The 72,089-nt window shown below is 30.2% G+C and overlaps 1 protein-coding gene across 2 annotated transcripts; it reads right to left on the minus strand.

The window, feature by feature from the left end:
• Positions 1-447: 447 nt before the first annotated feature.
• On the minus strand, positions 448-48,867 carry LOC132943237 (Fanconi anemia group J protein homolog). Of its 2 annotated transcripts, XM_061012125.1 has the most exons (14): positions 48,452-48,867; positions 48,280-48,391; positions 20,198-20,326; positions 9,905-10,041; positions 9,689-9,828; positions 8,938-9,033; positions 8,749-8,866; positions 5,044-5,298; positions 4,702-4,875; positions 4,322-4,483; positions 3,926-4,246; positions 2,294-2,947; positions 1,475-1,726; positions 448-760 (listed from the first exon to the last, which is right to left on the minus strand). In XM_061012125.1, exons 1-14 carry the CDS (start codon positions 48,560-48,562, stop codon positions 665-667), a joined length of 2,757 nt encoding a protein of 918 aa, XP_060868108.1. In that variant the 5' UTR covers positions 48,563-48,867; the 3' UTR covers positions 448-664. The 2 variants fall into 2 exon arrangements, with proteins under 2 accessions (XP_060868108.1, XP_060868109.1); XM_061012126.1 differs by lacking the exons at positions 48,280-48,391; positions 48,452-48,867 and adding an exon at positions 41,321-41,516.
• Between the last annotated feature and the right edge of the window lie 23,222 nt (positions 48,868-72,089).

The raw sequence follows: 72,089 nt of genomic DNA on the forward strand, positions 1-72,089 counted from the left end.
TTATATTGTCATGGTTTTATATTTACTGATATACACAACATTGATCCCGGGGGGCGTATAATCGTCGTTTCTAAAACTTTTTTCAATCTCTTTCCTAGTTACAACCAACATTTTTGATCATTTGTTGAAACAAGTCTTAGCATATATTATGTTTAAGGCGACTAAATAGGTATACATTTTTTTATGCAATACCTACAACTAAAGAACTCATAGTTTCTTAAATACCTTACTCAAGTATTATTTTACTTTACCCGATTTTTTATAAAGTTATTTATTCTATTTTAAAGTATAAAAATAATAGTTTATAAAATATCAGTTCGTTGAGTTAAATATTTAAACATTATATACATTGAAGAATACAATGAATATAAGGATTTTTCGAGTTTTGTTTTGCAATTTAAATAACAAATTTGGTAATTACAAATAAAAAAAAAATGATGTGCAATGTTGAATACTTGAAAATAATATATTACTAGATTTTAAAAATAAATAACCATATCGTATAATTAAAGGATTAAACACGTATGTAATACAAAAATAAACATTATATTTGTGTATTTTGCTTCTTAGATAACCACCAATAAGAAGAAAACTATTACTAAGGTATGATAATAATGAGTTAGGAGTGCTGGGTAAGTCCCGCATAAGAATGTACAAATTATAATCAAGTGAGGGCTGCAATGGAGTCTTCATGCTGTCTCGTCTCTACAAAGGTCTTGAGTTTGGCCATGATCGTCGACCATGAACTGTTCCTTTCGACCTGAAAAACATTAAATAAATGACTGTAATCGAATCGTACGCAGTGGGGCGTAACAATATGGTGGCACGATGGGCAAAAGACGACGGACCCACGAGTACAAGGGGCCCCAGAAAATATAATGGAAACAATTTTAATAATTCTTTTGAAAAATAATTAAAATTTAATTTTAATATGATAACTTTGTTGTTGTAATCCTTATATTATAATTATTTTAAAATTATTATAAAAATTTTACTGTTTTACAAGCATCTTTAACTTCGAAAGATTCAGAATTTTTAAATGTCGGATATATTTATGAGTGAAATTCTAATTATTCGATTTGTTCTAAAAAATAATATCAAAACATTAACTTCAATCAATGGACTTCCTTATCCTATAATAATAAAAAAATCATTCTTTAACAGTAAGTTTTCCTAAGGAATGTATCTATAGTCTATACTCTATACTGTAGTTACTCTGCAGTTTCCTCAATAATTCTAGTTACATCTACTAGAGCTAAATTATCATTTCCAAAATTGAAAATTATAAAAGGATATTTAAGGAGATATTTACTAAAAAATGTAATATTATCTTTTGAGGTTATGGGGTCCATAGAAATGCATAAAAAATTATGGTCTACCGGATTTTTTAATTCCGAGTGTCTTGCAGTCAATCCTAATCAAGGCACTACACACTACATAAATAGTGAGTACATAAACAAACAATCGTCGTTACCCTTCCTCTTATCCACTTCGACAGCCCGGACAGGTTCTTGGGCTGCTCGTACCTGCTGTCCACTAGCAGGATAGCGCCCCAATCGTTCCTGTGCCTGATACACCGTCCGAGTGCTTGGTTCAACGCTCTGTAGGCCTGAATCTGATACCACTCCCAGCCGGGCAACAGACCTTTGTTCTTGTGGTGTTTATCGTTGTAGTCTTTTTTGTGTGTCACGGCCGCATCCTTATAATTAGGAAACGGAATTCCGACCTAAAACAAAAAATAAAACTTAACGAATCTCCACGAAGACTGTATTATTATGACTTATTACGTGTCAACAGCGTTAATGTACAGAGAGTGTACATATGCACATATTTTTTTGTTTTTTCGTTATCCGCATTTCCAACGATGAAAAAAATAAAACGAAAGCGCTGATTTGTTTCAAATGTGATATCGAGTCAGTAATTTATATTCATACTTAATTTTATATTTTATATAGTTTTATAATACATTTAGGTACTTCAGATTATGAAACTAAAAATAAAGCCTATAGCCGTTAAAAAAGTTTATATAATTTAATTGATTCACAGTTCACCAATAAACATAATTAGGTAGTGCTAAAAATAAGGTAAAAAAATATCTTGGCGATATCAAACGTCTCAAATATTTAGAATTTTCCCGAAACATCATTATAGTTTTCAAAACAGAACGAGCCGTGTTCGATGTGAAAGTAAACGTATATTAGACACATCATAAATTTTAAAATAATATACATGGCGTATTCCCCAACTGCGCGAGGTCGTGTATTTATTTACGTTCGCGCGAATCGTTACTTACAGCCACCACCGCTCGGGCGTTGTTGTCCGAGAAATCCAACCCTTCGCTGATTTTGCCGCGGTACACGGCCAGGAAGAGCGCGCCGCTTGGGCCCTTCTCGTCCCCGCGGACGGCCGCATAATACTTGGTCATCAACTCCTCGAGCTGGTCGCCCCGGCGGGGCTCGCACATTACCACCTTGATCCGTCTGAGGCGGTCCAGTTGTCCGGTGACCTGCCACCGGTTGTACAGCTTCTCCATGAGCATGTACGACGGCATGAAGCACAGCACGCCATGCGGCACGGCGGCGCACACGTCCCACAGCACTTTGCCCATCTCGTCCTGGTAATTGTACGTGTTGATGTTCCGGTACTGGCCGTTGAGGTCCGTCCCGTCCGGCCCGACGCTCACCGACGACACCCAACACTGGTCCGGCTTGATGACGTGGCCTGCTTCCAGGGCGATCGGGAACTGCGTGCCGAGCTCGGACTGGAACGACTGCATCGGCGACAGGGTGCCGGACGTGAGGATGATGGTGCGGGCCGTCGACTTCAGTTCGCCGAACACGGCCGCCGGGTTCAAGCACAGGAAGCTGATCACGTTTTTCCACACCGGCCGCGAGTCGTCGGGTTGCGCCGCAGCATTGATCCACCCGCCTATGCCCGTCGTCTTTATCTGCGCAGTGCCACGAGAATAATCATAAGCCATAATTGTACATAGTATTATATTATAATATAAGTTTATACGTGATATAGGTACCTATTATAATAGCTGTTCTATACTATAAACCTATATAGTATATACATGCGTACATCATACATCATACATATTATTATGCTCTATATGGTTGTTCCATTAACAAATATGATTATTACCATCTTGATATTAAAAATCAAACTACCATATTTTATACTTAAAAAAAATAACGGGTAGAATTAAACTAAATCGACCCACATTCCGCAACGGATCGGACTGAGACCAAATCTATAGTCAAAAAATTAATTTACTAAAAGAAACAAAACTATACCTACAGTTAAATTTATATTTTAACCCTAAAAAATTGTACTCTATATGTTGAGTAAATAGTAGTTACAAATCAACTTTGTAAATATTATGCTATGGCCTATTAGCTACAAGTATTTTTTAGATCAATAAAAAAAATTCATCAAATCAAAGAAGTGAAGTATAGGTATGTGATATATATGATGAAGCTATTATTACGACAAGTTCCGCTTGTTTCTACAGTAATCAGTAATTATTAAATATGATTTGTGACTTTATGATCTTTTGAAAAAATAATACTACTGCGAAGTTATACACTATATACCTATTCTTATTAGTTATTTTTTCGCCATTATTCAAGTTCCGTTGGTAATACATTTGAGTAACTACGCGGTATTTTTTAAATGTTTTAACGTTTGTTTAATTTATTATCCTTTCCGAGCCTTGCCTATGGTATACTGATAGACGTCTAATAGTACCTACCTAAGGAAAATAAATACTTTAATACAGGATGAGTCACCCTGAAATAATTCGTAAACCGTTTGTATGGGTTGATCGGGCCCCCTCAATGCCCGCTGCACTTATAATTTATAGTTATATTAATGTTTTGTTTTCTATATGTTTCAATAAAAAGCTATGTATGTGACTTACATTTCGTTCTTTGTGGTCATATTTCTTTAATTCCATGATCTTCTCTAGAGAAACGTGGTAATCAAATTTGTACTTCTCATCATATAACAAACTAAACACCGAACAAATCGACGACAATAAAGTTTTAGTCGCATTTGTAATAGCCGCATCGACATTATCTTGGGACGAACGGTTTTCTATCGCTTCATTCTCGTCTTTTTCTACCAAATCACTATCTTCCTTTTCTACCAATTCATTTTCCCCATTTTCTTTTGTATCCATTTTCGTATCGTCGGGTTCACTTTCTTCGGCCGAATCAGCCAAAACTGTTTCACAATCTTTCTGAAAAAAAACACAAAAATAATGATTTGTGGTTAAACCGATAGTTGCAATTTTAATTTTGGATTATATACAGACTTTGAACTTTTCGAAGGCCGTCAACCCGATACCAAAATCGTCAAAACTGGCTATGGTGTATGTCCCAGTCCACGATACAACGCCGCGATTATAATCGTCGTAATTTTTAATATCGTTAGACTTTTGATCGATCCACTTTGATAAATCAGACAAATATCGAGCCTATAGCAACCGATAGAAGTTTTATGCATTATACTGTGTAAACTATAATAAATATTGATATCTAATTTTTACACAAGTAAAATTCATATATTATATGCCAATATACATTATAATCGTACGTGCGGTTACATTATAACGATTTTACAAATTGTAACAATGATAATTGATAATAATATGTAATATACGAATATAGTCGAACAGACATAATAAACACTTACCAGCCTTGAGTATGACAGTGAATTGCTGCAAGACTTATATACTTTTTCGCAGTCCGCTTTGGCCAAATTCATATTCGTCTGATCCAATTGCAGACTTGCGGCTTCGCGGCATTGATCCTCGATATTATGAGCTTCATCCACGATTATCACGTGGCCTTTTAGTTTCAAGTTCATCTTAAAACAAAAATAATTTCGGGAGATGGCAAGTAAGTATATATTTTATACAAACAAAATTGGTATATGTTATATAATATATTAGATAACCATATACAATTATGATTTACGACATATAATAAGAACGTCGAACATACTGAACTACTGAAGTATAATGTATTTACTTACTGTATTTCTGATAACCGGATCAATGATATAATTGTAAGGACAAAAGACGATTTCGGCAGTTTTGAGCAACAATCGTGTACCGTAGTATGGACAAGAATTTTTAGAAATGCCTAAACGCACTATATCTTCGATATCCCAAACAGATTCCACTCCGAATTTGGCTAATTGGCCATAAGTGCTTATTTTTACGCCACCGTTATCGTAATAACTACACCTATCAATTGTCCTTCTGAACTTTATCGAATTTCTCCGTCTCTGTAATGGAACGCAAATAAATCAAACAAATTTATTCCGTTGTCGTTTTAAAATTCTGCCATTTTATATTCTACTAAGACGAATAATTGTTCAAAATATACTTGGTAATTATTGAAATAATAATAACTATAAATTATTATATTAGTATATTTACTTAAAAGTTAGTTGCATGTTATTACTGTATGAGTTATTTCTAGGAGAACGTTACGCTTACAAGTTACAACCATGTTTGTATTTTAAATCTTATAAGCACGTTACATATTTATCGAATTTGCGTTCAGGTTTAACACGTCTAAATTGAGCATTTTAAAATTTTAATATTTTACATAGGCACTTACTTAACCTAACTATAACCTAACCTAAATTTAAAATATAAGTAGGTACTAAAAACCTCTGAAATGAAACGGTTTGTAACGGTTATCTTTAAATTTGTTATTTAATTAATTTACTCTATAGTATTTAAACTAACGACACTAAACTACATAATAATTTCTCAACATAATTTTGCTACAAAATGTTATCAACACGGTTAATCACACTATTAGAAAGTTGTTAAGTTTTCTCTAATATCTGTCTTCACATTTTAAGTAATTTTATAAATCAGTTTGTGATTTATAAAATGAGATAATATATCTTTCTACGTATCTATTCACCATTCATAACTGATAAAAATACAATATAATTAAGTTTATTAAACTTTTAAACACAAAACTTTATAATAATAAATGGTTTAAAATTTAGTAGGGAAATAAAAAATTATAAACAGGACATCAGTCAAAGACTTAAGAAAATAATAATAATATGCATAAGCATGCTTGAGGTATATTGAAAATAAATAATATTAAAAACAAGTGCATTTTTAAAAAATATTTTGTTCTATGTAAAAGTTGAAATATATTGTAATAACGGCGGTACAACTATAGTTGTTAAATATATTTAAAATTTTAAAAATTTTGTTGTTGTTTTTATATCACTGAATCTCTGTATAAAATTACCAGCGAAATGTTAATACATTTTTTATTCCTTTATAATCTGTAAATTGAAATAATTTAAGGTTTTATTGTAAACAGATTATTGTGCATAAAATGCCTTGAATTAAATGCACTTAAAATCTCAGAAATACAGTAAAAATGCATAATATATAGTATTCATAATTTAAAAATAAAAAATCTCTTAAGTTTGTGTACACTTCAATGACGTACCTACGTATAAATTTTATAAAATATAATAGAGACGAAATAAAAAACCAATTAATAAAATGCTTGTAAAAAGTTTTAGTTAACGCAAATTATTAAATATATCAAGTTAAGTATTAAATAATGAAAAAAAGACAAAAAGAACATGCTAAATAAAAAATTTCAAAAAATGCAAAAATTGCAAAATAATATACTCAAAATTTAATTCATAAAAGTACCTAATTCAAACGTTTTGTTTAGAAAGCTTTATTATACCAGTTATTGTTCTGTGGTAAAAATAATACATTTTTCTACAAATTCGCAGCCCTATAGTTAAAATATTTTTAATTCTACTGTATAGTTAAACGCTTGACTTTTAGTTTCTGCCTAATATAGTTTTATGACATTTACATTCAATTTTGTTTTAAATAGAATGATAAATATTTTAGTTTTTGCAACTATAATGAATAGTAAATAATCACTGCCATAAATAAGGTATGGAGTGTATATCTCGTCATGATTAAGTCACTGTAAAAAATATGTGGCTGTGGAAAGCTGGTCGTTTTTTAATGCATTTAAACCAATATACGCCAAGCGGAAGAAAAAAAATATACTTCCAGAAGTCCAATTTTAAATAAAAAAATATTTGAATTCCTTATTTTCTTTTCTAGGTTATTTGGGAAATGGAATTTCGAAATTTTTTTTAGTAACACTAAAGTAAATGTGAATTTCGAAAAAAAAATTAATTTGGTGCAACCTATACTAATTAAACAATAAACTCACGCACAGTAATGATCAGTCACTACAAAAACAGCACACATCACTCACGGTGGACATAGAATATTTAGTAAATCCGACCCCTAAAAATAGTTTGCTTTCAACAGCCTTAAATTTGAATTCAATGATAATAATAACCATTGTATTCGAAAAACGTTTATTGTGAGCAAAGATAGGGGTTAGTCTATATTACTAAGCAAATTTTAAGATATATTTATATTGCTAGTACTACAGTAATACATTAAGTTGAATTAATTTTTACTGAAAATATAACATGTATTATATTTTATTATTTTAATAGTTAATAGGCATACCTATCCAGTATACACTATACGTATATATACCTATTTATAAAATACCTATATTATGTTAATTAACTTTTAAGTGACTACTGACTTACTGTAAAACAGAGTAATATTTAACCCCACTAATAATATTTGTGAGTTACAACAAAATAACTAAAATCTTTATTCTTTGTTTGTATATCTAATTTTGTTAAAATTTGAATTTCAATCGCTTATAAAAAAAATCTACTATGTATTTTTTTCCCCAATCTTTTAGAAATGTATATGAAATTTTTAAATTCTGACCACGAAATACCAAGTTAGATCTAATTTCTTACCAAAGACCACCTTAAAGTTGAAAATATAGGCACTTTTACTGCTTCAAAAGATGACAACTGACATGAAAAAAACATACATTATTTTAAAATGAATATCTTCATCGCTCCGCTCAGAATTCAAAATGTTCCAGACTGCGGGGTTTTTAAATATGTACATAATTCGATCAATTACTACGTAGGTAGTTTATAATATTTGTTTAACTTTACAATTTATGTCATAAAAATTTTTCTAATTGTAATACTTTTTAATGAATATAATCGTATCTAATATCTGTTATCTCCAAACCAGCTGGTTACTGGCACTTTTAATTTTTATTAATAATCATTAAGTAGTACCCGTCTGTAAATTCTCTAATTTCAAAATGTAGGTACCATACTGTATACTATACTGTTTAATTTGTTATAATATATAATATATAATTATTAATTAATAATCATGCATTATTGAATTGTGTTACGATTTGATCATGTCATGATACTCGAAGTCTTGAAATAAATACTATTAATCAAAATATCCCATAATGTTTCCCCCATTAATAACTAACAAAACCCGTCAATAGTAATATTTTTGCAGCATTTTGTGTACCAACTACCTACCTAATACCTACCGATGAAATGTGATACGGTACATTTTATTGCGCTTTCAATTGTCAATGCCCACCGGCATTTATTATAACAATGGCCAATAAGGATTCAAAGTGTATAGGTAGGTACACAAATGTTTTTCTAAACCAGTTACAATTATATTTGGTTGGGGTCGCGTTTCGATGTTAAGAATAATGCGTTTGTTTTGTATTTTACAATACACATGGAATCGTATATATAAACATTCAACGGGATGTAATAAATTCCAATACATCTGAACCGTACACTTACCGCTTTCGGATCTAATAAATCCCTACATAGTTCGGTTTTTGATTTGTATGATATCTGGGGGTAGTATATATTAGAATCTTGAATACATGTGTGTTCGCGACTTGCTAACACGCAACTCCTAAAGAGTAAATAAAAACATATTATCAGTTACAATTATCATAAATGAGACACGTTTTTATCTCAGCTTACTTGGCGGTATTGAAACTAGTTCTTTGTAACTCTTTTATAACCTGTTCAATTTGTTTATGAGTTCTCGTACAGAAGTATATCACAGGGATAACTGGTCTAAATAAAAAACATGTCTTAAATTAACAATTAAAAATGAGTACCTGCAGAATTAGAATTGATTGTAGGTATATGTATGGTACTAATACCATTACTTTTATAAGTAATAATTTAGGTACGGTGTTAATCATAGTATATATAAATATATTATAAAAAATAATAAATGTGATATAATATAAAAATAAAAACAAGTATTTAGAAAATAATTTATGAAAAATATGTATTTTAATTTTTTAGAGCTTAGAGCTTATTAGAAATTATTACAAATCAGCAATTGGCTAAGGTTGACTAATGTTGACTAAGAGGTTTGCGATAGTTATTTTTAATTCCCATCTCTAAAAACATGTACATCAGCATCCCCACGCCGACAAACGTATTTATTTATTTTATATACCATGATAGAGTAAATTAAAAATGTAATATAAATTACTTCAAAAATAATTATATTACAAAAGCAAAAAAATAATAATTTAAAACTGAAATAATTGAATTGAATATAGCGTTATAATATAGAGTTGAATCATATTATACGTTGAGGAAAAATATTTTAAATTTCTTTCACAACAAAAACTAAACAATGCATTATTTTTAGACAATAATATATTGCTATATAGTGGTGAATTGTAAAATAATAATACTCCTTAAAATATGTTACCTCGATTTTTTCGGCATATTAGTTCCTGTTTGAGGTGCGATTTTTTCGTCTTCGTCTTCTGTCATCAAACTGTTGTTAGCGCTGGAGTCATTAGTCATTATTGATTCGTCATTTGACATGCTCTTTTCGTCGGAAACGTCCTGTAAACAGAACAAATATGATAAATTTAATGTTCTCTTTCTTCATTATTATACCTGGTCGCGAAAATCCACTCACTAAATCTCTGCTCTTATTTAATTTTCTCTTTTTACCAGGCTGTTTAAATACGGCCATTTCTTCTTCCGAATCATCGCTAATAGTGATGGCCGTTGGTAAACATAATCCTTTATTTTTAGCGGGTGAAATATTAGTTTCTGTAAAAAAAAAAACATGAAATATTCGCTAGGCGAAGACGTCCGGTATTATAATTGAATGCGGTGCGGCATAACGTCGGGCAAAGAGGGGGCAAATATCATCCGATGATAGCCAACTTTTCGTTTGTATGTAAACGGATTCAAGCTTATCCGGAACGGATATTATACGCCATATACTGCTTGCGCCCTGTGGGGATATTATTAATCGCGTTTTCCTTCCCCATTTATTTTTAATAATGACAAACCGGAGGGTTTCACAAAAATCCTTTTGTGAAAAGCCCCCCAGGGAGGATATTTGCTTGATATAGAAGTTATTATAAGAATTTTCTCTCGGTTTATTTTTTTAATTTTTTTTTTATTTGCCTCGGTTAAAGTAGAGAAGAACAAAGAAAGATGACGTCGAGTAACAAGCAAAAACAGTGCACCGTACTCTTCCTTCATCATAGCGACATATCCAATAAATATATACAACTATACGAGCATGCGTATATATTTAAATTGTAATTAACTTAAAATTGATTCTATATAGATATATACGCCTTTGAAAATATAAAATACAAGGTACATAATAATTATTATTTATAGGATGCAACACATTTCTGCTAGCATAATACTGTATAATGAAGTCACGTGTCGCATCAATATCGACCGTTCAGAGTTGAACCTTTCAAAGACAATATAATATGTTAACATGTGCCTATATATTATATTATTTCTACTTTATGTACTTATATTAAATTATACCGAAAATATATAAACATTTGTATCTACGGTAAACCGAAATGTCGAAATACCATATTATATTGATATCATAATGATAGCATAAAATAGTATGAATGCAACAAAAAAATATGTATGTATAGGTATAGATACAATAATATATTGCCAATAAGTTCGTACTGTAGTATCGTTAAAAATATCGAAGCCAGCCAGTAGGGATATACAAGATGTAACAGAATAACCCAACAAATTAAATAACATTTGTTCTAACCAATATTAAATATATTTTTTTGATATTTAATTTATAGACGCTTGCACACAAATACATTGTACTTATTTTTTTTTAATCCAAAAATAAAAAATTCAAAATAGCTATAGTTTTTATGATCAATTTCGAAATCTAATATACTTAGAAAATGTTGATACTAAAAACATTTATTTGAGTCAAGTAGTTTATTTTTCCCAATTCTTTAAAATATCAAGATTTTTTTGGAGTAAGTGCCTAAATTAATTCGAAACGAAACGTAAAAACCTTTTTCAAAATATATTCTTTTTGAGAATTTTCAGACATAAGTAAATCTTAAATTATTAGTTATCTATGTGTATAATTTCCATGATTTTTCGCAAACGTTTAACTTGTACAAATATTTCATTTTTATTTGCCAGTTTTTTTTGTTACACATTACATCCTGTAAATTATACGAGTGTATAGATATATAGAAAGACTTAATATAGGATTGGATGGAGTAAAGTTATTAAATATTTACATATATACCTATAAGTAAATTACACATTGTGATGGTATAATATAATGACGGCTTGGTTAAAAAAAACATTTTCATTTTATAATAGAAACATATTAGTTTTTTAAGACAACAAATTAAAAATAAATGTCCTGCAGGATTATATAAATGTTAGTTTATTAAATTAACTATAGAAAACTCTATTCAGTTTATATTTGAGTGTTCAACAATTCGACCAGAAGATGCTATAATTAACAAGCAACACAAGTGTTTTAGAAGTTAATTTCCTTCTCTGAAGCAAAATAATGTTTAGTTTTTAATGACTTCCTGAGATTAATCTTCAGGTTACACACTTATACGTCTTTGAATTAAAATTTGTTTGCAGACTCTTAAGCATTAATAGAACGACAAGGGTTGAATTATATACATATAACATAAGTACTTGTTTTACTTAAACAAAATATAGTTTATTCTTTTGTGTTACATCACAGATTTACATAATAAATGAATAAAAGTCTCAATCTCTTAAACAACGTTCCAAATATATATTTTTACGTATATACATATATAGATATATATATTACAGTAAAGTGAGTAAAGTATTATACATTTTAATTCATTATTTTAAGCTGCATAGTTGTGATAAAGAGCATATCTGTTTAAAAATATCAAGATAATATCATATCTAAAGATGATTCCCATATTATTAAGGTATATAGCTTACAAAAAATCATTATTTAAAATACTGCACAATTATAATATTGTTTAAACGATGTAAGCACTAAGTAATAGATAACACTTTAGATATAACTTTAAAGAAAGTAGTCCTTAGCAGCAAGGGTGATGTATATTCGTAAATGCCTTGTTATGTAATTGTTATTATTTTTAGTTAAGAGTAATGTACTCATTTAAAATTAATAAACGATGGCGGTGCTGTCAATGTAATGCTTAAGCAGTTCTGGCAGCGTTGTCGATGCCAAAAAAAAAAAAGCGGGTAAGTTTATTTAATGTGAAATGTGCTTTTAAATATTCGTAATTATTAGTTGATTAATTCTTAAAAGAATCTAGGTACCTATACATAGGTTATAGTATTATACATAGGTACATATATATATATTATAAATAGAGAGGGATTTTATAAACACAAGTAATTTACGCATAAATTAACAAGTACTTATCAAAAATACAAACAAGTTATACAACATTTTAAGTATATAATAAACTATACTATTATTACTATAATTGCTGTTAAGATGGCATAAAAAAGCGGTTCGTCTTTTTTTTATGATGTTATAAACATATATATATATAATATATATATATAATCGGACGTATCCTGACTGACTAAGGTAAAGCTATTATAACTATGATATCTAGAGACTTAAAATGTTCATGGTACCTTTGTACCACCGTTTATGGGTGGACGCTATAAGAAAGGATTTTCCAAAATTCGTATTTTAAAGAGGGGCTCACGCTCACCCAAGGATTTTGAGATTCACGATAAAACTTGAAACATTTTGTTTTATAAATATTTGCCAATGGTTACAGATTTTAATAGCAATTGTAGAAATTAGTATTTGTTTTGTTTATAATTGGTTACTCTGGCAGATGATGTAAGAGCATAGCAGCATGCATCAAATTGTCACGTTTATGACCTCAAATAAAGTCATTGATATCTTAAAACAAATATGTTAGTTTATTAATTGTAAAATGATACTTCTAAATGTGTGTAACCTATATAGGTACTTAAAGATAACTTGACTGATTTCGACAAAAATGTTGGAAATTGATCTTAGAGATATCAGGAAAGCTTAGAGAGTAGTTTGAACCACGTAATATCGGAAGTATACCAAGAGCTATAATATCTGAACTGAGTTAAGTATACACTAATTACGAAATTAAACCAATATAAGCTAGTATAGTTTTAACCTAATATACAACAACTTTTATCATTTTTATTGGAATAGGATGACCTAGTATCGACGGAAATAAATAGACGCACTTCGAACATAGAGATGCAAAAATAATGGCCGTAGATTAATATAGTGTTTAGGTACTTGATTAAAAAACAAACGTTGGCTCAAATACTACTAATTAACTTTGTTAAATGATAATTAAAATCATAAAATTCGTATTTTAAATACAAAGGGAAAATAAATATAAGAGGTACTCACACGGGGATTTTTGGGTTAACGCAAAACGAATATTTTTTGTTTATATAAGGTTAGTTCATTTGTTATAGAAAACAAAATAGTTATTATTTTTTTTTTATATAAATATATTTGTATAAAAATGTTTTTACCATCCATAATTATTTACTGCCTAGTTATATAATATAATATGTAACCAAATAATGGCACCCCTATAAGTAAACAAAAAATAATGTTGTTTTTGCGTGAGCTGAAAAAATTCACGTATGAACTCTCTTTTAGTTACCTATAGGTAAGTATAGGGATTAAAAAAATAAATTATAAACACCCTCTAAATCTCAAGGAATCTATAATTGGTATAACTTTTTATTGAAAACAGTCCAGTAGTATTTAAAATATATCAAAACTATTATATTAGATCAATTATAATATTATATTATTATCATTAACCTAACCTGTGGCAATTATTTATAAAAAAAAAATACTAATTTCAACTAATTCGCTTTTATTACTATATTATAATTTGCAATAACAATGGCAACCATCTATGTTCCAAAATCCCACAGAAAAAACGCTTTTCATATTTTTCCAACTTTTCTTTCCGTAAAAGCCTCTTTTGGATTTCGGATTATTTACGAACATACTTTTAAAAAAATTAGCCGTATCGGTCCAGCTGTTCTCGACTGATGCGGTTACCAACAGACAGAATTTCATTTTTGTTATAATATAGGAGATAATTTTAGACCTGTATATTATAATTGGTCAAAACCACCCAAATGCGAAGGTGTTAAAATTCTGTTTACGTAGATATATTTAACGGAGTAAAAGTCTGGATAAATACACGGACATTTAATTTGTCACGGCGGACATCGCCGAACGGGATCAGTTAGTTACCTATAATACACATACATTTATATAACGTATACATAATATACGCTGCAGCAAGGAAGGTATATGCTGGTATACGGTATACGGTTCTTCAGCGGTCCCACCAGAATATATTCGACTACGATGTGTCACGCGCGGGTGGATCAACTGCCGGCCGGAAGCGGTCGCGGGGGCTCGCTGCAGGGGGTCGCGGAGCGGTGGCTATATAGGGCGGCGGCGGCCGTACCGCGATTATACCTATATCGATCGTCGCGCGCGGCCATTTTATCGTCGTCACGGCGGCACCGGACTTCCGTGGTGCGCGTCCGGCCCGGCGCGTTTTTATTGGACGCCGCGCGGCTCACGGACGACGACACGTCCGCCGCCACCGCCGCGCACAGCATATTTTATATACATATATGGACACGTGAACGCCGGTCGGTCCGTCGCGGCTTCTCGTTGCCAAGGGATACGCCGCGTTATTCACACTTGAAATATAAATCGCTCTCCCACGCGCCCCTCGCTCTTGTGATATGCCACCACACAACGCGCGCGCACGCTTAGCTTTTTCGCTTGTTCTCGATCTCCTCATCACGTGCAGCGCCGCTGCGCGAATTATATCCATTTGTACCACGCGTATATATGTAATGTATATAAATATATATTATATTGGTATATCATATGATATAATATCACGAAAATATCCATTATACATATTTCTTTTCGACATTAGGTAAATAGTAAATACGTACTTGTCGAAACCCCACCGTATAGTTATCGTGTTTAGCTCGTGACAGATGATCTATTTTGGGAAATATTTTAGGAAATAACTATATTTTGCGAGACATTTTATGTCATAATAATATATTAGTACGTTGCTGGCTTTCGTTATTGTATTACCTGCTACTTTGTTCAAACCAATATTAAATTACAATAGTAAAATGAATTTTAGTGAATTACTTACGGTTGTTTTCAGCAATGATACAGGATATAAATTTTTACAAAAAAATAATGTTATTAAAGTGAGTGAAACTTGTGAAAATTGCCATATAATGACTATTAAGGGATCGCGATGGCGGTGTCAGAAAAAAATTTGCCGGAAGGAAAAGGGTTTAAGAGTTGATAATTGGCTAACTGGTTCTAGACTACCAATACACACAATTGTCCATTTCATATACTACTGGGCCCAAGAAATGTCTTCAGCAACATTTTGTAAACGTGAACTTAAAATGGGGCAAAATGCTGTGGTCGACTGGAGTAATTATCTACGTGAGGTATATGTATGGAAGTTAGAAAATAATCAAAATGAAGAAATTGGTGTTCCCGGTCTTTTTGTCGAAATAGATGAAAGTTTATTTGTGCGTAGGAAAAATAATGCTGGACGTATTCTGCCACAGCAATGGATTCTCGGTGGGATATATCAGGGAACCAAAGCGTGTTTTATTGTTATAGTATACAGCTGATGGATCGGAGAAAACGTTGCTACCTATAATACAAAAATATATAAGACCTGGCTCAATAATTATGTCAGATTGTTGGAAAGCTTACAATAATTTGCAGCAAGCGGGATTCCAACATAATACTGTTAACCACACCTATAATTTTGTTGATCCGGACACAGAGGCACACACACAAAACATCGAGAGGTTGTGGGGATCTGCTAAATGGGGAAATAAAAAACGTCGTGGAACCAATAGAAATTTTCTGGAATCGTATTTGGCAGAATTTATGTGGAGAACACGTCTAGGAAAATAAGATGCATTTGAAACTATATTAAAAGATATTTCTGAGTTCTGGCCTCCTTTGTAAATTTATATTATTTTATTTTTTATTTTTTTATTGTTTATTTTATTATATTTTAATATATTTTATTTATGGCAGGGCGATAACAAACAAGTACCATTTATTAAGTACCTATTGCATTTATTAAAATAGACACATGTAGGTACCAACGATACACCTAGAATCTAGATAATAGAAAATGTCATATTTCATAAAACTTAAAAAAGAGGGTTCATACTTTGGTCTTGAAATCATTGAAATGTGATATATTATATTATTATATTATGATTCCATTTTTGTATCAAATTTAATGAATTGGAAATTATTATATAAGTCTTATCAAGTTGAAAAAAACAAATGTTAATTGAACCTTTCATCCAGCTTAAAACGCTAATCTGATAAAAAAAAATGAACAATGTGAATGGATAATATTAACAAGCATATATACCTATACAGTTTTAGAGAACCCTTCGCGAAATAATCCCAGAAATCCCGGTGTATTTTATTGTTACATGCATTTGTGTTCGGAATCGTTTGACCGTCTTCTGCTCTGTAATATCATTGTTAAAGATCAGCCAACGCTTAAACAAGGAAAGGATATAAGAAAAACGATAAGGCGCATGTGAAATGTGAATACAATAAGTGTATATATAGAGGTAATCGTATCTCGTTCATATATTGCGTCAAAAGAATGCCGCGGCTGACGCGCCGCCGTCATGAACACTACTGCAGCAGCCGGTACAAGGTGTTTTGTAAAAAATTGCCTAGTCGCTTTTGTTTTTAATCTCAAAGAAATGAAAGGAGTTTTGCGAATTCTAAAGAGGCCGATTAACTTAGTTTTGTTTTTATAATGCAAAGTCACGAGTGCCGAAACAAAAAAAATAAACAAAAGGAATTACGCACGCTATTAAGACACAATAGAAATAGGTAATCATAAAAAAATTTTAAAAAGTAGTCGGTATTAAATCAATGGCTCCATTTACCGCGAATTAAATTAAAGCAAATGTTTCAGTTAATGTTTAGATCGATAATACGTACTCACGTATAGACACATCTATTTATACGTAAGTAATAATTTCAACTTTTACATGTTTATAATATTTTACCAGGTAAATATAAATAAAACTGTTACTCTTTTCACACGATAAAGGCAGGTTTCCCCTATACACGTGTGCCGTGTACACGAAAAATGTTCAGCTATGTCCAAAGAGTATAAGAGTTTAACGCTCATAATAGCCGCATAGGCGCAAATTGACTAAATTTTTTGGGGGACTCAAGCCCCCCTCCCAATAGGCCATATTGCTTAGTGCCACAGAATATAAAAATTAGTACTATTTACTAGATTTTGAACTGGGGGGACTTGACCGAAATTTGGGGGGACTAAATCCCCCTAAGCCCCCCTCTATTTGCGCCAATTAATAGGTATGATAATTATTGTTATTCGTTTCGGTAAAATTACGAACATTTTGACGAACAGCAAACGGAATAATAAACTAAAGAAAAATACAGAATTAATGCTCATCCAATACTTGTGAAGTATATAAGTAGGTATGATCATTGATTATAAATACTAGTATTTATAATCAATGGTATGATGTATATAATACATATAAACTAAAGCTAATAATCTGTGTAGTTGATGCTTAACCAATAAAGAAAACATTTTCTAAATTTCTGATTTATATATATTTATATTTATTACTGCAAAGTCTGCGAGTATATTTTATGTGTATATAGAAAGGATAAAATCGATCATTCGATAACAATATTGTACACTTATTATAAACACGAACATGCCTTTATAGGTACCTATATATTAAGTCATAATATGAAGATACATAATATAAAGATACCAGCTTCAATATACCTATCGGTATAAAAAGTAAAATCGTGTATATTTTTGTCCCATTTCATGTTAATTATTACTTATAATAGGTACATGTATATATGACAACATTATACACGTACAGTTTTCCTCTTTGAGAATACAGAGTGTCATTTGCATTTCGCTGCAGAATATATTTATTTACATCCTCCTGCCTCTTGGCTCTTTCCACCCCCGGTCCCGCTAAGCTCAGTAATATATATATTATATTGTATACGATGAGGTACTTTTTGGAGACGAATTACGTGCAGCATGGTGAAAGGACAAAAGGGATCAGGATGCGGCCGACTAATTTAGCAAGTTTCCAACCCCGATAATATCCCTGGGCGCTTTTCAATACGCGTGCACACACACATACACAACCGTAGCTATATTATAATATATATATATATATATATGTAGGTACCTACACGTGTATACCAACCATATATAATATAAACACAAGTAAAATTGTGTGTGCAGCAGAGTCGTAGGGCCTGCTGACACCATTGTCTGAAGGTGTCCTAAGTCCAGTTGCTATAGCAACGTGCGACGGCGCGCGGCGGGACGGCAGCCAGCGTGATAATAGCAACGCCTTTCCGCATCCGTTGCCGTGGATACGCCCTTTTCCCTTTTTTTTAACGGTCATCGCTGCGTTCGTTATTTTTATATTCATCATTTTCCAAGAAAACCAACAGCGACTTTTCCGGCTAAATCGTATTAATACGTGTATTATATATATATATATACATATATATAGATATATAAGGTTTATAAATATATATATATAAGGATATATAAGGTTAATATATATAAAGATATATAAGGTGCAGATAATATTATTATTATTATTACAATTTTTTTTCATCTCACGAATAAAACGGTGAAAAATATACATCATTAATTATTAATTTGGTTACATATCCAATACATAGATATACTATAAACAGCACTATTATAGGCGTGATCCTCGTGAGATATCAATATTTCAACACGCCATAGCGTTTTATTCTATATTTTTTCGACTTTTACTGTTGACTCTGGAATGTTCATACTTTTAAAATTGTTGAAGTAATTTACAAATGTAGGTTAGTAATAGAATAATAGTTAAATAATCATACATATTACTTGGCAAAAAAAACAAGTACAATATAGTAGTATGTACTTATTGTACTTACTATGACACGACAAAACGTAATAAAGTGAATTGTAGGGCTGGGCCGATATGCAAACCGATATCGATTATCGGCCGATATGGGCAATATCGGTTTTATCGGTATCGGGTTATTTTTCAAAACCGATATTTGAACCGATATAAAAAAAAAATTATCAATATATGTATAATCTAATATTATCAGCTCTGCGCGCGGTTATAACTGTAAGTATTATCGGTTATCGGTAAGTATTATCGGGTAATTTATAATATCGGTTCATGCGTTTGGATAAAAATTCTAAGTTTTGAATGTATCGGTTATCGGTTTTAAATTTGCTCAACACATCGGTTTATCGGTTATCGGTTAAAAGTGATATCGGCCCACCCCTAATTAATTGTATTGTTGTGATCTATGCATTGATTTTATATTTATGAATAACACTTTATGAACTCTACCTACCTAAAAATATTATATTGATGCGTGTTTACGTTAACAATGTATGTCACGGCTGAAGAACTCTGGACCCTTTTAAATATTTTATTTTCTATATACTTATTTATAATTTGTTAATGATTTAAATCAATTATGGGATTATTTAGAAATTATACAAATTCCAAATAAATCTGTTGGCTTGATATCAAATTAACAATTATTGATTTTTTTCATAAATCATATATATATATTTTTGTGTAACCGACATCAAACTTTTAGTACACGTACAAAATAAGCAATGTAGATTATGTTATATTAAAGTATTAAATACTTTCGCAGTACTTCGCAAATTTAATAACTGATTTTATTAAGAAAAAAATTATACCACAGCCGCCCTCAAGCAAGGGGCACATGATTAAACACACGTTCTAAAATTACACATACCTGCAAGTTTCTTTTCTGGAGTATTTGGTTTTTTTTGTTTCTTTTCCTTTAATTTTTTTTGTTGCTCCTTCTGTTGCCATTCTATTAAACTCTGTTGAAATTCTTCCTCCGACAGTTTTTCTAAACGTGCTGAAAATTAAATATAGAAATAATAACATTTATTACACAATTCAAACCTAGCTACGTGTAAATTATATATTGATAAAACTCAATAATTTCCAAAAAAGGAATAATAAAAGTTTTCATAGAATATTTATAGATAACACTTTACCCACAAATATATGACTAATATACGACCATAATACGTAGATACTATAAGAATTTTTTGTAATGATGTTGTATAGATGATAAGTTTTTTATTATTTTAATCTGTATAATTAGTAGTTATTTAGCTAAACTACATTAAATAAATAGTTTGGATATTGTATAGTTGCTCAAAAAATAACTAAAATACATAAACCTAACTTTTTAAAAAGATTACTAAATAATTATTATTACATCGTAGAATATGCAGTAATAAGTAAAAAAATGAAATTGAATCTGATAATAAATTATATAACATAAGTTTTATGGAAAATAGTTATCACTTTAATTTTAATCTCATTAAGGGGGGGGGGGGTATTAACTTTATATTTTATGCACATCAAATCTATGTACCTAAAAGTTAATTATATCATTTTTAGAATGGTTTAAAAGCCATAAACAATAAGTAACTACATTCCTAACTTCTACATTTCATAAATAGGTATATGAAAAATATATAACAAATTATTATGAATGTTTTTAAAGCTTTTAAGCCAATAATACTTTTATTTTAATATAATTTCCATAAAACCCAAATTAATGTACATGCTACAATTTGTTATTTAAAAATTAATAATTAATTACCATATAACCGTATTTATATATATTAGGTAAAAGATAAGTATTAAATGCAAACTGTATTTGCAATAGTGCATGCTGCAAGAAAAAAATACTCATAAAAATGTCTAATTGTTGTCACAAAGGATCTTTAAACAACTGGTTTGGATTTTTTTTATGTACATAATTCTCCACCAGGCTTTGGTTTATTATTACGTTTTAAATCTGTCCTCGGGGTTTGTATTCGATCACAAAAAAGGGATACGACTCTATACGCAATAAGAGCCAATTAAAACCGCCATTCTAGACTAGGACATTTTTTATATTGACATTCCAAGTTATAAGTGGTTTTTTTTAATATACGATGAGTTTTTTCAATACAATACGAAAGGGAGCGCCCATGAAATACAACACACTCACGCGCGCACACACACATTTATATGTATATAAACCCTTCTATATATACTCCGACAACTATTAGGCGGCCAATAGAATGAGAGACGTATTAATTAACCCTATGGGGAGCCTTGATGGCGAGGGCGAATTTGACAGGGGTGAGCCCTCGGTACACAAAGGAACCACTTCACAGACTGTATTCGACATTATGTCAGAGGATGTATTAAAAAAAAAGTAAATAAATTTACCTAATTAAATAAAAGAGAAAAATTAAATCTAAGTTTAAATTGGAGTGAATTTTTTGTCACTGGTTTTGAGTGGAAAATATGGTGAACGCCATTATAATACGTCTAGTATTTACAAAATAGTTTTTTATTATTTTTATTCACAAAACTATCTACTTTCGTACAATCAGAATTAAAGTAGAAATTGAATTTAAGAACAAATATCCAAACGTAAAAATGGCTCAATACTCTTCTGTCTGGAAGGGCATTTTATCCGACAAAGAAAAACGAACAGCGAACAAATAAAATTGAATCTTTTGTGTTTTCAAATCACGAGCACAGACAACATGTAAACCTAATAATAAAGCTCATGACCGTTAGGCTTTTATTGCCCTTTGTTATTAAAGGAATTCTAGAATTTACAGTATTTATAAACTTTTTTTTGCTGAATCTCCAATATAAAGTATAAATCATAGTTTATGGTTGATATTATGTTTTACTTTTCCACCAAAAATCTAGTATCTGACAATATTTATTACATAAGTAAAATTATTCTGTATATATAAATGGAGTGTAAATTGACAATAGTATTAAACAATACAATTTTAAAACCAATACGGTGATCATACGTTTAACAATATTCAAATCATTTATATATTATTATGACTGTTCCAACCCGAAATATAAAATCTAAAGTCTGACTATTTGAGTATTTACTTCATATTATATTGTTAAATAATTTTTTCAATTCTACGTTTCACTGCATAATTTACTGATAATATTTGGTACATTCCGAGAATTTTAAATTTGTAGTCTATGAAGGTATACTATGTAGTATGTAGGTTACAATGTTACATTCAACTTTGCGATAAACGTATAATTTTAATGATTGGATATTTGTCAATAATATTGTTAAACCAATTAAATTACGTACATATTTTTTTGTTTCAATATTTAAAATGTATTTAACTCGTCTTAAATCCTACAATAATTTACATATATACCTGCCTATTTAGTTTGATTATTTTAAAAGTTAACACCAATTTTCTCAAAATGTTTTAAAGTTATAGGAAATATTTACTTTTATATATAAGTAGAATTTAAAACAACATTTTTGAACATAATTTTATTTTAGATCCTGAGCTGAGCGATGAATGTATTAATTTAACAATGATATTATGTATTTTTTCTATATTCGTTTAAAGTTAGGATTTTAACAAAATTCGTCAAAATAGCGAAATTTTGCAAATTATTTTGCAGCTAAAAGTTCATAAAATATTTAATACTCTATAATTTTAAAATTTAATACAATATTACATATAAGTTTTACTCAACAAAAAAAATGTGTGTAATCTTACACATTTTTTACAAGCGTCTGAAATTTAAATATCGTGAACTAAAATGTTGGTTTGGTAATGTGACCCAAAGAGTGTAAACTGTAAAAACTTGAAATATTTCACTGTTACTTAAATTGTCATATCGTACCTATAGGTATACTTAATGAAATGTTATATACACATGATATACACACATGAAATATTACCTAATTCAAAACATAATACAAGATTTTGTAAAACTTCCAAATCCACGTTTGACGTCCATGTACCTACTGGCTACTACCTATACATACATAGGTACAGAATACAGAACCAGTAAATAATAAATTGAATAACTAAGTTTATCATATGTGCAAACATATTATATTCGTATTAAATATAATATTATGTTGAATGTATAAATTAAGATATTATATTACATCATGTTTATTTACCAACGCCCATAATTAAATAATCGATGTCTTAAAGAAAAATTGAAATAAATAAGGCAATAAATTGTTACTCTAAATTATAGTATATAGGCGTATAACTAATAAGCGAAGGCATTTTTATTAAATGTTTTTAGATTCATAACTAAAATGTTGGCACAACAAGTCCCAATCAATTTATACAATATTATATCAGAAAAAAAATGTTTTTATAAAGGAACTATAATTATATCATAGTATATATACACTTATATCAGCCTACACATTACTAAGTATAGGTACCTACCTATATATTTATTTTGCCACTATAATAATTTAATTTATACTATTAGTAATTTGGTTGGTTAAATTATATTTTACCATTAACATAGAACTTTTATTATATTATTATAATAGTATATATATTTATATCAAAATATATTATTATTGTAATTACATTAGGTATGATTGAATACTGATAAGCTGTGAAAAAGTTCGTGGCATAAATAGGTGACAGCATAAAATCAATCTAAATGTTTTGAAAATTACATTGTGTATACTGTATAGGTAGGTATAATATAAAATATAATAATATACGTAAAGGTTTCAAATCCCCGCGAATAATATTTTTGAATTACAACCAGATAACTAAAATTGATATTCTTCGTTCGAATATCTAATTTCGTCAAAATCTGAACGTAAATTGTATATATAAAAAATTGTGTTTCTATATTTTTTATATTTTTCGAAGGATCCTTGTATTAAGGATTCCTTGTAATCAATCCTTAGCTGTATAAAAATTGAACAATATTTGTATATCATTGTATGCTTACATTTTTAACTGCAAAGTAATAACTAATAAGCAATAAATAATAAATATCATCACTTTTCGCACTTAATTAGTAGAAAATATTCTATTTAAAAATATGCTACAGGTGACATGAAACTATTGGAGTACCTAAATATTTCATTTACTCGAAAACGTGGTTGCATTATACCTATACAACGAAATGTAACATGTTAAAATGTATTAAAACAAAACCAATACATATTTCTCGCTAATCTCAGAATCTAAAACAATTGTTTTCATAAGCTATTTACGATATAAACATACAAATTACTATTTGGTTAACAGGATTTGACGAAATGTTTTAATATAATTTACTTTACCGGTAAACTGCCACTGTATCTTCTGACTTAAATACGTCTGGACTAAGTTTGTGTCAGTTTTATACTTTTATATAGTATATTAAGTTAATATGCGTTGGTTGTATAACCTCGAAAGGTATTAACTATTAAGGGATCGAAATTCATATAGACGATCGCACACGTAGTAAAGGTCATAGACGACCCATAGTACATAACTATTATAGTATCAAACTCATACATAATACAATGGGCATGTTTAATAAAGAATTAGGCTACACGTATATATTATACGTCGCCATTACGGGACGGAAATCCCTTTCGTATAGTGCACGCGATAACGCAACAATATATATTATACATATAATACTACAGCTAAGCCATATATCACAAGTACAATAGTAAATAATTATATATATATATATGTGTATATAAAATATAAAAGCAACGATTTCAATATTCGGACGTCCTCGAAATTAATATACCGTATATATACTTAAAAGCTTCTGCGGCGCGCGTTCACGCACTTCAGCAGTAATAATAATGATGTATCCCGACGGCGGAGCTGTATCGAGTTCGGACAAGAATCCTTATCGAATTAGTGTGCACCGGGCGCTTATATCCCTCCCAGGAGCCGGATGATATTATGTTATAATATACACGTATAATATGCACAGTCCCGTAATGCGACCCTCTCCCGGTTACAAACGCCAAACGATGTCGTCGTATATATATATATATATATATATGTATAGAACTTTCCCGAGGGACTCTTGACGTATATATGTATTATATTTTGTGCTCTCAATATATATAAATATAATGGTAATCGAGTAGGAAAAGTCGGTGAGCATTATATAAATAAAATATATATACATCCATCGATGACGACGGAGCAGAGAATTTGCATTGGATTGGTTGTATATGACGGCGAGTCTTATTGCAGGGTGCGAGCGGGGAGGTAGAATAATGGTGCTGGGGGAAGGGGAAAGAGCTAGAGACCTAGTCCGAGAGAGGACAATATATTATTATAATATATACATATATTATGTATATACTATATATATACTTGTACAGCAGAAAGGGACGTGTGCGGCGGTGCGTGTGGCCGACGACGACGACAACGAACCCTCCGGCTTCTGCTTCACCACCGCAATGGCTGCAGCGAGAGCAGAAACCCGAGGGACAGAGTCCTTTGATCGCGCGCCCCGCTGTATTCAGCCCTCCTCTCTCGTCATCGAATATCCCTCGTCACGTAACGTGCATATACGTGTATAATATATATTACGCGTACATTTCCCTCTGCAACTGCACCACCCCATAACCCCTTTACCACGAACCCACCGCCCACGAAAGACCGATGTCGACGCTGCCACTTGAAAAGCCATCCCGCTGTGGGCACTCGGGTTCCGCGCGCGCGCCCCAGACTTGTGTGTATATATATATACTTTGGTGAAATAATAGCAGAGAGCTTACGCAATATATATGTACCTATATATTATACAAACAGTGTGGACTTCTGCATGCGTACGCGTATAATAATCCACATATTACAATATATATACAGTGATACGTGCTCGTTTCGACCCGCCGGAGTGTATGCACTGAAGTAACGCGGAAATAATTGCGAATTTTCTGAGTGCACGGGACACTATACCGTGTTCTCCGTTATTCGTTTACGCATACACTGTGTGCACGGGTGACTTTCAAGCATACGAGAAGTTTAGTACGTACAACCGCCAATTGCGACACTGCGACGGTTCTAGGATAATAGTACACATAATATTATACGTACATTTTAAATACATAACTATATACATAAGCCAGTATAGAAATCTCACTTACTCTCTCTCACGGTCTGTCTGTCACCACCCTCCTCCCGCCACAATGATTCTAATATTTTAAAATAAGGTATAATATTATATTATGGTAAATCAGCACGCGACGTATTTTTCTTTTAATCCTAGTGACTCCTGTAAGTATACTACGGCATATTGTATTTATATATACGACCAGAATTATCGTGGAATACACTTACCTAGTATACGAGCACACTGCTCGAGCACAGCGCAGCCTTATACATATAGGTACACTTAAATAAATAAATATATATGTTTTTTTTAACATCAGATTTATACTCTGTTAACATTCAAGTCAAATCTACCACTACAATTAACTTATAAGTTAACTATAGTCTCCGCAGTTATATATTATATTATTCGTTTATAAACATACTACATGCTTATATTATAATATACTCTGCAACGAATAACACTCAGTTTGATCCCCAATCGATAATTACGCATATTATTTTACATGTACTTGAATCATGAATCATGATGAATTTAGAACCACAAATCACTACACTATATAGAAATTATAAATCATAAATTAAGTATAATACATTTATTGTATTATTATGTAATCTATAAGGCACGGGTTTATTATTATAGTCAATATAGCACAATTATTACAGACAATACGTCTTTAAATTAAACACAGATAGGTAGGTATGGTGTTTATAATAATTTAATAGAGAAACAAATGGAAATTTAATTTACCTAGTTATTTTTCACTTTAAACTCGAGTATTTTTAAATGAAAGAAGTTAATTGATTCTAAGAAAACTATGATCGATCTACAAGACCTTGAAGTAGACCTATATTTAGTTTTTAAAACTGATGAAATAAACAATTTAACTAACAAAATAACGCAATTATTAAAAAAAAAAAACATCAAAAATTATTATTAAATTTTAAATAATATGAAAAACGTATAAAATAAGTTTAAACATTATTGTAATTATATACGTTACAGTTACAATATGTTTAGTTTTTACTAATATTATGATGAAAGTCTTAATCATACCACATAAATAATAATATAGGTGTTATTAATGTCCACCAGCAGTTTTCTTTAAACAATAATCAGTTATTCTTAAAACTTCATATTTTGAGGATTTTTTTTCGAGCTTTTATACTATCTAATAGGTATAGTTTATGACATTAAGAGTTATGTAACATTGGCAGTTTAATTTAATATTTTCAGACTATTATTGTAGGATTTTTGTAGCTACTATAGTACAATCCAGTGTTGTCGAGGCCAATAAAGAAAAAATGAAAAACAAGTAGTGATGAATGTTGAAAAATTAATTTTTCGTAATATTTACAAACAAAAAAAGGTAGACAAGTGGGTACCACTCTGCTGTACAGTAGTTGTCGGGGATGTCGTTGTTATGGATGTGTTTGTGATTATATTTGAATTCAATGATACACCATTGCATACGTAAAACGATTCTGAGAGGAGACATTCTGTCATCCTAGCATATAAACTTATAAAAATAATCAATAAAAAATAAAAAATCGAAAATATCTCATGGTTATAAATAGCGTAAATTTCTGGTAAGCTCATTTTTTGTTAATGATAGATAAACTTGTGGAAAATCTTCTATTACAATTTCTAATGTTAGCTGTAAAAAGAAAAACTTTTATAAATTTCTAACTGAAAAATAATTTTTGTCACGTCTGCACCGAAAGTTTGGTTTTCGATAGCGGTTGTAGCGTTGGGAAGCGTCCTTTTTCCGTCCAGCGGGCGGTAAAGAGGGAATCCCTAATAGTGCCGGGCGGTAAAGGCCCCCCCACAAATATCCCTTATTGATTTAGATATAAGCCCCCTATGGGTTATTTGAAATAAATAGTTTTGTTAACCCTCCCTAGCCTATAGTTCAAAAGATTCTAATGTTGAAAATTGGAGATTTTTTACTACCCCAAATTTTGATAACCGACAGGTAAAAAAAAATATAAAACAAAAAATTAAAAAAAAACACGTCATTGTAAAAACATTACAATGTTGATTGTACAACAAAAACTAGTTGGCAACTGTACGTATCAAACTGAGTTAAACCAGTAATAATAAGAATCTAAAAACCTATACCTACATATACATTATACATCATAGAGTAAAGAATAATATAGATAGTATACATAAATACCTATGTAATAGAGCTTGATTTAATATTAAAGAAAACGCGTAGATAAGCTTTAATAATAGTTGCCAAGGTAAATAAATCCGTGTTTACAAAAAATAAAGCAAACGATAATGATTGCATTTAATTAACTTAATCGTAACGTATGTCACATATAATACATCCACTATGCAGTACAAAATAGGGGAAGTCATATATTTGTTCTGAACTCCAAAATTCATAAATTATTGTTTACCGGTTACCTATAGCCGTATGATATACATGTATCTGCAGTTGGTCAATATATTATTTTCAGCACTTAAAATATATCATAATAATACATAAACAAACATTTGCATTAGCCCTCCCCCAATAAACTTCTATACTAACTCTCGATCCCACTGAACAGTCCTTAGCAATCAGCATGCACACAAATATATTATAATATATAGGTACCAACGTGTGCGCTTTTGTGCGTGTGTGTGTATAAATATATCACAATATAAAGAGAAAAAACACGCGTTAACATTATATTATAATACAAATAATACTATATACATTATATAGGCACTCGACACGACACGGCGACATGTGCGCAGGAAAATGTACCCCTATATTACACGTATATACCCCACAACAACAACTACAACTAAGATATACCCTCTCGCGAGTCGTTATTGGCTAGCTAATATAACTAAAATGCAAGGCATCTATTACAATAATATAATACATCGAAGTCTGCCGATTTCATTGCTGACATAAACCGGATATATCGTTATAGAGCTGGATATACCTATTCGGGTACATACATGTGTGCGCCCTCAATACAGGGTTTCCGACTGTCAGGGGTGAGCACTTGCCCCACTCACTGGAACAATAAATCAATTTTATTTTTATACTTAATAAAGGTAACCATCCATTCGTAGGTACAGTAAAAAATCATTTGAAATTCAAAGTTTACCAACTTCATCGCAACATTTGAAACAAAAATAAATTTGACGATCACTGGTTAATTTTTTTTTTTTTGATTATTACATTGAAATTTTTCCTCCACTAACTTGGGTAAGCTATATCTAATTATCTTCATCTTCATCCGTGGTAATACAATACGGAATACGATCAACTATGACATTATAGTCCTTCACGCATAGTTAATAAAATATGAGTCTGTATCGCTATTACACTATATGTACCTAAGGCAATTATAATATTATAAAGCTTTACTAATGGGCGGTTGGTAATTGGGCCACATTTTGTGTACCTGTTTTGTATAAAATATTTGTTTACATTTTACTACCCGGAGGTTGGGCCACAAATGTATAACACAAGAATATAGGTACAATTATAATATGTATATATAAAAAAAATACTATTATTTTTTAAATAATGCCATACTGATTTCAAAAATATTATATAAAACAATGTCTATAAAATTAGTTAAATAATTATTAATTTTTTTTTTATTGCATACAAATACAATTATTATTTTAAATAATACGATACAGATTTTACAAATTCAAATCTGTTCTTTCTCTTTTTTTGTATTTTTTAATTTCACCAAGATTATTATTTTTTCTTTTAATTAATTAAAGTTTGTTTCCTGATTTTTAATGTTACTACGCTTCTAGTTTTAATATAAACTTCTGATTGAACTCCCAATACAATATAAAAAAAGGTGGATAAGTGGATGTCGCTCTGCTGTACAGTAGGTTACAAGTGGGTCACTGTAATGGATGGTGTTAAATTTGAATTCAATGATATAATATCATTGTATAAGAAAAACGATTCTGAGCGAAAACGGTCAGTCAGCCTATGATTTGACCAAGTATATTTGATGATATTATTGGGAATAAAGTAATTTATATATAACCTATTTACGTGGAGCCTTGTTTTAAATTTTCAATCTTTAGCCATAAAAGTTAAAAATTTATAAATTTTTAACTACAAAATAATTAATAAATTATAAATTTGATAAATAGTGTCAACATTTGAACTTTAAATGCTTATAAAAAAAAATTGTGCCTATGTATTTTTGATATTTTTCAACTGCTATTAGAACGATATATCAGGAGTCTTATATTAAATTTTCACGCTTTTTTACCCAACAAAAAAATTTTAATTGATATTTATAGAAAAAAAAAAACCAAAAAAATTGAAAACTGACAATGTCCGTAAACAGCTCAAAAAGAGTCAAAATATTTTCAACATTTTATGGTGTATAGAAAATGCTAATATAAACATTCAGTGAAATTTTCAAGTATCTACAGTCATTCGTTTTTTAATTACAATAAAATAAGAAAATTGTTACATGAGAAATCGAGTAAATATCAAATGTTGTAAAAATATAAATTTCAGACGCTCATAAAAATGTAATTTAAGTTTCTTCTAGACATTTTTTTTTTGATAAAGGTAGACAAACTTATGAGTAATCTTATATTACATTTTCAAATCTTAGATTTAAAAAGAAAAATTTTTATGAATTCTCATCAAAATAATTTGCTATTTTTCGTGATTTTTCCGTATTTTGTCAAAATTTGAACTTTAAATGATTATAATTAAAAACTGTGACTAAGGATTTTTAATTTTTTTCATCTGCCTTTGAAACAATAACCTAGAAGCCTTCTATTAAATTTTCAAGCTTTTTTACTCAACAGATAAAATTTTATTGATATTTATAGAAAAAAAAACTAAAAAAATTGAAAACTGACAATGGCCGTAAACAGCTCAAAAAGAGTCAAAATATTTTCAAAATTTTATGGTGTATAGAAAATGCTAATATAAACATTCAGTCAAAATTTCATGTCCCTACGGTCATTTGTTTTAGAGTTACACCAAAAACCAAAATCGATTTTCTCGAAAACAGATTTTGCGTAAAAATTCCCGTTTTTCCTTAATTTTTCTTTTGTTTTTCACGTCGCTTTTGAAAATTTGGGAAATTTTTACTTTTGACCCCCCAAAGTACCAACTAGATTCACTTTTCTATCAGAAAAGTTAATGTTGAAGGAAATCCAAGCACTTTTACTGTCCTAAAAGGTGATGACAGACGCAAAAATTAAAAATTAAAAAAAAATAAAAAATAAAAAAACAAAAAAAAAACACACATCATTGTAAAATCATTACATTCATCGCTTTGCTCAGAATCTAAAATGTATGAATATTAGGATGTGACATATAGAAATTTTTTTTTAAAATGCGAATAAAAATACTCGTCGGCATTTGTAGCGATGTTTTTTATTCTTTATAAATCACGCTTTTGGCTATTTTTAATTTTTATCCATGTCATTTGATGGCAGCCCCTGCTTATTCTATATTATTTAATATTGGATAATTTATTACCTTTTTAAGGCACACTCTCGCTTCGAGTAAAGTTTCGTATATACTGCATTGTTAGGTATTGTAACCTACATATTATATTGAATATTTTTTATTATTAAAATTTAAAATTTAAAAGTGGCCCAATATCATCTGGACCTGTTATAAATGTAAATCTGTAGTGGCCCAATTACTGTTATACCAAATTGTATTGATTTTACAATGATGTCGGTTTATTTTCCGGCATTACCTTTGGGGCAGTAAAAATGCTTCGATTTACTACTTCAGCATATTTTCTGGTAGGAAAGTGAATCTAGTTGGTATTTTGGGGGAAAGTCGACCAATGTGTAAAATGTTGGGCAAAAATAAAAAATTCTCATTGATTTGAAAAGTTGGAAAAAAAATAAGGAAAAACAGATATTTTTACACAAAACTAGTTTTCACCAAAGTCGATTTTGATATTTGGTGCAACTCTGAAAAAATTAACTGTAGGTGCGGTTAAATTATATTTTCACTGAATGTTTATATTACCATGTTCTATACACCATAACATTTTCAAAATATTTTGTCTCTTTTTAAGCTATTTATAGACAGAAGAAAATTTCGATTTTTATTTAATTTTTAGATTCTGAGCGAAGCGATGAATGTATTGATTCTACAATGATGTGTGTTTTTTTTTTTATTTTTTTTTTATTTTTGTGTCTGTCATCACCTTTTAGGACAGTAAAAATGCTTGGATTTTCTTCAATAGTAACTTTTCTGATAGGAAAGTGAATCTAGTTGGTACTTTGGGGGGGGTCAAAAGTAAAAATTTCCCAGTAGTTTTCACAAGCGACGTGAAAAACAAAAGAAAAATTAAGGAAAAACGGGAATTTTTACGCAAAATCTGTTTTCGAGAAAATCGATTTTGGTTTTTAGTGTAACTCTAAAACAAATGACTATAGGGACATGAAATTTTGACTGAATGTTTATATTAGCATTTTCTATACACCATAAAATTTACAAAATATTTTGACTCTTTTTGAGCTGTTTACGGCCATTGTCAGTTTTCAATTTTTTTAGTTTTTTTTTCTATAAATATCAATAAAATTTTATCTGTTGAGTAAAAAAGCTTGAAAATTTAATATAAGGCTTCTAGGTTATTGTTTCAAAGGCAGATGAAAAAAATTAAAAATCCTTAGTCACAGTTTTTAATTATAAGCATTTAAAGTTCAAATTTTGACAACATTTATCAAATTTATAATTTATTTATTATTTTGTAGTTAAAAATTTATAAATTTTTAACTTTTATGGCTAAGGATTGAAAATTTAAAACAAGGCTCCACGTAAATAGGTTATATATAAATTACTTTATTCACAATAATATCATCAAATATACTTGGTAAAATCATAGGCTGACTGACCGTTTTCGCTCAGAATCGTTTTTCTTATACAATGATATTATATCATTGAATTCAAATTTAACACCATCCATTACAGTGACCCACTTGTAACCTACCGTACAGCAGAGCGACATCCACTTATCCACCTTTTTTTAATTACTGTCCATAAAAATATAATGTAAGATAAATCATAAGTTGTTGTTAGTGGAAATTAAAAAAAAGATGAGCGTAAATCCACAATATTTCTTAATGAGCGTCTGAAGTTATACATTATCCTGCAATGTATAACTTCATTTGTAATTTGTATTCACTTGTAAATTAACAATATCTCATAGGAATTGTCTTATTGTAATTTAAAAACTAATAACCGTATAGGTACGTTTATTTTCGTCAAATGTTTTTATTTTATTATTTTCTATACATGTATTAACTCATTTTAGTTTATTACCTAATACAAATTTTCATTTTTTTTAGTTTTTTCTAGAAATTTAAATATATTTATAATTTTACTTATCTAGACACCTATTTTTTCCCCATATTTGAAGCGAGAATCGAGGACAGATGAAAATTCCTGTCTATGCAACTGGTGCTTTATATATATTAAATCTGCGTTATGTAGACATAGAAAACATATAATATATAATATACATAATAGTGAAAAATTTCAACTAATTACAACAACATAACTAAAATTGTAATAGAGGAAAATTTGTTATTTTTCGATCCAATTTTGCATAAATGTTAACTTTAGTAATAATGAAACCTATATTTATAAATTTCTTTAAGAATAACTTATTAGAGAGCTTGTATAACATTTTAAAGGTTTTTGATTAAGAACAAAGATTGATCATACATCGGAAAATAACTAAGTCTACGATCTTAAATGTTCAAAAAGAGTGGCAATATATTATCATTTCTAGAATATGATTATATAAATATTTGGTGAAAATATATGTAGGTATAGTTAGTTATTTAATTTTGAAAACAAAAAATAAAATATAATAGATTTTGTCAAAAACTGATGTCGCACGTAACTACCGTTATTTTGATATTATAATGGATAGTACCGAAGTACTAATGGTGAGGATATAGGTTCGTGGTAAAAATAGCTTAAAATCAGTCTAAATCTTTAAATATGCCATTATTTAGGTATACCGAAAATAATTATAAGCTATTTTTACCACGAACCTATTCACGCAGTTTTCCTTACTTTTAAACTATTTTGGGTAAGTACGTTAGTATTGACTAAGTGATATTTATAAATAATAATAATAACAATTAATAAAACTAAAATTGCAAGGAACATCAAAAAAGAAACAAATCTTAACCATATATTATAATAACCGGTATACATGAGTATATTTATAGTATAGTATATTTATATACATATTAGGTCCTATAATTAATAATTATATTCATTGTTTAGCTATTCATACACTATAATTATACTATTGTCGTGTCCAGTGTCCAGCGTGATAGCTAATAATAATAATAAATAGTACAAGTCACTTTTAAACGACTATAGATAACCATATTACCTAGGAGGCGTACCTACGACGATTTGTTAATATATAATTTGATTAAATATAAAATACAGAATAAACAGGTTAAGATATAGGTCGTACTGTGAGAACGAAGTACCTACCTATAGTATTATAATTAAATATCGGATTTAATAGATATTGCAACTTTTTATTGATACCAGTTAAATCAAATCTGATAAAATATTTTATATATGTGTACAGGAATCGGACTAATTACAGTTTTCCCAGTTCCCATATAGTTGCAACTATACATGTTTGCAAATTTCAAAATCTTTGAAATGTTTGTATACTCCGCGTGATAAAATATACAAATGATTATATCTCAGGTAATTTTACAATCAAAATAAAACTACGATGTACATTTTGACATAATAGTTTTTTGGACTTTTTCCTACAATAGTATATGTATATAGAGAAGCGTTGTATAGATACTGTCTTACGACAGTGTCGTGATATTAATTATATCGATAATAATAATTTATTGGCCAACGTATTTAAGTATATCTTAGAAATAAATTAAGGATAAAAAACTAATAAAACTCACTCTGAGGATATGGCAGGAAATCAAAATGTTAATTTAGATAAAACGACAATGGTTTTAAATTATTTTAAATATGCACCGATAACAAGTGCCGTAGACGTTGAAGTAATTTCTTGTTATATAAACACATTTTAAGTAACAGACATTTTAAAAATCACAGTTTAGTTATGTACCTACCTATATAATTATATAAATTTTAATTCAGAAAAATAATATATTTTAATTTTTAAATATTTTTTGATAGTATCGTATAATACTGTAATTTGTTAATGTCCATCATATTATTTAAGTAAGTAATTAACAATCATACATTTTATTATTTTATCATGTAACTTAAAGGTATTTTTCATTGCAATTTTAACATATTTATACTGCAATTTCGATATATTTTCATTGCAATTTCGACATAATATTTTTACGCAGTTAAATCCATTCTTTATAATTATTATACATGCGATTACACACATTTATTCATTATAGTGATAATAGTATATTATATAATATATAATATATATATATGGTATTATATATTACATAATACCATATTATATATATAATAATTTATAATTTATAATTCACATTTATAATAAATACAACGCAATAGATAGTCAAAACACATTTAGACAGGATGAGCGTGGGCTGTAACCATTTCCAGAAGATTGTATAGACACCGCATCCGCGGAAACAAGATACTAATATCGATAGGCTGGGGGAGAGTGGTTATGACTATATAGTAGCCAGCCTATTTTCAGACGTGATCTAACCAACCCAGTACAAGCACCTTCACGCCAGTTCGTTAGTCAGTATAATTTGGACTTGGAAAATATCCGAGTGAAATCGAATATTTCTAAACACTTAGAATTATTCCGTTCCGAACTAGCTATTCTACGGACATTTCATTATACCAGTTATAAGTGTTTAACGAAGCAATACATTTAATATAATGTCATATGCAATTTAAATCAAAGTCTACTCATTTATTTACACCTGTATACATGCTTAAATCCACTACATGTCACCTGTAAGAGGGTGGTATCAACTATTGTACTATTTTTAGAACTATATTAATTGTTCGTCATACTGTACACTGAAAGTCCTAAGTATTTAAAATGAGAAGGAATATGTTTTTTTTAATATATTAAATAATAATAATATATATAACAATTGCCCTCAGTTAGGGCTCATTTAAGTGATTTTTGGACCGAATTAGTTTAATTATATCATTGAAATCAAACCAATCGCCATGCCAAGGTACATCCGAAATCTACTATACTGCGCCTTTTTTTTGTTAAATAATTACCTATGTATATTATTTATTTTTCTGCGTTAATTAATTTATTATATAATATAATAATAATACAACGTTTTTACTTCAGTGAAAAAAATGATATCATTTTAGTTTGCTTTCAATAACGGCCATGCACTTGAAAAGTATATGTACTTTCAGAAAAAAAGTATATGAGCAGGATTATATATTATACTCGTCATAAAGAGTTTACATTTTCCTCCCAGTATAGATAATATAATACACATTAATAATAACGTAAAGAAAAAAATGTATGCCGCATCGTGCTCAATACGCATAATATAGTAGGTACATAATATATATTATACTATATTGTATACCTACCTACATAATATTATTATATACGTATACGCGCGCGCGTGGTGTCTCGTCTGCGCGGAGCGGCGGGGTGCGACGCTCCGCAGCGACACTGGTTGAGAAAATTCGTCACCCCGCGTGGCGTTGACATCGGCGGATCGATCACGGCCCGGCGGCGCGGCTGCTTTTGTCGTCCGCCATGATTGCGCGCCTACCACCTCCCCACCCCTCGCCCCGACAATACTCACACACACCACGCGGTGTCCCGCCGGCGAGTCCATTTTGTCACCCCGTGCCGCCGCCACCACCCAGCCCCACACACCTCCCGGGGAGGCACAAGTACTATTATTATTATATGTGCACAGAGCGGGAGGCCTGCCGCCGCCGGTGCGGGCGAATTCGTTTTTAGCCGCCCCGGGAGACCTCGTCGGCGAGGAGCGCGCGCAATGAAAATCGACCGACCTCGGACGTCGCCGCTGTCGTCGTCGTCGTCGTCGTCGTCATCATCGTGTTATTTGCCTCACCGTCCTCATCCCTCGACACCCCTCCCCCCTCAAACCACGTGAGCGGCGTCGACGTCGTCCCGCTGCGCCGCATGCTGGGATTTCGATTTGGTCGTTTTTCACGTCCCCCCCTTTTTACATTATTATTATACTCTACTCGCCACCGCCCGTTTTCCCGCATATATCATATTATTATTATATACCATCAGAGGCAATGGCGGCATATTATCAACCGGATAAAATGTCTCGCACCGGGTTCGGTAAAGTATAATGGATAATATGTGTTTGGCGGCGTTCACAACACTCTAATTATATATATTTAATATAATATGTAAAACACCACCCCATCATCCTTAAACTAACTTTACAATAACGCATTTAGAAGTAGCATACCAAATTACCAACTGAAACTGAACTATATACTATATAATGGATAACAATAATATAGCTTATTATGACGAGCCGAAGGTATTACAAATGTAGGTAGTCACACGGGTCTCTCGTTAGTTTTATTTTTTGTAATATAGGTATATTATATAGGGGCCGAAAGTCCTGCTGATTATGGTGTGTATAATATGATAAATGTAAAATATGTACATGGTACCTACGGGTAGAATAGGAAATCGTTCATCAAACGGCACTGTCCGACAACATTACTTTGCCTAATATCCTGCGGGCACTGTGTTTTACAGATATTGGATATTATACATTTTTATTAAATATAAAGCACAGTAGCAGCGTAGTGTGTATGTACGTATATAGGGGACTTGTAGGACCTATAGTATTATTGTGTTAATAATCATAACATCGATCAAATTTCAATCGACTGAAAAGATAGACTGAGTTGATGAATGTCTCTATAGAAAAAATTAAAATAAGTTATTTCGAGAATTGAAATGGTGCTTAATATAAAATACCCTTTGTAAATAATGAAGAAAAAGCCAATACAAATAAAGAAACTTAAAATATTTATAATTACATTGACAAATACGATACATATTATACAGGATTTATTTAGTAATTGCGAATAAATATAAAATTATGTTTTTACATAAAATAAAATAACGAAATCTAAAAATGTAAATTCATAAAATATGAAAATTTATAATTATAATTGATAAACAAAATATAGTTTTAGTTTATACTATACTCGACTATAATATAATTCTATAGACATTTTATAAAAATATATGCAAATACTAATAAATTTGTACGAGCTATTGGTATTTGAATGAACAATACTCATATAATATGACTATGGAATTTTAAAAACGAAAGTCGTTACGGAAAATATATTATAATATAGATAGTTATGGAACATTATAGACTATAATATACAGACAGAGCCAATAAGTTTTCCGTTTTTCTATGTATGCAATAATATATTATATTCTATTACTGGTCTCCGTCCTTACGATCTTAGATTTAAATTGCAAATACCATGTTAAAATTTACCCCTGTGCATTGACTAGCACAGCTGTATAGTGTATAGTGTACATGGATGTAAATATTCTTTTAATCAAAAAAAGTTGTACAAATGGAAAAAATAAGCTAACCTAACCTAACCCTAACCTAAGTAAATTTGAAATAATTAACTCTATCTAAATGTAATCCTTTAAAAACAATTTTAAAGTTTTAGCGTATGTGTAATATAGATACACCAAAATCAATCAAAAAAAATCAATTAAAATATATGCTATACTAATGCAGGGTAGCATAAAAATTGATTAATAAAATTTAATTAACGGTTTACTAAAATGTAATGGACCACTGAGCTACTAAATCATGTTTAATAATCCATTATAGCATAAGATTGATTCAATAAAAGTTAAGTTTATATAATGTGCCGATTAATATTTATATATAACTGATGTTCACAAAAAAATGGACGATAGTTAAATATAATTACTATGGAAAAGCTCTGAATACAAAATCAAAATCAAGTTTTTTTACGACTTCGGCAGATCCATCACTGAGGGTCGTTTCTGGTTACAAATTTGACTACGGACTTTTAGACATTCTGGAAAGTTAAACCTAAAAACTAGTTAAAAACCACGGAAAACAAGAATATTTCCGCACATATTTTAATTTGCATACAAATTATATTAAGTATAAGATTAAACATATAATTGAATGAATAATAAGTATGATATATAAATTAATTATATAATATTTTGTAAGTACCTATATATGATGATAATTTATTGTTATTTGTTAATATTTTACTGTTATTATTTATATTATATGTATAATATGTATAAGTTGTATAACATAATTACTTTATATTATATTAATGTAGATATATTAAAAAGACCCTTGCCCTGTCTCCTACACAAGCTTTGCTTTTTCGTGTTCGCTATTACAAGTGCGTCAATTATAGCAAATTAAAATTCAGCAGCTCACGTTATGCTTTGTTGGTTTCAATATTATATAATGTAAATTGATCTATCATCAAACTTAAAGGTAAGAACATTATATCTGTGTTCGTACGTTAGATTTGTACAACATTTTAAGCAAGTTAGAAATAAATGAAAATTATAAATTCCATTTTTCCACTCAGAATTGTTTATTCGTATCTTTAAAAACAATTTATAATTGAATTAAAATTTAACACTTCCATTACAGTAACCTAATCCTATAGGTTAACCTAACCGTCCTAATCCTATAGGTTAACCTAACCGTCCTAACCTATAGGTTAACTTAAAACTTTCTATACAACACAGCGAGTTCCTCCGGTGATTTTAGTTTATATACTCAATGCTGACAATATGACAATAATATATAACTATATTTCGTCCATTGACCGTTTATAAATAATTATATACAATTTAAAATCAAATATAATGAAATCCTAGAGGGAATTGAAATCAAATGGAATGTGAACCTATAAAATTATATAATATTGCTATACCAATACATTATCTAAATTCGAATGCTCAATGGTATATATATATATACATATATAGATAATTATATTTATTACACAAAACCACTCAAAAATTCGATGATACATTATACTTAAAAATACATATCCATAATAGTAATCCTCTAACCAAGGGGCTGGCAACCCGCGGTGCGCATGTGGCATTCGTCATAATTTTATATAGCCCGCGAATATAATTACGTAAAATCATGAACTAAAATAGTATGGACTGGAAACTGCGGATTAATATGTTGTTTGTTTAAAAATACTGTGTTAAATTAATTAACATATTAGTTACGAACTTACATAAACTATAAATTTGATATAACTATACATTTTTGTTTGAAATAAAATAAGGTATATATTCAAATTGTGACCGGTGAAAAATGTCTTACTTTTTTTTAGCCCTTGACATCATAAATATTGCCGACCCCTTCTCTAGGCAATACATTTTTATGAATATATGATTTAAAAATGATCATTCATTAAAACCAACTATAATTTCTGCACATATGATGACCTACAACTGATGTCTAATATTTTTTAAATCAATTCTCAGAATACTAAAAATTGTAACTAACAAATCTGTAATACAAAAACTACATACCTATTTGGATTTATTGAAGATAAAATAAAATTGACCGTCAAAGATTTTTCTAAAATATTTTGCATACCTATTTGGTTAATTTAGGATGTACATTAGAATAGTACATAAATAATATTTATACTAATAAATATTAGGTATATAAAAATGTGTATTGTATATAAAAGGTGTTCAAATATTTGAAAACGCTTTGATTATTATTTGCATATTTTATACATAAATATAGCAATAACAGATAACACTGCTTCACATTTATTAGGTAAAATATTTAATAACCTCATTAATTATATCATATTATCGTGCATCAGTCCTAATTAGTCTAATGACAGTATCCAAACTTTTTGAACACTCTGTAATAAATTCACTTATGCACTTACCAAATTAATTGATACATATTTGTCTGTATACAATAGGCGTGATACAAAATTGTTGATGTATATTAAAATCAATACGTTACATTAATAATAAAAACCAATTGAAAATGATTAAGACCAAGAACACATCATAGTTATAATATACAACTTAATACAAGCATATCGAACAATTTTTAAAGTGTAGGTACATATGAGCACTGCCAACTAACTAAACCAAATTCGATTTTATACACAAATAAGATATTGCATCTACACGAAATATAAAACCATATGCTTCGGATATCCTGATCTAACCGGAATTGGCCAATTGGAAATAAGACATTACAAAACGACCCTCACATCTTGAGGGGTGTTTTAATAAATGGGAATTTTTATGATATACTTCAAAAGATGATGCGTGCAATATGAAAAAATGCCCCTCTATCATATTCTTTTGTATAGCGTTAACCCCATTTTCTTGTTCTTTTTTCGAGCATTGAATCCTCAGAAATTACTACCGTCTGCTTACGTGGTATACTATAAACGTCGGTGTAGAAATTAGAGACATACAAGATTGAATATTTCAGTTGTTTTTTTTTTATATTTTATACGGACCAACGGTTATGATTTTTTACCTTGCATGTCGAATAAAACGAAATGTATTATATTTTCCTGATTCATACATATAATAGATGTATAACATTTCAAACCCCGTGCATTTCTAAAAAGAAAAACTAAACTCAATACAAAGCAATATATCAAAAAATTTGGTTAAATCAAAATGTTGAAACACCCGGTATATCAGATACTTGATGACCTATATATTATAGGATAATTATAGTGTAAGTCAACTATATGGTGTTAAATAAAATATAGGGACTACAATATTATACCTTTAATACAAATAAAAGTACAGAGATATTATCAAATTAAGTGATTCAAGCCAAGATTTAATATTTTATTTTAGTTTTAAACTATTCGAGGAAAGCAACTATTTTGAATAAGTCTGCCATTTTTGTTATGTCGAATAAACCAGAGCAGCATATTTACATTAAGTTTTGATTTGACTACGCGGAAAATCAGCGACAGCAACTTTTGTAATAATTAAAAAAGCATTTAAATTAAACATGAATTATTTCAGCTGTATGACTTTGCATTTTTTAATTGACATTTTTCCATTCGATAGACAGATAGAGGATGTTAAAAATTTAAATACACAAAATTTAATTATTAACCCTTTAGTAAAATAAAATATTTTTCAATATTAGGAACTCCAATTTTTGACACTGGATTTGGATTGATAAATCCTATTTTTTCCAAGAAATTTTACTTAAGTTTTTTATGCATTCAAAATTGACTTTTCTTAGGACGGACGGTCTAAATAGATATAAAAATTAATTTTTAAATTATGTGTGTATTGAGGTTCTTTATACAATGAAAATAACCCGAATAAAATGTAAGGTCATCCAGCCAAAGTAATTCGTGTTACCATAAATAAGAACACACGATATGAATACGCTATAGCAACAGCCAACAGCATACGCAAGGGATACCTACGTATAAGATATACGAACTCATCAATTGAAACATATAGTTAAGCAAATAAACAATAATTTGCGCATTTTAACTATAATAAAACAATATTAAAAAAAAATACCATTTATACATTAATCAAATTATCTATCAATAAAAAAATACCATACCAACCATATACGCGAAGTAAATATTAAATAACTATTATGTTAGTTTATGTTGAAAAAAACGTATCATTGTATATTTGGCTTTTCTTGGGTTTTACGTCAGTTGTAACCTCACGCTATTAATGGAACGGAAATTTGTCAACATTTTCCTAGATTTAAAGATTGTAGAAATATGAGACCCTTATTGGTATATATAAAAAAATACCAACAATTGCAGTTTCTAAAAACAAAATTACTTCAAAACAAATCTCCAGACAAGTTTTTCAACAGAAATATAAAATGAAAATTCGAACATAAAAAATGCCGACTGCATTCGTGTGTCTGTGGCATACTATATATGCCAAGGGCTATTGAATAAAAAAAGTACCCAACAAATCTCATCCCATTCAACCTGTCAAGTGTTCTAGATGTAGTAATCTTGTTTGCTGTGCATTGTGCACAATACACACAGTCTGACAGTGGTAGAGAACCACACACGAGTGGAGATCATTCTCTATATTTTTTTTTTCGCCAAGATCTTTATCAAATAAGATCGGAAACCGGAATAACAATAATACATTTCTCTAAGTGGCACTTAGACAGGCTGCTGGTCCTTTTTTAGTATTGATGTGTTTTTCTAGTAAATTAAAAACGTTTTCTGTCCTCACAAAACCATATTATCTCTTTTTATTTGTATTCTTATTCTTCTTTTTTTTCATTTATTTATTTATTTTTGGTTTTGGATTCTAACAGATGCCGAATGATTACGAAAAATAGATATAAACCATGTTTTTCAATTGTAGATATCGTATACAATGCTCTGTTATGAATGGAATAAAAGATGTTATGTTTTGGATAAAAACGAAACATCAGTACCTACCTACATTTTAGAACACATTTTCGTACATTATAATCTATACACAGGACGCGATAACTGCAAAATTCAATATCGGCACACGTTGTATAAAACCATATTATGGACAATGCGTCAATGCTACACCAAAAATAAATAAATTGTCAATTATTTATAAAATAGAATGTTTAGGAGTAAGTTATACAGCTCAAATTCACGAAAAAATGAAAAACGAACAAAAATTTACTTTGACGATTTACATAACTATTTTAACCTAGGTAACCATAATATATAGGTAGCTCATTTAATTTATCATTAAGTTCATCCTAAGATCTGATTTGCATTAATTACTAACATATCTATTTAAATATTACTTTACAATAAGTATTATAAAATGCGATAATAGATACATTAAATGTTTATATATTAATCTATACCAAGTCAAGCAAAGCCTTTTGTAAGCTTAATAAGTTACAATAAATATTATATATTGTAATTGTTTTAATTTAACTATTTATAACTCGTTTTTTATTTACAAATAACTTGAAAAATTGTCTTATAAACCACATTAATTGAGCTAGGTCGAAATAATGAACTATCAGTAAAATATGCATATCAATTAAACAACATTTACAAATATTATATGCACTCAACAATAATTATTATTGTTTAAATAATTAATAATTTATCTATAAATTATTTGTTTAACATGGTATTTTTTGAAGAACGAATAAAGTCATTTTCTCAAGCAAAACTTGGGGATAGGTAATTAAGGGTGATTACTTTCAATTATTTAATAGCATAAAATCAAGTATAAAAATAATAGTTATAACTTATATGTTATAAAGTAGAAGTCATATTAACTTTACTCCTAATAAATATACTAGCCTATTTGAAACCAAACATGTACATTGAGTTGCCTATCAAAAACACAAATTATAATACAATTTTTTATATATTTTATTATATTAGTTTATAATATGATAAACTGTATAATAACTAATAAATAAATATACATATTGCTGTAAATGCCTAAAAACACTTGTAACTTAAAAAAGTTGCTGTATATTTTATTGATAGAAAATAAAATGTATTTAAGAGGATGTAAGCGCACCGTTTGTTTCCTCTATCTGAAGTCTGAACCATGCAAAATATAGACAAAATGCAATCACGCAAAATCTTGTATTTTTATCAAGTTAAATAATAATGAAATATAAAATCGATATATCATACCCTCAAAAATATTGTCCTCTATAATTGTTGTAATAGGAGTATTTTTTTTAATTTAAGACTATTCAAAAATCATAAAAAAAAACGATTGTACACAAATACATTATATCTATGAGTATTGAGAAAAAATATATTATGCTGACATTCTCATGTCACCGGAGATCGGTGGTGGGCAGTAATTTTAACAAAAACATACCAATCTTTATTCCATCATAGTGATCGACCTAGTAATGCGATAATACTTTTTAAAACTTATTTAAATTCATTTGTATGTCTACTTGAGTTTGGTCAGTCAGCTTTTCACCTCCCCAACAACTATAAACTCAGTTTGAATATTTTAAAACATTAATTATTTTGAATTCTCAAACGTTGATTATTCGGAATTTAAATCATAAATCTTAAAATGTGGACTGGCCGATCTCAAGTAGACATTATAACGAATCCAGATTCCTGAAAAAAATATCGCATTATTAAGTCGATCGGTAGGAATGTAGGATGGAACAAAATACATACAAATAAATTGTTTACTGTTCAAGCGCGCAACATCGCAGCGGTGACTCTTAAATGCGCATGCGTGAACGCCCCGCTATTTATTTTAAACACAGTCACACACACTAATGACCACGTCTTGATACGCATACATTTACAACACCTACATTCAAGCAATTTGAAAATTGCCTATTTGGAACTCTTAAAAAACTGTCCGCCACTGATTCCCTTAATTTGTATAGCTTATAGCCACAGAATATAACAATATTACACAAAACTAGAACATCAACTCAAACTGTTGAGATACATCAGTTATTATAAGTAAGATTTTATTTATTTTAAATATTGTTTTAAGATACCAGGTGACTAGTATAGGTTATAAGATGCAAATAAAACATTCAGGTGCAACTCAAAGTATTACACTTTTTTTTAAGATATTTGTCACAGTAAAAATGTCCAACTATCTGTGGTAAACCATTAAAAATTGTATGGCAACCATAGGCGCAAATTAATTAAAATTTCTGGGGAGGCTAACATTTTTAACACCAATATGAGTGGGGGGGGGGGGGCTTCGATACAACACAACTAAAAAATGTTTATTTTCTAGAAGGGCTAATTGGATATAGCCCCTGTGATGTGTGCCTATAATGGCAACTAACAATGTTTAACTGAAGTCGATAAAAAAAAAAAAATGTTAAATGGATTTTAATAAAACTTATTTATAAATAGATAACTTTATAAATGGTATTTCAGGTGGGATAACTGAAATACTCCAACCAACAGACCAAAAATGGGGTAGATTGTAGATATATTATAGATTATACTTGAATTTAGAATCAATCGTGTAAAATGATTATATCTAATGATTAAGTGAAAAACATTGTCTTGTAACTCTTTGATTAATCAAATACTTGTTGATATTTTAATTGCAATGTGTCAAAAGCTACTTTATTAGTATTTATATTTTTTTAATAGAAACATAATCAAGGTGGGGGGGGGGGGGGGTGGATATTTTTCATAATATACCACTCACCTTTTATCCGTTAATAGGACATAATATTATTAACATATTAACATGAGAAGTAATTTGTTGTGATATACACTTATACCTATAATCTATAAATGGAATAACTTTTATTTATAATAAATGTTTGATATTTTTATGATAATAATTACTATTACTGTTACTAAATATTAACACATTTATACAGACCCTGGGGGAGGGGAGTCGACCAAAAGCCATAAAACCACCATACTATATATATATTATATTACCTATATCTGAATATGATAATTTATTGATAAACAATAAACAATTTGTTAGAGATTTTTAATTGATAGTGGAGATTAGGTCATAAATTATAGAATCAATCACTATTGATGGGATATAATATTAAATAAAGTAATAATATACGATCAAAGTGTATAAAAAAAAGTAGGTAGCAGTTTAAAATAAAAAAATATCTAGTACAGTAGTTGTTGTACCTAACAGTTATTATCTAAAGTATAAATACTCTGAATTTTTACATGTATTAAGTGCATTGTGAACTTTCTTCATGTATTATAAAAACATACAAAAAAAGCCATTTAAATACTATAGACAAACATTAAAAACAGAAATCTAAGTCACGATAAACTCCAGTAAGTAGGTGCTATATTATACACTAAACTAAGCTATTAGTTATAACTCATGTCTCACAAGTGTATGCAAACATTATCAGCATTGTAGTCATAAATACTATTTCTATAAGTATTACTCAAATTCTGTTCCAACTATTTGGTAGAGGCAACATATTATAATCACTAACTATTCATACCCTACATATTGGTTGCAATATCACATCAAATCATAAAGTACCTATTCATTATTTTAGTCTTTTTTTTTTTCTATTTATTTTATGACCTTATATTATGATATTACAAGACAAAGATATAGAGGCAAGATACAAAATATTACCATTTATAAAATTGAGCCATCATCTAAGACTAAATTCAACAATTATAAAACTTGAATCAGAAAGAGAAAAATGTACTTATTAAAATTAAACAAACAAAAATCTATTTAAATATCAACAGTAAGTATCAGGCACTAAAAAAATGTTATTAATATAGAGTAGTATCATTTTATTCAAGAAAACCTTGGTACTAAATCCATAACCCTGGAACGGGGTAGTCAGAGTAGGTTAATTACTCTGTAAACTAATAAAGTAATATATTAGCTGTTCAAATATATATAATAAGTGTTATAGGTATGTTGCACATTAATAAACAATGCGTATAGGTATATACTAAGGTAATTGTGAACATTTGATTTTGTAAAAATATATCATTTATTTTATACATATTTTGTGACAATAGTAACTATTATAGTCACCCGTAGTTCCATAATTGTAAATCTGTATAAATAATATTAATGATTTTTTCCTCAAGTGATATATTGCTTTGATTATGTGATAAACAATACACAGATATGATGTAGGAGTGGTATTGGTTAAAAAATGTTATCCCCCTGGCTTTTCCTGAATAATTGTGGAATCAAGTGTATAAGTTTTAACATAAATATCTAGTATTTACATTATCTATGGATACCCTGTCGATAATGTCTACGCACACTTAAGTTATGAGCTATGACTATGCAACACAGTGTTGACATATGCAAATTATAAGGCACTCGTGTTTGTGATAACATTATGATTTATGAATATTCCAGTCACCAGAACTAAGCCACAAACCTTTTTCTGCTTTCTGCCATGCTAACGCCGAACACAATAAAGCCAATGTTTTTCCAGACCCTGTAGGACTTTCCAATAGACAATTTTGCTGTCTTTGACAGCCACGAATAACCTAAAAAGAAATTTAATAGATAGAAGACATGTTTCGCTTGAATATAGTCAAAATGTTTACCTTATCCATCATGGAAACCTGAGAAGGATATGGTCTGACGGGCATTTCAATTTTGACCCCACCAATTGTATACGTGAACAATGGTCGATCATCAGGCTTGGTGTTCGACATCGTTATAGACAATAGTGTTCAACTATACCGCAAGATAGTAAAAGTTGATTTCAATTATGTTGGAAGGAAATGTATAGTTTAAATTACGATACAAAATATGTATTGGTCGAAAATTGTACGAACACGATTTATAAGGCATAAAAAACACCGGAAAACGGGAGTTATGTCAAGTAAAAATGAACATTAATGTCGATGTCTCAACTCCAATTTCAGAGTTACGTACTTGCGTAATCCATGATAATTAATAAGTTATTAAGCTTTGAAATTTGAAATTAAATGAATAACAATTGGAATGGTCACATTGTATTTTCCATTCTGACGTTATCATTATCAACCGATAAGACGAATTAAAGCGGGAAATAGTTTGTCACTGTCTGACACAGATGGCGTTGCATATCCCTTTTCAGAATTAATGGAATTTAATTGAATATTAAATTTTATTATTTTTACCATTGTACCAACGGGCAACGACCACGATACGTGTCAAAGTTAGATAAGATAACCAATATGCTTCAATATTGTTCCTTGGATTTAGAAGTATTTAAATATTTAATGTAACTATAGTACGCTGTAAAGAATATAAAATATAAGTATATTACATAATATAAAAGCGGGTAAGTGGATGTCGCTCGCTGCTGTACAGTATAGGTTACAAGTGGGTCCATAGTCGGAAATCGGGTAGGGGGCTTGAAGGGGCTTAACCCCCCCCCCCCAAAATTGTTTCTTTCATGAAGTATTGTTGTCGTATAATTATAGTGTAGTTGTTGCATAGAATAGATCCCTGCATTATCTTTGCCGTGGTCGATGAATGCAGATGCGTGACAAAAAATAGTATGTGTGGCTCGTGCGGGAAGGAAATTTCAGTCTTGGGCGAAATGCGGCCCACGACTGTAATAGCTCACTTCTCGCCCTTGCCACACAATATACTGCTCTTGTATTTTTTTGCTCTCTAACTCGAAAAATAGTTTATATTTGTGCCAAAAAAAATTTCTATAAAATCGGGCACATTATACGTTATGAATATTAGATTTTCTCTTTCAATGAAATATGATTGATCCACGTTAATTTAATAATTTCCACAATATTCCAAAACTGACAAATATTAGTGGGAATACGTATTCGGAATACATATTAAAAAAATAGTCATCAAAATCCGACAATTCTATAAAACTTGAGAGTTATTCCCGTAAAGTCATTTTTTTCGATATAATACACCCTTTCAACCCCCCCCCCCCTAAATAGGTATCAGGTAATAGATTAGTGGAAAAGTCTTATAATTGCCATCTTAATTATAATACTTTTCCACTAATATACTACCTATTTAGGAGAAGGAGAACTCCGATATTTTATTTTATTTTAAATAATGGTATAATAAAATTTATAAAAAACGCATAAAATTGTATTATTTTTGAAGACATAATATTATAAAGTTTGAGATTAAAATATTGAAAAACGGAGTTAGACGTGGCCTGTATAATATTACCCTCTATGAGTTTAAAAAAAATTATCAAATTTAGTTGATTTTACAGAACAGGTTCATTATTCCCAAAAATACATTGGCACCGGGCACCTTAAATTAAAAATTTGTTATACACTTTTGCATCCTCCTTTTAATTTTTTCCAAATTCAAACACCCTGCACAAGCATACAGCATACGTATATCCACATACATATGTAAGCAAGTAAAATAATTTGAAGAAAGCATGCGCATAAATCATACTTATGATACTAATGACCCAAACTGAAGGTAAAATCTTACAAGAGAGAAGTGTTAAAAGAAATATTTTATTTTTTTTTTTTTATTTTTTATTAGAAAATATACAATCTATACCCATAGGCATAATGAGAATATGTGCTACATTAAAAAAAAATACATGAATAGGGTGAGGGAATAAACCATCCAGTGATAGCACTTCCTAGAAAGAAATATAATATAACATTCTATACAAAAAACAATTCTGTTTAGAGTCACAACACGTATAACAGAGACCATATTATGCTGGTCTGTCAGCATATCTACTTTTAATGATATTTGTTATTTTATATTAGTTATATACGGTAGATTTCACTAATATTTTATATAATATACAGTATACAATGAGGTAATATAGTACCTAAATAATAGCTAATAATGTACGTAATATTTTTTGAATTACAACATTAAACAAAATAACTCAATTCGTCTTAGATTCTGAGCGAAGCAATGAATGTATTGATTTTACAATGATGTGTGTTTTTTTTTAAATTTTTTTTTGTGTGTCTGTCATTACCTTTTAGGACAGTAAAAGTGCTTGGATTTCCTTCAACAGTAACTTTTTAGATAGGAAAGTGAATCTAGATGGTACTTTGGGGGGTCAAAAGTAAAAATTTCAAGTAGTTTTCACAAGCGACGTGAAAAACAAAAGAAAAATTAAGGAAAAACGGAAATTTTTACGCAAAATCTGTTTTCGAGAAAATCGATTTTGGTTTTTGGTGTAACTCTAAAACAAATGACCATAGGGACATGCAATTTTGACTGAATGTTTATAATTGCATTTCCTATACACCATAACATTTTCCAAATAATTTGTCTTATTTTGAGCTGTTTACGGACATTGTCAATTTCCATCTTTTTTAGTTTTTTTTTCTATAAATATCAATAAAATGTTACCTGTTGAGTAAAAAAGCTTGAAAATAGAAGGCTCCCAGGTTATTGTTTCAAAGGCAGATGAAAAAAATTCAAAATCCTTAGTCACAGTTTTTATTTATAAGCATTTAAAGTTCAAATGTTGACAAAATACGGAAAAATCACGAAAATTAGCAAATTATTTTGAGTTGAGAATTCATAAAAATTTTTCTTTTTAAATCTAAGATTTGAAAATGTAATATAAGATTACTCATAAGTTTGTCTACCTTTATCAAAAAAAAAAATGTCTACAAGAAACTTAAATTAAATTTTTATGAGCGTCTGAAATTTATATTTTTACAACATTTGAAAGTCACTCGATATCTCATGTAACGATTTTCTTATTTTGTTGTAATTAAAAAACGAATGACTGTAGATAATGACAGAAAATATTTTGACTCTTTTTGAGCGGTTTACGGACATTGTCAGTTTTCAATTTTTTTAGTTTTTTTTTTTATAAATATCAATAAATTTTTATTTGTTGGGTAAAAAAGCGTGAAAATTTAATATAAGGCTCCTGATATATCGTTCTAATGAAGTTGAAAAATATTAAAAATACATAGGCACAATTTTTTTTTATAAGCATTTAAAGTTCAAATTTTGACAACATTTATCAAATTTATAATTTATTAATTATTTTGTAGTTAAAAATTTATAAAATGTTTAACTTTTATGGCTAAGGATTGAAAATTTAAAACAAGGCTCCACGTAACAGGTTATATATAAATTACTTTATTCACAATAATATCATCAAATATACTTGGTAAATGGTAATATCATAGGCTGACTGACCGTTTTCCCCTCAGAATCGTTTTTCTTATACAATGATATTATATCATTGAATTCAAATTTAACACCATCCATTACAGTGACCCACTTGTAACCTACTGTACATCAGAGCGACATACACTTATCCACCTTTTTTTTTTTGTTTAAATATCCAATTTTGTTAATATACATAGTAGTATGAACTTCAAAATGTCCATGGAAAAAAGTGCGCATAAGTTTCTTTGATATTTTTATTAAGTGTTAAAACAAAGTAATGAAAAAAAATGTACTGTATTTTCAAACCTCCGGAATGAATACCTATTCGAAATCTTATACATTTTTAACTAAACAAATAAATAATTTGCAAATTGTCATGGTTTTAATGTATTTTTTTAAAATTGTAACTATAGGTACACAGTGCAAAACAGTACAAGATACAATACAGTACAAAACACTTGTACAAACGTTTTGATACTTTTTCATAGCTACAAGAACAACTTATGAGGGACTACTTTGTATTATATTTTCAAGAGCACGGAACCAAACAGCGCCGTGGTTATACCTATAAATAAAATAAATTATTAAATAACAAGTAAGACCTTGATTTTACGTGTATTGAAATAATTTAATTGTTAGCTGGTAGTACATTAACATATTATTTTAGAAATACATAATTGTATATCATAAATATTCTCAAACTTGTTTTAAAAACTAACAATTTATAATTTTTATCTTAAATACAATATATTAGGGATTCGGGATAGTATGTGTTTGACCTATTTGTATATATCAATATTATTTGAGATGAGGTACTTTCTATATGACCTGGGTTCAGTGCAAATCTTATGGTTGTTGTTTTGTGCATATAATATTAATAACAATGATTTAGTTTAAATAATTATAAACTACTTCCTCTACCTACAAAATACAATATATATATATAGTACTTATAGGTACTTATTATTTCGTAATAAAACTATGAGTATTACGGCAAATTTTTGGCCCCAAGAGAATCCAAAACACGGGAGAATATGAGGGAAGAAAGAATGAAGCGATAATAAGCATGTTAGAGGATTCAGACATAATAGCTGCAATGAAAAGTAAAAGGATAAGTTGGGCAGAACACGTATGGTGAGATCGAGAACAGACACCAGCTGGAAGCCAAAGAGAAAAAGACCGCTCGGCCGTCTAAGACAAAAATGGATAGACAGGGTCAATAAAGATCTGAAGTTGCTGGGAGTCCTGAACGGTGAAGAGCTAGCGACAGATAGAGACAGATGGAGAGAAGTGGTGGTTGCGGTGAAGGACCTAATGGTCTATACTAACCCAAAAAAAAAAACTATGATCACACGGCGTTATGGATAGGCTATTTAGGTATACAACTGTCGTGAGTTCATGTTTCCGGTATCTCATAAAATATAATACCGGTTGGCTGTTAATTATAGCAACTTATTAAAATACAAATACAATATTACAATATTTTAAGTTTATTACCACTGTCGGCTTAATAACATTTTTGGTAACCAAGAATAATTAAGTCATTTATTTATTTAGTTATGGTTTTTATTTTTCATAACAAAGTTGTAATTAGTGTAATTTATAATTGTTTTGGAATTGTCATGGATTGCAAATAGATCGACTAATGGACAGTGGTACAAATTACCGATAACTATACATGCCGTCCCCTGGCGCCCATACAGGCGCACAACTGACTGGAATCCCGACTTATTCCAATATTTATGTTATATTTCCATGGAAAAAATTGGGAAGGATTTTAGGGAAGGCTTAATACCTCCAAATATTTGTCATGTTATATTATGATTATTTGGATCATTTTTTATATAAAGTATTCTAAAAATATTTATATTGAATAACAAACTGTGTATAATAAGTAAGTATGATGACAGATTTGATAATGACGTTCAAGATAAGCATAGGAAGGCTCCCAGCGGTGCCGCCTGACATTTAACCTAATATTATTATGCTTTTATCAGGTCAACTGGGCCATTGCCTTTTTGAACTTTTGCAGGGTATGAGAGTGGCAGAGGATAGTCTTTTAATTAATGGATTGAAATGCGAGTGAAGCTTTGAATAGAATTTGATGTAATGATGTAATGATTTGGCCAGGTCGTTGAGGGTTCTACCAACCATCAGGTCTTTGTGGAGATTCGTATTGGTTACATACCAAGAGGCAGAGGTAATTAAGTGGAGGCAAATAGATTGAAACGATTGCAGAGTTTTGGTGTTTATAACGGCCTTGCAGACCCCCAAAGTTTAATTCCGTAAAGCCAGACCGGACTAACTATCGATTTGTATATTTCAAGTTTATTAGTTAAGGAGAGTATATTTGTTATCTATTATCTATTATATATAATAGGTATATAAAAATATTTTATATTTTAATCAGTTAATTTGACGGATAGTCAAACCAAAGTAGTATTTAATTGCCGATTCTGTTTAACAATACTTTTTATTTTATTGCACACTGCCAAGTGATGTTAATTTTACCAATGTTCGTTCATAATTTTCAAATTATTTCTAACCATGCTATAAATGAGTTTATTAGCTATTTTTCATAAAAACAGAAATAACTTAACATTTTAAATTGTGAACATTTCTAAGTTCTAATTACAAAATAATTAGCACATTTTCGTGATTTTTATGAAGTTTGTCAAAATTTTAAATTTTAACGTTTTTAAAAAAACATTTTGCCATTACATTTTTAATATTTTATTATTTGTTTAAGATCAATATATGTTAATGAATCTTGTATTGCATTTTCAAGGTTTTTGGCCAAACCCAAAAAGTTTTCTTCTGTTTTTTCCCAATTATTAAGAAAATTAGCATAGACTTTTTACTTTTAAGTTTTAACTCCCTAAAGTACCAGCTATATCCAGTTTGCTACTAGAAAATAATATATTGAAATAGAAGATTTACAAAAAAAAACACACATCATTGAAAAATCGATATTATATTCAGCAATTCGCTTAGAAACTAACATAACATTATATAAATACATAATATTCTAGTATCCAAGCATGCCTAAACTCAATCGTACATATCTTCCCACTTTACGCTTTGGAAATTTAGAAATTATAATCAAAACTACAGTATCATGATAATTATTTTTCTGAATAAAATTTAATATTCTGTGTGGAAATATATTTTACGTTTTAAATAATTAACTTGACTCACACGTACATTGTTATTGACAAAGTGATAAATTATGTTGATTTACGATTATATAATGGAAGCCATAGCGCTCGACGATAAGCATTATTATAGTTCTAAATTCTAATTATCAAGTGTGTATTGTGTATTTGATCAAAAATATTTTCAATAACCGTTGTGGCGACCTATCAGCTATCAACACCACCAGATACAATAATATCAAAAATCGAGAGACACATATAAGTACATATAATACATATACATGGTCCACTACTGATGGTTAGTAAATATGTCTCCAGTCCTATAATCTTGTACAAATCTTGCATTTTTATTATAAAATGCTAAAAGCGTGTAAACTATTGTTATAAGAAGTGCGTATGTATACTTGTTATAATACAAAAGTCAATAAAATTACAAGTTTATTAGTGAGCCCTAGGTGACACTTTTTGTACGTTCATATTTTCATTCATAATTATTTATAACAAATTTTAGAACTTTGTAGCCTTGTAGGAAAACTTTTTTTGTCATGCTCCGACGAACAGTTACGCATTTTTTTTGACTCTTGACTTTTGAGTGCTGTTTCTTGATAAGAAAATATATAAATATTTTTCTTTTTCTTTGTTTGCAATGTTTTTTATTTTTGTTATATTATGTTAAATTAATTTTCATTCCCAACATTTATAAACGCATTTATAAGGCAAATAACCATAAAAATAGTTCTGGGAGCATAAACTCTAAAATACGTCACTAAAAAGTAAAAACTCAATTTAATTCACTTAAGCTTGAGTACTAGTATATTTTTGAATATTTCGACGTTTCCCCCACGGATTTTAGCGGTACTGGACGTTCCCCCCTGTACTGAGACATTTCCCCCAGAATTAATAAAAATTTTTTTTTACATATAATAATAATAATAATAGGTTGGCAAATAGGTTCTTTTGTTTTACCCGAAATATACGATCATCATATATATAATCATCTATCGGTTTATACATGGGTTTGAACCTAAATCGATAAACCAAAGTTATGTGAAAGTATTATTGAATTATATCTATATATTAATTTAAAATTGTTTAGTAAAAAATCTCGTAAACAGTACATTTATTTATTTACATTTTGTAATTCGTATATTATTGTTTAGTATTTTAGATTCTGAGCAAATTAAACAATTTTATAAAATATTTTATTATTGTTGACCAAATGTCAATAATATTATCATCGTTGATAAAACGACCATCGACCAGTTGCGCCTAAAACAAAATTTGTATTTTAAGGTCAGTATATACCAATTATTGCGTTGCATTATACTTTAGGTATATTTATGTAATTATGTATATTATAGGTATACATATTATAAATGTAGGTACCTATTATATTATAATGTAACTATTATTGACCTCCATACAACAATTAAAAAGATTGACTAATAAATTGTTTTTATTAAATCTCGAAAAAACTTTTTTTTTTTATTAATATATTATGAATAGTTTTTAATTATACACTAAAAATATACTGTAATATACTAATATATTACCCTGAAAATTACCGAGCGCAATAATTGGTAAGTAATAGGTTTATGAAAAGGTCGTTTTAAGTGCATTTGGTAAACTTCCGATTAATAAACCAATTCGAGTGAAATATACATAAATATTTGCAGTACGGAAACGGGAACCAGGAGTGTATCACAGGTGTCAAAACTGAGAAGTCAGCACTACAGCATCATTTGTAATCGACGTTTAGTACCTACCAAATCACGTATTGAATGCCGTCCCGCATTTTTGTTTTATATTATACTGACGGCCATCTACAGCAACATCGGCACATCGTTTGAATTGTTCCATTTTTATAAAAACTCCGTGAGCCACAGCTGCCCACAGGTGGCGACAGGCTCAAGGCTGAATCATGAGTTAACCAAACTTTATTTCCAATTTTATGATATTGTCAAAATTATTAGTATTCAAACTATGGACCAACACGTATGGTGTCGTGTAGAAGTCGTAGAAGAGCGGTTCTTCAGTCTTCTGTTCTGAATTCATACTCGTAAAATATACGTAGGCAGGTACCTATATCTACTCAATATTCACTCATATATAATATCTAATAAATAATAATTATGATATAAAGAAATTGTTGGGAACTATTTTATTTTTGAAAAACAATTTTATAATATACTTTACTTAAATATGCTAATGTTTGCATTATAATATATTTTTTTAAATGTGTAAGACAAAATCAAAAGCTTCAGTGCACATATTTTAGGGCCCGTCAGGCGTCTCCTTCACATCCGGTAGTTGTGGCACACTGGTATACTATACATCAGTGGCGCAACCAAGGGAAGGGCCACCTCTTGGGCAGTGATATAAAATAATTTAATAATTATACTCAATGAATCTAGAATATTAATTGGATATTGGATAAATTATCAACAAATAACGATTTTTCAGCAGTTCGTATATATAATGACAACAATTATAACACGACTATGAAAAACATTTCACAGCGTTCGGCAAATAAAACCGAAGTAAGAGAGGGGCTGCTGCTGCGGCTGCTGCACGAGTACTGCTGCACATCATATAATATAATATATAAAAGTCGTCGTACCATTTCGCGAAAACCTATTAATATGTATGTGCATATTATACTCTTATGTATAATATGCGTATATAATATATTTTACTTCACGTCTCCACGCGTGGAGCCTCAAAGTACCTATGTATTCTTGTGCGTCGTGGTCAACATCTTGACCGTGGTCTATGTTATGCGTTTATGACACACGCTCAGTTAGGTAATAGGTAGCTGGTAGGTATACAAAACTCTCAAATTATGCACGTTATACGTTTATACAATTTTACGCACAGTCACACAAGTATACCTAAAATAGTGCATGCATGGTGCTGCAGGTGTTGTGCTACAGTAGCATGATATAGACATATGTTTATGAAAATACATGTAGGTACATTTATAGGGGTGTCTACGGGTAATGTCCATCTTGCCTTGCACGATCTGCAAAATTTGACAAAACATGTGTCAATATAATATCGATAATGTCACGGTTTCTTTTAAATATATTAACAACTTTTTTGTTAATTGCAGTTATCTTTTTTTAAGTTATTATTATCTGTACTCACAAGGTTATTTTTCTTACATTAGCAGGGGGTCAAAGTCAAACTCCTTAACCCTACCTGATGTTCCACCAATATAATATAATGCTTGTGCACGAAATGCGAAAAAGGACTAGGCACGCTTATGTGAACCTGTTTGTATAATACATGACAATATTTATACAAACATTTCACGGATGACAGATCTGACAATAACTTATCGCTTGTGGAGTCGTGATATATACATATATAATTCCGCTATATGACGCGTATGAATTATAATATATCTTCAAATATAAAAACGGATGGGGCAAAAGCACTGCAGGGATATAGGAAGGGAGAATTATCGAGACCTTGCCAACGTCCACCCCTCCTCGCCAATAATTCACTCAGCACTTTCTGCCATCACTTCTGAGTCCTGGTTACCCCGCGCATAGAAAAAACGTCACAGCGAGTGTATAACTGTATAATATGCCTGAGCGGCAATCTCGTAAAGTATTTGAGTAAAAGTATTTATTATAAATACCGCTATATATTATTATATAGTATAGTACGTGGATAGTTCCTATATAGGTATATAATAAATAATAATAATATGTGTGTGCGGATTGTACGAAATCGTCCTCACCCAAAGAAACGCAGCACCTATGTAGTGCGTCACGACTGCTCACGACGAAGACCGACGGCAGGAATGCCACAGACGTTCACTCGCGAAATACGCGATGCTGCGACGGCGACAGCGGCGGTGGCGGTAAAAGGAGCGCGAGAAAACGGTCTCGCGCGCGCGTGTGAAAATCCGTCTGATAAATTATTGCTTCCTGCTAGTGAAACGCGCGCCGCCGCCGCCGTCCGATTTGCATACGATTATAATATTATAAAACGTACATTATAATATGTATATATAAGTTCTTTCACGCGGGTCAGCCTACTAATAATAGTAATAATGATAATAATGATAATAATAATTACTCAGGTGTCGGGAGCGCGCGCGCCTGGCGGTCGACTGCGATGCACAATAGACAAGACAATCGGTCGCCGCCCGGATTCCACGGGGGCCGCGCGAGAGTGCAAAAAATCTTAAAACCCGAACGGCGCAGAGGCCGGTAATAATAATTGACGCGTCTGCGTTTTGTCTCCGGTTGACGCGCCGGCACAATGCTCTTCGTCGTTAACGCGTTTACCTGCGAGTCGACAGTGAACGTTGGCGTCATGCGAGTAAGGGATGAGAGCTTACAGCCGCACAGACTATATTTTAAAGTATAGGTATACTATAGTCATATTATATCTAATATTTTAATAATATATTATATTCTTTGCCTTAACTTTTATCATATAATACGGTAGTATCTATAACGGTGTACCCGTCGTGTATTATAATATACGTATATAATATTATATCGCGGCCGTTCTCCACAAAAAGGCATCAAGTAGATTCTTCTCAAGTTTACTGCAGGACGAAAATGCGTGTATGAGTAGTTTACAGATGCTGATTTCAGTTGTTGGACGACGCGTAGTCGTGCTTCTTGGCTTTCTATCGCATCGATCTCTTAGCTTTCAATATATGGAACATTTGACGCCACGTTGGCCCAACAACCAAATGCCTCCGAATCTCTCCCTGTAATTTGTTGGTTTTGAGTATAACTCTGGATTTAAAAAAAAAATCATCTTATATACTCATGCGCCGTACATCTGCAGATGTAGGTACTATTAAAGTGTTTTTCGTTTGAACGTTCACGATATTATAATATTATTCTAATCATTCCTCGCCGGACTACTTCGCAGTAGAACAACGTAACACGAATAATATGATATTAATATTATAATCACGTGACGGTTGCGGCGCGGTGGCTGGCAAAAGAACTATAAGGAGAAAAAACACCGTGTGCGTTTGTTTTTCATGCCCCCCCCCACCCTTTCACTGTTTGTGCATATAATTATTATATTGGACCGTATACCTATGACGTTCTATATATTTACGACGTCACGGGTATATATCGTTTCGATAGCACGCGAACCGGAATTAGTTTTTTTTCCATCGTTCCTAGACTTCCCCCCATCACGATACGGCTGAGACGGCGAATTGCTTTTGTCATTGTATTGTGTGTATACATGCGGCGGCGGCGACAACGACGACAATGACGAGTAAACTGTGACGGAACACGAATGTGTAAAAACTTTTCGGGTTTGTTCGTATATACGCGCAACGTACATATAATAATAAACGGAAACGTTATATTTTATATTATAATATGCGTCTCGTCTCACCCGCCCGGGAGTCGACATTAAAACAAAACGCGACGTGTACACATCACCGTCGCCTCGTTTGGTATAATATATATTATATATAACACACCGTGCTTGCCTGCTTAAAATAATATACTTTGTAGGTACAACGACGTCGACGTGTATCGTAACGACCGCGACGACGACGGTAGGTACCGCTTTTATATTTATATATAAAATATAAAATATATATACACGTGAAGGGAACGACCGCCAATATTATGCTGCCCGCGATGTGTATGGAATATGGTAATAAAATAATAATTATTATCGTCGTTGTCGGGTACCTGTATATATTGTACACATTATAATGTACCGCGGTGAAACGCGCGTGGTGCTAGACCGAAAAAGACGATTATAATTCGATACGTATTATAAAACGTATAATGTTGTACTGCAATAAGTGAACATCGTCGTCACGTTTACCGATCGTATCGGATACAGAGTAATAATAACGATATAATATATAGTTGGGTACCTACCGCGCGTTTCATTAAGAAAAGCAGTTGGTAGGTAATAATATAATTTCAAACACGCTATGCGCTACTCATATTTATTTTCCTCGTTTATATGTCGTATGCCCAATATAAAATATCACATTAAAATAGAAGGGTCGATTTTTTTCCCATAATATTGTATTTTAGTAAGTAATAATGTCTATGTAGTAGGTATTAAAGACCCTTCGAATTCCCGACTCTTCGTCGTCCCATGTTTTGTAATGTATATAATATATTATTATATACGTATTATACGTGTACTTAGAAATTAAATTATTCACAGTCGCGATTCGACAATGACTTCGTTGTGAATACTGAAATGTAATTACCAGCTATTATTATTATTTTAATTTTGTTTTTTTAACCGATTGTAATAAGTTTAAACTTTAATTTCCGATTGCGTTGTCGTTTTTTACCCACCTTGTTATCTATGCATCTTGTAGTAATTACATTATATTATAACATGAAAAGTATAAAAAGTGTGTTGGAAACATTGGGAAAAAGATTATTACCAATAGCAAATACCTATAAATATAGGTATAACAGATGTTAACAGATTACTATTAATAAAAATACGAAAACAATATAACAATATGTATTTGTAGGTACAATAAATATATAATATTATGTTATATTGTATATTGTATTTATTGTACAATAATAAAATAATTTTTGTTATTTTCTTGCCCGCACTAAAAACCTAAAGGTGTTGTTAAAATATTTATTTCACAATTGTATTCATGGACGATTTATTGTCTAACAGTTGTTTGTGTTCACGCAGTATTTCAACGTTAATATGTATTAAAAGCTTAAAGTAGCTAGATATATCAATAAAACATTAAAACTATTAATTTCCAAATTCAAACACGAATAATAAATATTAATTACCACATAAAATGAGATGGTTTAACACCTATTATAGAAAGAATCAAATATTTGTAAGCATAACAATTATTGTAAACAAAATGTATTAATTCAAATTTTTTAAAAATTCTTTCTCGTAATCTCGTTAGTCGTCAAATTTCAATGTATTCTATAAGTTTATTTTTTAAATGCTTAACTCTAATATTTTACGTCGAAATTGTTGGCTATCTAGAATTATTTTAATTAAACTTTCATCAATTAATTTCAAACAAATTTTAAAATACAAATTCAAATTGTCTATTTGTTCATTAATATGCTCAATCATTAATTTGCATTTCAAAACCTTGAACTAGTTGTACCTATAATTCATAATAAACTAGGATATTATAGTCATTAACCAATTTTCCAATGCTCAATAGTGTGAATTATTATGTTTTAAGTTGTTAGAATTATTGTTAATTGTATTGATGCTTTATTGATTGGATTTATTATTGGAAATTGATGATGAATAGTTTGTATAAGAATAAACGTTATATTTAAAACAAAAATGGCAGGTACCTATAATATTATAATATTTATAATATAATATAATATTTTAAGTAACCATTATATAGAATCAATTATTTATAAGTTTATAACGTACACCTCGATTCACGTGGAATCCATTTATTCAATATATACCCATACTTTTGGAAGTGAACAAAATAAAATTTACTTTAAAATAATAAAATTAGCATAATATTGCATTATTTTATGTTATTTTTAAGACATATTATTTTGAGCGGAGATAATATTTACATAGATATTAGGATTTATTTTCTATTTAAAATATTATTAATATAAATAGAATTATTATTCATATAAAATATTTCGAATTTTTTGTTCAATTCCTATTCCTATACATATAAATATATAATTGGAATTTAGAATAATAAAATATTGTTTATAATTTTATTCGTAATTGTACAATTCGTGAGATCGTTTGAATAAAAAATTTAAATGACAAGACTACCAGTGCCTACCTAATAAGAATAGTTCCAAAGAATTTCACAAAACCTTGGAATATTTCAAAAAATACATCTGAAACCTACCGAAATATGCCATTGTAACCAGAGAATAATATCGAAGTAAATTCTAAAATTTAACTTCAAATGTGTTACATTCCACAATCCGTCAGTTCAACTCTGTGATTTCCCACGATAATAAAGCATTCAAGCCATTGATTTATACTTTCTCTTTGACATTATAATGAATTTGTTCTTGTGTAGGTCAAGATTTGTATTTGTTTATTTATTTATTATAGATAATAATATGATAATTGTATACCAAGTATTCGATATTATTATTATTATTATTTATAAGAATATTACTCGTACCCTTGTGTCGCAACGACACGCGCTTAAAAGTCTATAAATTTGAGAAGACGCGTTTAGAATATTAAATTCTCTGGAAGTCTCGAGGTGACCCAGAGTAAAATACGTTTACGTTTCTAAGATAGGTAACCTAACCGTCCTAACCTATAAAAAATGTGCTGTGTTTTCGTTGTTGCTCCGCCGCCCGGCCGTTTAGGTACGACTGGACGCCATTCGCTTTTATTTCATTTTTTTTCAAAAATCAAGCGTAGGAAGATAGGTACCTACGTCATGTTATTACGCGGACATACGCCCATAGATGGGTATATCGTTATAGTATTATTACGACGTTGTTTCAATCGGTTTTATGCGCCTGGCGTCCAGCAGTCCCAACAATAATATTATAATATCAAAATAAAATATAATAATCGAAAATGATCATAGCTACATGACCGCGACAGAGGCACTCCGACGCGCGACGACCCGTAGGTCAATCGTCCTCCTAATAGTCAATATTGTATATTATTATATAATTATTATTATTTATAACAATAATGCATACCGGTATAGATATATTTCACAGGCCTAATGATATACGATATACGTGGGGACACTTGTGACACACATAATATACGAAAAATAAATGGCAGATGTTTTAATATGTAGAGATTTATTATAGGTAGGTAGTATTATATTTTTAGTCGTAATCGTCGCGCGCTCCCGTATGTGCATTGCCGCTTTGCAGGTCAGACAAAACGTCGTACTTACATTTATATATATATACACACACACACACACGAGCGTATGTATAAGCCATAAGGTATATAGTTTTGGTCTCCTATATATTATTATTATGTATTATTACGTCATTTGCGCGGGCACAATGGGTGCGGCGGCGTGTAAAATACGCGTGTAATAAAAAAAATTAAAACGCGTACCGCGCGGACTCGAGCCTTTTTACTCTTTTTTTTTTTTTATCCTTTTTGCGTAACGCCGTGATATCATACCTATCTAATCTCGTCTCCTCGATCTAATTTAATTGAATAATAATAATATATTATACACAATAAATTTATAACATATGCCGACACCGTCGCGGCGTGTGATATATAATATAATATATATATATGTGTGTGTGTAATACCGCGTAGCCCGAGTCCTTGAGCACTTTGGCAAGGACTACGCGCTGTCAGTCGTGCCACACCGATGACATAAATATTGTGACGCGTCGTCGCTCGGACACAGGTATGGCATGTATCTATATGTATACTCATACATAGTGTGTATGCCTTACTAGGTAGTAAGACCTTTTGGTTTACTGAAAATAAGTAATTGAAAATTGTTGTTTTCGTGTTTCTTAAAAATGTTCCATAATGTCAAAGTCATTTTATAGAACCGATATGTCTGTAAATAATATTATCTCAATATCTGAATTATTATTACGGGCTTACCAATTTTTCGGCAAGAACTCGGATAACAAGGAGGAGGCGAGTGGAAGAGTAAAAAACGAGAACAAACGTGGCGAGACACCCTTGCAGTATGGGTATACGAATGTCGACTATAACAGTGACATATAGCGCGTGGGATGATTGCTCAACAAGACTACAGTGCTTTTGTACACACACATATTTTCTATATTCGATTCGCGTCAATAGTACTGTGCTTGTGTGATTATTATTTTAATAATCGTATTGACGAAATACCGAACTTTAAACTGACGACGGCGTACTTGACGGCCGGTTACGCGCCGATAAGGTTAGGTGTACGTTTTGCATCGATATACAGCTGGGACCGGGTAATAAATTATCGACGGTAATTTACGCACGACGTTCCAGTTAGCATCACGCGGTCCTTCGGTGTTATTCAAATCGGCGGTGGTGTTTGCACACTCCCGACACCGGTCGAAACTAATTTGCGTTTTCTCACATACATTATGCTTTTATATATATTATTATAATATATATATATATATACGCACAACCGGTGCCGTATATACGATAATATAATAATATATTATACTATTATTTCCACACGGCATATAATAATATAATATAGATAATTACAGAAATCATACCATTATAATATATTATCGTGTCGTAGGTCGGTAAGACGCTCGAATAGTTTATAGTGCAGGAAATTTGCGGACCTACCTTTAACTATACGGTCTTATTTTCAGAGATCATAACATTCGCTGTATAGCATTATAACACGCGGAGGACGACCACGACGCGCATATATTAAACCGATGCAGTATATATAGAGAGGTACCTACTTTCGTCGTGTCAGGATATAATAACATAATATTATACGGCGCACTAATCGTATGCACATTGCACATAATAATATAATATATTATATTCGTAATAAAAATAATAAATATGATGTACAACACTATAATATTATTATAATAATGTGCGCACTGTACGTCGAGATTATCTGTGCACAAGTGTCCACCACCGTTATATTATTACCTATATACTTACTACTCTGATACACATTCACACGTACCTACCCATAATAAAATATTATTAAATAGATTGTAGGGGATAAATCAAATATTTTGTGCGTGTACACATATTGTATTGCCAAAACGTTTGAAATGAATATACTATTTTATCAATTATTATGCTATAATATATTATATTTCCCGTCAAGTGAAAACGTTGTAATGGTTTTTGCGCTCGTGAGTTTCGAACCACACGAACCGCCATAAATAATTCTGTTAGCAGTATAATATAATATTACAGTTTTGTTTCGCTTCCGATATCCCGCACGTGCATATATACACACACACACACACACACACACACACACACACACACACACACCTATATACGTCAATAATTATTGCGGTGTACATCCGAATCGATTACACGTCAAAAGTTTTCAACATTGTTTGGCCTCGAATCAAACTTGAAAGTAAGCGGGTACATAATATTATTCTCGCTGATGCATTAAAAACATACATTGTAGGTACATGTCGACGAAAAAATAACATCGCGAAAGCTAATAATTTGTTCACGTCGTCGGTCTGACGTGCAGTTGTATCAAACCCGTCGCGGGTGGTCTCCGCTGGTCTAACATATAGTTTTCAGACTGCGTGGAATAATAATATTTAAAATCGGTCCGTTTCGTCCATACTCCATAGACCTTATCAGTGGCGTATTTAAGGGGGGAGCAAAGGGGGCAATTTCCCCGGGCAGCACTTTTTGCACTTTTAGGCAATTTTTTGTGGGAGCTTTTTTTTTGAAAACAGATTTACAATGATTTAGGCATCAAAACGTTCTTTTAATATCTTAATATAAAGCTATTCTGTGTAATCTCCACATCAGATAATACGCGTTTGTCGTCGAATACCAAAACATATTTTTCTGTGCCTAAACTATAAACATTTCTTGTGGGCTATGGTCTTAATATATCATCGTACTTTCTATGGTTTCCTCCGTCAACCTATAGATTCGACGTGTATCCGATGCGGTTGCAGTCTTGCAGAATCGTGGTAAATCCTTTACACTGGGTATATATAACTATATACCTATGGACGATAGAGTTGGACGCCTCTCAGGTCGCACAGGGCATAGCAGCACTCTTGTTCACTCTTGTTCACTTTTAACTGTTTAAGGCGGTGCAGACTGCAGCGGGCGAGATGTTTTATCACATTTAAGGCGGTGACTGCTGCAGCGGGCGAGCTGTTTTGGTGTAGACGGATTGCAAGCGATATCATAATTTATCGGTGCTCGGACGACGGCCGTCGCGTGTACATCCGTGTAGACCCGTAGTCGAGGAGCAGATGTCCACGAGTTTCGCGGCGCAACTCGATTAAATCGCCTCCGCCGTCGGACGTCGCTTATACGACAGCAATATTATATTATAATATGATGATATACATATAATATATATATATATACACAGAAAGCGAGCAAGAGGGACGACCGGACGAAATAAAAACCGGTAATCAAATTAGGTTGGTACTAAGAGTTTTTAATTAATTAATCCAACGGGGTTCTTTTTTTTTCTCCTAGCATTGTTTCTTTTTATGTATACGCGGCGGTATATATATATATATGTTATGTATTATTATCGTCGCGTTTATATAGAGACGACGACGACAACGGTGGCGGCGGCAATAGTCCCTCTAAACCGGATAAAACGCTCTTTAATTTACGTCGCCTCCATAACAGCGGCGCATTATTCACGGCTCGTAAAGTCCGTAGACAATACTCACACGCACGCACACACACGCTCACGTGTATACAAGTTACGTACATGTGTTTTGTGTGTTTTGTGTGTGTCATGCGTGTGTGTGCGCGTAGGACAAAAACGCCCCGGGAATAATGAAATTAGCGCAAATGTCCGCGGAACGGGAAAATTGAGACGTTGTGTAGTGGGCGGCGGCGGCGGCGGCATTTGTTCAATGACTCGCGATCACGTCGTTTTCCACCGACCTTCTGCTGGTGTTATGCGTTTCATTATACATACATACATATATATATATATATACACATTAAACGAAATGTCCTGCGATATGGGTCCACGACAACTGCTGCTGCACTCGACCGTATAATATAATAATATATTACATAATAATATTATAATATGTATGTGTATAGTGTTTGCCATGATAAATATTATATAGAACAGAGACAATTATACTCCGACTTCGACGATACCGCGGCAGCGACGTGGAAGCACAATAAATTAGATTTTAATTTTAATAGCAAGAATAAAAGTAGTTTTTGTAGGCAGTGGGCGTATAATGAACGACGTTGTTATGTATACGCACTCCACTGATGCAGAGTTTGTCCCCAGAAGTCCAGACATTTTCCTTATGTAGGTACCATCACGGACAAAATCATATATTTAATTCGGGAAATCATCAAACGACTACTTCTTGGATACCAACATGTCAAGATTGTTATCAATTGTAAGTTATTATACCGACCGTTAATGTATAATGACATTGAGATTGAATCTATGTATTGTCACATTGATATTATAATATTTATGTATGTTTTATTAAATATTATTATCGCATTAAAACGTTTTGAAAACAGTGTAATCTGCTCCGTTATGATGAACCACAGTGTAAATTGTCTTCTGATGATATATTATTCTTATCTTAATAAACTAAAATTAATTATGTTTAGAGGAAATTATTGTCGAAAGGCTGCAATCTGACGTCAAAGTAATTCTTGTTATTTTCTTGTATTTAAATAAAAAGTAATTGTATTATACTAACAGAATATAATATAATAGAGTATATACCTACTTCAATACAAATTGAATTGTTAAAGTAACAAAAAGTTTCATTTGAATATTATGTGGCAGTGGCCTTAGCTTCTATATTCTATAGAATATAGACTGGTCAACACGCGTGTAAAAGTGTTTGCACAACAATTTTCAATATATTTAACATTGACGTGGTTTATTAACATTCAGATAACATAAGACAGTTATCACGAATACTTTATCTGGGTCATAGTGTTTTAATTTTTTTGATAGCACTAAATAATTAAATGACAAAAAAACTTTATGTTCTTATGTCTATATGAATAGTCGGTTTATATGATACCTATATAAATTGACTATGCGTTAAGGGCATCAAACTGATAAAAGCTGTTATCCAAATAATAAAAACACTACGATTTGGACAAAGTTCTTCCCTACGCGGCTATGCGTTGTGGAATTTTGATAATTTATTTTTTTTATACTATAGATACAGAGAGAGTAAAATTGTTTTTGCTAAGTTATACATTTGTATGCATGTTTTTTATGCAGGTTTGACGTCCTCTTAAGTTGATATGGCTTGAATGGTAGGCGGAAAAAAGGCCATGGAAAAAAAACTCACGGAAAAAAGCACAGAAAAAAAAACATAACGAAAAAAATCACACAAATATAAATATAAATTTAAACACATGTATACTCCACTCCTAGTTAGTAATTACCATGTACCTATAACAAAATATAATAATATATTATAGTGAAAATAATAATTAATTGTTAAGTGTATAAAATATAGATTGTAAATAAAATAAAAATATACATATGAACACAATATTATATTACTATGTATACGTCTTGATATATTGTGTTATAACTTATAAGTTATAAGTAAAAAACATAAGTCTTAGGTTTATGCATACTAAAATATTATCTGTTATCAAATTATATTATACTACCACCTGTTTTGTATTAACTTATTATAATATTATTTATATAGTTGTGTAATTTTTGTATACATTTTAGTATGTATTTATCTAAGTCATAAGACTTATGTTTTAGATTCTGAGCGAAGCGATGAATGTATTGATTTTACAATGATGTGTGTTTTTTTTTTTTATTTTTTTTATTTTTGTGTCTGCCATCACCTTTTAGGACAGTAAAAGTGCTTGGATTTTCTTCAATAGTAACTTTTCTGATAGGAAAGTGAATCTAGATGGTACTTTGGGGGGTCAAAAGTAAAAATTTCTCAGTAGTTTTCACAAGCGACGTGAAAAACAAAAGAAAAATTAAGGAAAAACGGGAATTTTTACGCAAAATCTGTTTTCGAGAAAATCGATTTTGGTTTTTGGTGTAACTCTAAAACAAATGACCGTAGGGACATGAAATTTTGACTGAATGTTTATATTAGCATTTTCTATACACCATAAAATTTTCCAAATATTTTGACTTATTTTGAGCTGTTTACGGACATTGTCAATTTCCATTTTTTTTAGTTTTTTTTTCTATAAATATCAATAAAATTTTATCTGTTGAGTAAAAAAGCTTGAAAATTTAATAGAAGGCTCCTAGGTTATTGTTTCAAAGGCAGATGAAAAAAATTAAAAATCCTTAGTCACAGTTTTTATTTATAAGCATTTAAAGTTCAAATTTTGACAAAATACGGAAAAATCACGAAAAATAGCAAATTATTTTGAGTTGAGAATTCATAAAAATTTTTCTTTTTAAATCTAAAATTTGAAAATGTAATATAAGATTACTCATAAGTTTGCCTACCTATATTTTTACAACATTTGATATTTACTCGATTTCTCATATAACAATTTTCTTATTTTATTGTAATTAAAAAACGAATGACTCTAGATACTTGAAAACTTCACTGAATGTTTATATTAGCATTTTCTATAGACCATAAAATGTTGAAAATATTTTGACTCTTTTTGAGCTGTTTACGGACATTGTCAGTTTTCAATTTTTTTAGTTTTTTTTTCTATAAATATCAATAAATTTTTATTTGTTGGGTAAAAAAGCGTGAAAATTTAATATAAGGCTCCTGATATATCGTTCTAATAGCAGTTGAAAAATTTTAAAAATACATAGGCACAATTTTTTTTTATAAGCATTTAAAGTTCAAATTTTGACAACATTTATCAAATTTATAATTTATTAATTATTTTGTAGTTAAAAATGTATAAAATTTTTAACTTTTATGGCTAAGGATTGAAAATTTAAAACAAGGCTCCACGTAAATAGGTTATATATAAATTACTTTATTCCCAATAATATCATCAAATATACTTGGTAAAATCATAGGCTGACTGACCGTTTTCGCTCAGAATCGTTTTTCTTATACAATGATATTATATCATTGAATTCAAATTTAACACCATCCATTACAGTGACCCACTTGTAACCTACTGTACAGCAGAGTGACATCCACTTATTCACCTTTTTTACTTATAACTTATAACACAATATATAATCATGACGTATAATAATTATAATTTTGTGTTCATATATATTTCTGTGGCTTTATTGGCTTTTATTCCGTGGACTTTTTTTTCCGCGATTCGACTTAAATAGTTAAATAAACTGTAGTTTAGTTTATTATTATTTATTATTAACACTAATATCAACATTTAATTTTAGATGAATTTATTATGAGTTCTTATATTTTACATTACTAATTGCTTATATAATAATATATGGACAACGACAGCAATGTGACGAAATATATTGCAATGAAAGGAATGTATAGTAAGATAGCCATGATATACTTGGCATTATTCTCATGAGTCTTGACTATAGATTAATACAAATATGATAACTGGATATCGACTTGAGATCAGTTGTCATAACTAATTAAGACTGGCAAAATATTTTAGACACGTGATAATGATTATACAATATAATTATATAATATGTATATTAGTTGAATCTACTAAATTAATTTTGTTTATACAATGGATGTTATATGGTTTTTGCTGATAACTGATAATCTTTTTTGACACTAACCAAACACTTTTTATTATCTTAGGTTACGAATAAATTCAATAAAATAATTTTTAGATCGGTAATTTTCTTTCACTCTTTCATAAATAAAACAGTGCAATACCTCTTCTCTTCTCGAAACTCGAATTTCTAATATTTCAGAAGGACAAACATTTAAAAATTTAAAGTATCTCCTCTATTTTTATATCTAATCAACTCCACTGACACCAGAAGTAAAGAGGTTTTATTGATTATTATGTTAGGTATTTTACTACTGTTTTAAACAGACCTTTATTCATTTTATAGGTGCGCGTAACAGAAGGTTATAGTAGGTGATTAAAAAAAAAGTCACTGAACAGGTTTCGACATTATAACTATTGATACTGATGTGCATTAAATTATATACCTATATTTGGAATTTGGATATAGGCAATTGGTTTTATTACTTTTTGGTATAATAAACTAATAAAAGAAATAATAATTGAGAAACCAGTAAAACAGAAATAAGTAATCAAATTAAGAAATAACCATTTTATCTAAAAACACCTACCATATAATTATTTCAATTTGGTTTTTATTTTATTAGATAACAAGGTTAAGTTTATTGAAGTTACA

This window comes from Metopolophium dirhodum, chromosome 4 (assembly GCF_019925205.1).
Source record: "Metopolophium dirhodum isolate CAU chromosome 4, ASM1992520v1, whole genome shotgun sequence".
NCBI classification, from domain to species: Eukaryota; Metazoa; Arthropoda; class Insecta; order Hemiptera; family Aphididae; genus Metopolophium; species Metopolophium dirhodum.

What these genes read in the sequence shown, in the direction of transcription:
- LOC132943237 (XM_061012125.1), bottom strand. Translation starts at nt 48,562, where the DNA reads ATGTCGAACACCAAGCCTGATGATCGACCATTGTTCACGTATACAATT. An exon ending in ATGGCAGAAAGCAGAAAAAG is followed by an intron (nt 20,327 to 48,279) that starts GTTTGTGGCTTA and finishes TTTAATTTTCAG; the next exon opens with CACGTTTAGAAAAACTGTCG. An exon ending in CGGCCTTCGAAAAGTTCAAA is followed by an intron (nt 4,247 to 4,321) that starts GTCTGTATATAA and finishes GTTTTTTTTCAG; the next exon opens with AAAGATTGTGAAACAGTTTT.